General features: G+C 45.6%; 2 protein-coding genes and 1 pseudogene across 3 annotated transcripts; 2 read left to right on the top strand and 1 right to left on the bottom strand.

Annotated features, from left to right (window-relative positions):
* Window positions 1–18,238: 18,238 nt before the first annotated feature.
* LOC117192881 lies at window positions 18,239–35,793 on the bottom strand. The gene is made up of 2 exons (XM_033397628.1): window positions 33,340–35,793; window positions 18,239–23,359 (listed from the first exon to the last, which is right to left on the bottom strand). The coding sequence occupies exons 1-2, from the start codon at window positions 35,722–35,724 to the stop codon at window positions 20,780–20,782; spliced, it is 4,965 nt and encodes a 1,654-aa protein (XP_033253519.1). The 5' UTR covers window positions 35,725–35,793; the 3' UTR covers window positions 18,239–20,779.
* A 3,578-nt stretch (window positions 35,794–39,371) lies between these two features.
* On the top strand, window positions 39,372–47,601 carry LOC117193197 (mismatch repair endonuclease PMS2-like). 2 transcript variants are annotated; one of them, XM_033397947.1, is made up of 6 exons: window positions 39,372–39,461; window positions 39,517–39,676; window positions 39,749–39,864; window positions 39,925–40,493; window positions 40,564–40,901; window positions 41,609–41,640. In XM_033397947.1, the coding sequence occupies exons 3-5, from the start codon at window positions 39,828–39,830 to the stop codon at window positions 40,879–40,881; spliced, it is 924 nt and encodes a 307-aa protein (XP_033253838.1). In that variant the 5' UTR covers window positions 39,372–39,461; window positions 39,517–39,676; window positions 39,749–39,827; the 3' UTR covers window positions 40,882–40,901; window positions 41,609–41,640. The 2 variants fall into 2 exon arrangements, with proteins under 2 accessions (XP_033253838.1, XP_033253837.1); XM_033397946.1 differs by lacking the exons at window positions 39,372–39,461; window positions 39,517–39,676; window positions 39,749–39,864; window positions 39,925–40,493; window positions 41,609–41,640 and adding exons at window positions 45,501–45,660; window positions 45,705–45,848; window positions 45,909–46,471; window positions 46,542–46,879; window positions 47,586–47,601 and having other exon boundaries at window positions 40,782–40,901.
* Window positions 47,602–50,375: 2,774 nt separating this feature from the next.
* Window positions 50,376–52,661, top strand: LOC117193196 (annotated as a pseudogene).
* Window positions 52,662–71,244: the final 18,583 nt, after the last annotated feature.

Below are 71,244 nucleotides of genomic sequence, written 5' to 3'. Positions count from 1 at the left end.
ATGGCCACCAAGGCCTCTTGGTGGCCTCTTGGCAACGCTCGACTGAGAGTGCCATTAAAGACACTCCGGCGAGCAAGCGGCAACGCGGGCCCAAGAGTGCAGCCCCTCCACCGAAAGTGGCCAAGAAGCCATCGAAATCGAACGCGAAGGTCAGCGATGTGACCAAACGACATTTGATCGTGGCACTCATCGACCGGAGCGAGGAAAACGGCAAGATGTCAGTGGAAGCTTGTGCAAACAGTGCGTCGACGAGACGCGCGTGGAAGAAGACCCCGCGGCCCCTATGCCCACGTTCGATGGTGCTGGGTGGCTAAATGGGGTTAAGATCCTAAAGTGCAACGACGATCCAACCCTAAGGTGGCTGACGCGTACGGTCTGCCAACTGTAGGCGATGTGGGAGGGGGCCAAGCTGGAGGTTGTGGACCGGGAGCTTATCCCGTCCAAGCCTAAGGCGAAGGTACTCTTCCCCATCACAATCCAGGGTGACCGAGCGCTGAAGCTCCTTCAGCGGCAAAACGCGGACGTGCCAACGACCGACTGGAGGATCCTACACATTGGTAGCCCACTACCCAACGAGGGGGGCCAATGTGTGATCCTCCAAATAAACAAGGAAGCAGAGGACCTGCTGTATCCCAAGTTCGGGAAGATGGCGTGGGGCATGGGTAGCGTCTACCTGCGCCTCAAAACGCGCCACCCTGAGGACAAGGACGCGCATACCCTGCAGGTAGGCGAGGTGGAAAAGGACTTAGGTCTCGAGTCCATCGTGGAGGCCGCCCAGGGTCTTGCGCTTGAGGGCGAAGACGAGGAAGACGGTGATCTGACGTTAGTAGTCAACCCGTCGGATGCAAGTGAGCCAGCCACCCATGCTGAGTGTGCTGCAGCTAAACTTGCATAAAAGCAAGGTAGCGTCGGCGGAGCTCCTCATCGCCATGGAGCAAGGGCTCGCCGACATAGCTCTAGTCCAGGAGCCCTGGATTGCGACAGGCAATTCAGTGGCCGGACTAAAGTCCTCAAATCACAACCTGTTCTACGCAACATCGGTAAGCAGGAACAGAACCGTCGTACTCGTACGAAAGGGAATCCATGCTTACCTTATGTCTCATTACAGCACGGATGACCTGACGGTTGTGATGCTGGAAAGCGAGGAAAAGCGCCTTCTGGTGGCTTCCTGCTACATGGCTCACGACAGACCCGCACCACCCGACGAACTCAGGAGCCTGGTGACAGAAGCCGGCACCAAAAACTATCAACTCGTCATCGGGACGGATGCCAATGCCCACCACAATGTGTGGGGAAGCACCGACATTAATGATAGAGGTGAGCCATGATGCAGGTGACCAAAGAGGCGATTACCCCATGGCTCTCCGCAATATTCACAGCTTGTATAAGTACTGGCTATATCCCTATCCACTGGAGAACCTCGAGAGTTGTCTTCCTCCCAAAGGCAGGTGAACAAATCAAATGAATCTGTTGATGTAGATTCACTTGATTCTGGTGATTGTCAATATGACAATCGTATGCTGAAAATGTAAATTTGTATGCTACCGGTTCATGTACCAGTAACAAATGGTCGCCGCAATCGGTACTTGAACAAATTGGGCTTCGGAGATGTGAATACGTCAGAGTTTTCTTTCGTACTGATTTTATTTGGTAAAATGCAAGGTTTATATACAATTTCTATGAGTATGATTGTTTACTTAGGATCTTAGGTATGTTTAATTAGTTCTGAGTATAATATTGCTAGGGAAATGTGTTATATCTATTTAGGACTAAGCAATTACTACAAATCCAACAGTGGAATATTCCAAGGGTCATATTTATGACGGTCACAATGGTTATCATGCAGATGGTGTGAGATTTGACCACATGCAGGTCATCCAGAATGTGTTTTATGATAGTGCCGTAAATATCTTAACAGTGTATGTACACAAATGCATGCAGCTGTCCGTTGTATATTTATTTAGGTCAGTAGTGCATGTCACATATTTATATTTAGAGCATATTATCGTTTATTTCTTTAGGTGGCTGGGAAATCTTAACCTTTTTTATGGCTAGCTATTTGTCTAGGTCTAATCATACGATTTTGTACTTAAGTTGAAATCGTACATCCTCCCGGCCGGATATCTGTCAAGACATTGATGATCTCTGCTTGCATTCGTTGAAGATTTGCAGATAATAGAGTCAACTGAGTAGACAACGTAGTGTACCATTGAAAGACGCTAAAATGATCAGCCCTTCCCTTTACTCGGTGATAAAATCCTCAATTCGACTTAATCGTTTGGAATTTGAGATTTCATCCCGTTTTATCACATTGATTGTAGAGTCAATCAATGATGTTTGATTTTTAAGCAAGGTTAATAGGTGATCTTCGTTATCCTTAACCTTTGCTATAGTTTCCGACATTTCTCGGGCATATGTTGAATCTAATACGCCAAATAGACTGCTTGCGATGTTTCCAATGATGTCCAGCGGTGCCCTTTGCCTTCGTGTTCTTGCTATTAGTGTATTTTCAGCTTGCAGGTCCTCTTCATCAATAAGTGCTGATACATACTGGTGCATGCGTCTACTAGTTGAAGTTGTGTGCATAGATGTCCAATTTTTGTAGTCCCCATGGTGAATGTGTTCATGTCTTTCCAATAGGGCTTTAAATTGTAGTAGACAATGATGGTCCAGTCAGTTGTCGCAAGTTGGCTGGTTCCTACTCTTTCAAAGTATATACCCGGTTTTGATCCAAACTGGGTTATGTTGATTGACTGTGCCATCGCTAACGGTACCAGCAACAACATTACAAGCATTGTCATGGTTAACGACAATTTATTCGGCTGTGTCCTTTTCCTAGGCTGTCTGTCCTCGGATGATTCTTCGTTTTCTGATGGATCATCTATCGGATGTTTATGTGTGGGTTCCTTTTCGTTGAATAGTGGAGCTACATGTTGGATCTCTCGTTTGAAAATCCCCTTTGCCGTTTTTACTTCCACCACTCTTACAAAATTGTCCTTGCCATGAAACAATCGAATGATTCTTCCTAGTGGCCATTGTAATACTGGTGTATTGTCTTCCTTTAGTATTACTAATGTTCCTTCCTTAATGTTAGCCGAAGACTTCCTCCACTTTTGACGCTGTTGCAACTGCTGAAGATATTCATTGGACCATTGTGTCCAATTTTTTTAAGAGGAGATGTTTGGCAGATTTTACTGCAGCTTCCAATAAGCCGCCGAAGTGTGGTGCGCGAGGAGGTATAAATTTAAACTGTACCCCTTTGTTGTTGCACTCTCGTACAATGTGTTCTTTTGCCTTTTCCGAGAATATGGCTTCTTCTAACTCTTGAAGTTTGTTCCTGGCTCCTACGAAATTCGTAGCATTGTCGCAATGGAGCACTTGACATTTTCCTCGACGAGAGATGAACCGCCGAAGTGCCGCTAAAAATGCTTCTGTGGTGAGATCACTGACAAGATCCAGATGTACTGCTTTAGTCGCGAAACAACAAAATATAGCTATGTACGCTGTATTATGCAGACGCATAAACAATTTTCAAGTTGTTGTTGCTGTGGCTGTTCCTGTGGCTGTTGTGTCTGCCCCAAAGCCTTTATTGGCATTGTGTTGCTGCCACAGCGGCCGTTGTTGTTGCCGCGCCGTGTTAAAGTGTTGCATAAATTAACTTGCCGCTTGTCTAGGCCCGGCAGCAACATCAACCTCGGTGCCCCGTCCCCTGGCTGCGGCCTGCCTGCGTGCCCGGCTTTCGTGGATTGGGGTCTCGGATTGGGATTGGGGTTTTCTTTTTTCATTTTGGACAAATTTAAATTTGCATGACAGACGCACATTGATCATACTTGCATCGGCAGAGGGACCCAAGGGGCCATTGGGGTCCGTGGACATTCAACAAACGGATCTCCAACTGTGCGAAAAGGTGTCTCGTAGCCCCGTTCCCAGTATCTATGAAGTACGAATATCCATTGAATTCCCGCCAATTTCGGAATGGGGCAACCAGCTTGTTTCTTTCGATTCAATGCGGTTTTTCTTTTCAATTAACCAAACATGCGGAGCACTCAAAATGTCATTCGGTTTTGTGGCAAATGTTTGTGCTTTGCCACAAAAAAACGAGGGGGAACGTTGTGAGTTGCTGCGGTCACCGCAACTCTACAGTTATACCCGATACTTAGTCAGTATGGCTCTCCTCCGGCAGACGCCGCTAATATTAAACGACACGACAAAGAGTGCGTGCGAGAGAGACAGAAAATCAGTCTGAGCGTGACGTCGGGCGCTGCGTAGCCAGTGCAAATTGATTTGTTCCTTTTGGGTATAAAAATGATCCGATCTGATCCAGATTCAGCAGTCTGATAGATATGGTCATAATCTATGATTCTGCGTTTTTAGTTTTCTCGAATCTGCAGGGTGCAGGGTGTGGCGAAATTTGGACACGAAACGGTCAAGGTCCGATATCACAGGAGTGTGGATACCAAATTTGGTTGCTCTGGCTCTTATAGGTTCTGAGATCCTTGAACTCATATTTTGCAATTGGCAAAGCCGACCATGAAACCTGTGTGTTAGAGAGAGACAGAGCGAGAAAGAATGAAATTGTTTTCTTGATTCTGGCTATAATAATTATACGATCTGGTTGAGATTTTACACTCTAGAACATATAGTCATCCTGTACGATTCTGCGTTTTTGGCTTTATCGTATCTTTAAAAATGTGGATGGCACAGATTTTCGTCCTTTGTGGGGGCGGAAGTGGGCGGGGCGAAGTTTTGAAATACTTTTGTAGCAGTGACATATCACAGAAGTCTGGATACAAAACATCGTTGCTCTAGCTCTTATAGTCTTTGAGCACTAGGCTCTGAAGGGGACGGACAGACGGACATTTTGAGTATCGGGTATAAATATAGGACAACTGGCGGTTCGAGTATCCGAGAAGAAAATGCGTGAAACTCCCATAAAAAATCGTTCAATAAATCACAACAAATTAACATAAGGCTTTTCAGCCATGGATTGGGGATCGGGGTTTGGGGATTGGGGATCTCTGTTGTGGGGTGCTGGAGCGGTGGCAAGGGCAACGGCCACCCAACCTCCTCTGCCACTGGTCCACAACATCCTCCTGATGTTGATGATGATGTCGATCGTAAATCGTGAAAATTTTGTCAAATGCACAAAAGCCTCCACACACTCAAATGGGGCAATAAAAAATTATAAAGTAAATATACTGAAGCGACGGCTGCCATCGCCAGGCCACAAAGCGGCAATAAAGGGACTCCTCGAATCTGAGAACACCCTGAGGTGGTTTGAGTCCACAAAAAAGGTTGTAAAATCGAATGGAAATACTGGATAACATCTCCTCCTGTAACCGTCCTCCATTTCTTTGCCGGTCTAGTCTTCACATCACAGTCAGGGTACCCCTAATGTGTAGGGTATACCACTTGTGGTTGAAATGGCATCATAATTCTAACAAAACAGATGCACAAAATCCACCCGTCGCGCCGCAGACGGCACACATACTCGTGGATGACACAAATGGCACACAAAATGTACATATCTTTTTTTTTTTTTTTTTTTTTTTTGCATGTGGAAAATTTTTTTTTTATTTTAAACAAGTTTACTGCTACCTTTCGTGGCAACTTAATCTAGTTTTACATTTAAGGGGAAAAACAATTGATCACAGGAGATACATACTTAAACTTAATGTTACATATATGGAGTAGGTACATACATTATTTAGAATATTTACAAAAAGTTAATGAGATGTTATAGGAGGGATCTAGTAGGGAGATCCAGTGGATGACTCCTTTTGAGTCTTCTTTTCCTTGGCGGGTTAATTAGACGTCTGGCTAGCGCATTAGGGTGACCACCAAGTCGTTGCAAGTACCTTGCTGCATGTAATTGTATAACATCGCCCACTTTGGGAACCTTTAGGTCCCTCTCGATGTCGCTGTTTCGTATGTACCATGGAGCATTGCATATTCGTCGTAGAATTTTTGACTGAGCAACTCTAATTTTATTTAAGTTGGTTTTTGACGCGATGCCGCAAACTTGAAGTGCGTATTTCCATATGGGGCTGAGGATGGACTTGTATATCGTGACTTTGCTGTACAGCGATAGCTTATTTCTTGGTGCAAGTAGCCACGCCATCTTTCCCGCTTTCGCCATCACAGACTGTCGAACCATGGTAGTATGGGTTTTGAAATTTAGTGACCTGTCGAGTACAACACCCAGGTATTTGTACGAGCTCTTGTGCGTAAGTGTGGAGCCCAGCATATTAATGCCTCCGCAAGAAAGTGTTCTCGTAGCAAAAGTAACATTAGCACATTTGCTGCTGTTGATGCCTATGTTCCATTTCTGAGCCCAGACCTCAAAGCTGCTCACATATTGTTGCAGAGCTTCCGTAGCTAGATTTATGCTTGGACTTCTGGACAGCACTGCAGTGTCATACGCGTAGGTTGCTATCAACACATCGTCCTCGTCCAACCCAGTTATTACCCTTGAGGAAGGCATATCGGCTGTATATAGGGTATATAACGTTGGTCCAAGAACGCTGCCTTGTGGGACGCCTGCACAGATTGGGCGCTTCGATGATTTTGCAACACATATCTTTTAAAACGCAAAATGAGCCCCATAAATGTGTGTGGCAGACAACAACAATGTGGGGCAGAAGTGGAGTGCGGCCCCGAAGGGAGGCGACCGCGCACATGTCTGCAGAGTGTTAATGTGAATTTATGATGCATTACGCGGCATCTCCATCTCCACAGGAGCCAGAGAGAGATCTATCCTCCCGCTCCTCATCGGCGGAGTGCAGTTTGGGGATTATTCTGCGTCTTGGCTTCTAGACTTTCTAGTAGCGTAATGAAAAACAGATTTGGGCAAGTTTTTACGATTTTTCGGTAGTTTTTATGTAGGAAATTCGGAAAAGAAAGTCTTGGAGCGGTAGTGAGAGAGTGTCAAGAGATGAAAGAGTTTGGATATACAATTAAGAAGTAGAGAAAGGTATTCGGATGATAATTCTGTAGTGCATTAGCCAACGTTACTTTGTACTAATGAACTTGACGGAAGATTCGGCTCAAAGAGTGAAGGATAGATCGGGCATAGACGGCATGGGTCTTAGATAGAGCATAGATGTACTGCACGAAGAAGTCATGGAGTGGATAGGCGTTGTACGGCAAAAGCTGTATCTTATGTGGGACTAAGAATAGAAACAAGATGGAACACACTTACAGATAGATACCTCTCTTCTTCTATACTACACACCATATCCTCTAATTTTTCACGCCCATTGCCCAATTGAAACCAGAAAACAAATGCCTCTAATAAACTTTCAATTAAGAGAAATGCCCAAAAATAGACCCCCAAAAATAGGGGGCGTCTGCGTCAGCGGTGCGTGTCTCTGAGTGTGTGAAACGCCCATAAAACTGCACAACGGAAGGGGTGCGGTGCGGTGTGTCGGTCATTTTTGAAGTCGCAGCGAAATGCAATTTGCTCCACAATTCCACAATTGTGGGCGGCTGCTGGGGGCGGACGGGCGTTGAAAGCTGCTATGGCACAGAGCCTCTCGTATATCGTACTATATGCAGTATAATTTATGCGTTTCCACAAGTTTAGACAACCATCTCAATGCGAGCACTCCTCTCTTTGTTTTTGTTTGCTTTTTTGAGGCGGAGTGAGGCGAAACGCATTGAGCATGACAAATTTTTCGTTTGCCATGCTGTGCGCCTCCTTTTGAAGTTCCTCTCTCCGTCTAGATGTAGTGCGCCGTTGCACGGCAGCTCGTAAATAAAATCGTAAATTGCCATTTTGTTTTATTGTCGTCCAGTCCCCAGCCAACAGACTGTTTTTATTTTTATTGAGCTCGTTTTGTTGGTGGAGCCCCCAAAGATGCAAAAGCCATCGACTGGCTGGCCAAGACATGTCGTTAATGAGCCATAAAGGTGTGTGCCGAGCGGCCCGAGGCCCTTGCCGAGGAGTCCCACGCGGATTTGAAAGTGTTTCTCGATTTGCTCTTGTGGGGATTTATGATCGGAGAAGTTCCTTATTTTGATCGGGGTCTTGATTTATGCATAGGGGGGGCTCTCGTGTTCGAGTAATTTGTTTTTCGAAATATCTACGGGATTCTTCTGCTCATTTCCCTGCGATTCAAGTGCTTTTTGTAACCGATACTTTCCTCAAAGACACTCCCTCCTGGGCGTCTCATCAGCCACTGATGATGTGTTAATGCAAATTCTCGTTCTTCCAGTTGAGATCTATGATATATGAAGTCTCTACCTTTTGATGCTTTATACAGAATTACAAATTGCACAGACGGAGAGGCACAGATAAAGGGTGAAGGAGTGTGGGGGGTAAGTGGGGGTACAAGTGCCTCAGTTAATGATTAATGTAAGTCGCGTACAAGAGTCGGAGATGACGATGTCGATGGGACTGTGACGGGGCTTTTCCTTCTTGGAACCAAAGCCAATGGGCAATGTCATTGCCTGCCAGAAAGCCTGCCTCCCTGGCCGCCTCCCTGCTTGCCAGCCGGACCGACTGACTGACTGACAGTAAATAATCTATCAATAATTGAAGTCGCCTCTTTTGCCCGGCACTGGCCCGCGCACTGGCATCATCACCCCCCATTCACGGAGAGAACGAGGCTCGTGCTCGTGACGGATGGAAGAATGGAATGAAATGGGAATGGGGCACGCAATCGAGCCTCGGACCACACTTGGTGACGTTAAAGGATTTCGTCTCCTTCCAGCTCCTCCCTCCATTGCTGATTATTCTCTTTATGGGAGCCTCGACGCCAATGTCGCTGATAGGCTGCCTGCCCTCTAGGCACATCGCTTTCATGGCTGACTGAGTTTGCGCTCGATTCGATTATTTATGTCATTTGCTTTGACATTTATCATTCCACGATTTCACGATTTTTTTGCTTCTTCCTCTCGCTGTGGTACCCTGTAATGGCTGAGGTTTGGGGTGTCTCTGATGGGTAGAAGAGAGGCTTAGAGCCCCACAAAGAATGATTATTAGGGACTCCACACATCCTTTCCTATCCAACATCCGACAGCCAGACCGTAGAAAACAAAGCAAACGAAATGATCTTTCGACTAACGGGTATCCCATAGTCCGAATATCGATTGAGGCCTTCTTCCTTGATGCTCCTTTGCTGCTCCTTTGCCAAGGTTAGGAGATGACGACGTTGTCCGATAGCCACTCTCCTACCATCCCCTGCGTTTTGGCTATTTATGGCCGCGCTACTTAACATAAATTTTATTGCCTTTGCCTGGCTCTTGGCTCATTTGGGGGCTAGGCCGGGCTCTCGCTATGGCTCTGGCTCTTGGCCGGACTTACTCACCGGGACGACAACGATGATGCCAGGATGCTGCTGCTCCTCCTCTTCCTCCAGCTGCGGCTGCTATCTATGAATTGATGAGGATTCATTTATTGTATGGAGTGCGGTGCCTTTTCCACTGCCTTTTTGTTGGTGCGGGAGAGGGTTTCACTTAAATGAAATTATTATTCATCGCTTGCCGTGTACCTGTGGATAATTGAAACTTATTTTGCAAGCCACAGGCCATGGAGCAGGTCCGTGAATCATGCAATCACCAGATGACGAGTAGGCCGAAGCTGGAGCAACGACAGTCCTCAGCATCAGGTCAGAAGGGGACCCCCACTCGGATGTCAATCACTGGGGATGCAGTTTGAATCGATTTACCAGGAAATTATTGATAAATGAGCCCCCAGGTTCCCCATGAAGACAAAACTAATGGCTTTTGATTTTAGCTCTACACCATATCCCATATCCCAGCTGCAATTCCATCCCCAGCCATCCCTTGAGCATTCCATTAAGCATACAATTTCGCAAAAGTTGCCAAGTCAGAGACCAGAGCTGGAGCTGGGGCTGGCAACAATTAAGTGGCAACTCTCCGGCTCATCCCAGTGCGTCCCGTCCCCTGTCAAATGCAAATGTGACTCCCCACATGCTGAACACTCGACTCCAGCTCCAGCTACGGCTACGGCTCTCCATCCTCCTCGCATGTGGTTTGGGGCAAAACCTGAAGAGTCACAAATCGATGCGTAATTAATTGGCTTGAGCAAGTTTCGCATGCCGCATGCAATTACAAATTCATATTCAAGTTCAATGTCTGGAAACTTAGACACAACCTCTCTTTCTAAGTTGCTTTCAACAGAACGCCGCATGTGGCACACAGCGCATACTCGCAGCGTGTAAGCATCCTTTGGATCTTGGGACTTGGATCTTCACGGCTAATGAAGATTTTAATTGCGTGCAACATCGGAGTGGAATTGCATGTGGGTTTTGTGGTCGCCCGCCTCTGTCTGGCGCACATTATGCCTTTTTTCCTATATATATATGTAGGAAACGAAGGAAAGAGAGAGACACGAAGCGGTCGTGTTTTCGTCGTGTCGTCGGGATAGAGCAGTAATCGGCTCTGAGAGAGCCGATAGCAAGAGAGAGAGAGATCAGTCAGTTGTCAGTTCAGCCACGCATCAGACGTACACGCATATAATTAGTCACAAACATACTTGTAAAACTTGGAGCTGTTATAATTTTAAGTCCAACATACTTATTAAATAAATGTTACTCGTTGCCATCAGGCAACTTAAACTACTACAAATTGGGGGCTCGTCCGAAAATAAGCCCAAGACAACAACGTTTGCAAGTGAGATTTGTGCGTGTATTTGGAAATTTTGGCGAACACGAGACTGGTGACACAAGAGATCGGTTGCGGTGCGAAATTGAATTGCAGTCTGGCCTATAAGTGCGAGAGAGACACTTGTCGAAGAAGGCGCATTAGTGTGAGCAGACATTCAAGACAGCTGGAGCGACAAAACGACGGCAGACGGCAGCAAACACAGCAAGAATCAAAACCTTCGTTGTTGTTGTTGTGCATTGCGTCTGAGTGGCTAGAGCTACAAGGAGACAAGCGGCACAGAGACGACAATCTGAGCGCGTTCGTTCCAAAGAGAGCAGAAGCGACAAAACGACGGCAGAAGGCAGCAAACACAGCAAGAATCAAAACCTTCGTTGTTGTTGTTGTGCATTGCGTCTGAGAGGCTAGAGCTACAATGAGACAAGCGGCACAGAGACGACAATCTGAGCGCGTTCGTTCCAAAGAGAGCAGAAGCGACAAAACGACGGCAGCAAACAGCAAGAATCAAAGAACATTGTTGTTGTGTTGCACTGCGTCGGACGGAGACTACAACTACAAGAAGAGACAAGCAGCAAGGAGACGACCATTTTGTAACAGCAGAAGCAGCGACGATTCGGGAAGCGACAACGAGTTAACGGCGAACAGCGAGAGCAAGGCAAGGCAACAAAGAGAGGACGGCAACAGCGACATCGACAGGCAAGCGAGATCTGGATGTGGTGGTGTGTGTGCGTCAAATTTGGAGTCTGGAAAGTTCTGCGCAGAAGCGAGAGTTAACAAGGGTAAACCCATAGTAAGGTGAGCGTTAACAGAGAAGCGATCGTTAACAGTGACGACTTTAAAGGCGTTTTCGGAGTCGATGTTAACTGGAAAATTGTTAACAGGCCAGCAGTAATAAGGTTGTTTAAGTTGATTTAATTACATTTTCTTAGATATAAGCTAATATCAATTATTTTGTATTTAAATCGTCACGATGCAAGTTGAAGAGATAATGACACTGAGAGTCGCAGATTTGCGAGAGAAGTTAAGAGAGCTTGCGTTGCAGACGACGGGACGAAAGCGCGATTTGCAAGATAGACTATTAATACATCACGGCTTTCCAGTTGAGGATGAAGAAGAGTCAGAGGATGAGTCCGGAGTAACAGCAGTGGATGGTTGCTTTGCAGTTCAACCAGGTACGCGACAGGCAGAGTATAAATCTTGGTTTACGCTAAAAGACGTGGAAGGTAGTGTGTCACAATTTTCTGGTTCTAATAACCCCGACATCAATCAATGGATAGAGGAATTAGAAGAATGCGCAGCTACTGTTCAATGGAGTCAGTTGTCAGCCACGCATCAGACGTGCACGCTTATAATTAGTCACAAACATACTTGTAAAACTTTTGTGACTAATTATATGCCGGTACGTCTGATGCGTGGCTGAACTGACAACTGACTGATCTCTCTCTCTCTTGCTATCGGCTCTCTCAGAGCCGATTACTGCTCTATCCCGACGACACGACGAAAACACGACCGCTTCGTGTCTCTCTCTTTCCTTCGTTTCCTACATTCGGCTGTCCTGACGGACCATTAGCCTCGGATGGGTCTAGCCAAGGTTTCATATATTCTGAAACTGTAGAGGTTTTATGGGGACCGTCAGTATCCCCAATCTTCTCGATTACGTACCTTCCATGATTCTTTACCCTAACCACCTTATACGGCCCTAGATACTTTCCTTTTAGCTTTAATCCAGTACCATACTGAGTACGCTTGATAGCTACTAGCTCATTAACCTCATACTGTCTATTAGTTTCCTTTTTAAGTCAAAACTCTTCTTGTTTTCCTGCTGTAACCGTGCAATGTTTTCAACTACTTCCTTTCTAATTTTTTCGCGGTCCTTGGTCAACTCTTCGATAAGTGATTCTTCCAATATTTCTTTTATTTTTGGATCCATTCCTATACGCATGTCTAGCCCAGTCAATATCTTGAAAGGTGTTACCTTGGTACTTCGCGGCTCAGCACTGTTGATCATTTGCTGTACTTTTCCTAGATGCTTATACCAACTACCGGAATTACCCTGACACAATTTCTACAACATATGCACCACTATCTTGTGCATCCTTTCGACTTGACCATTCCCACGTGGAACGCCTGTGGCAATCATTAAATGCTGTATTTTCTCTCTCTCACAATATTCACGAAACAAATTGGACATAAACGCTGCACCCCTATCCGTCACTATTCTGTTCGGATTACCAAAACTAGTCCCCTGAATTTCCAAACACTTAACGACCTCTTCAACGCCTGTACTACGTGTAGAATATAACCAAACAAACTTAGAAAATCCATTAACGACAACCAGTATATAATTGTACTGTTTTTTAGTCATTTCCATTGGTCCAACGTGATCAATGTGATACGTTTGTAACGGCCTATCACCCTTGTCTATTGGTTGCAAATAACCCTCACGTGATACACTCGACACAACTATTTATTACGCGCCATACTTTGTCTTTTAACTTCGGAATATAATACGATATCAATGATATCTTGTGTCTTTTTAGCTGAAAAATGTCCTTGCTTATGTGCTATTGATATAATCTCATTTTCCAACTGAGCTGGTACTACGATAAAATCTGATTCTGAATATAATAATCCTCATATTTCTTGTCCTCCACAATACTTTTAACAGCCTTAACCCAATCGTCGGTTAGCTATGCTTCTTTCAAACGATGAGCTATACTTTCGGTCACCATAAAACAAGATACACGACTCAACGCGTCAACGTGCCTCATCTTCGTTCCTGAGCGATGTTCTATAACATAATTAAAATCTTGTAGGTACATGGCCCAACGTGCTACTCTCAATGGAACGTCTTTCTTTTTGATCGTCATTGTAAATGCATTACAATCTGTGACAATTTTGAACTTTATACCCAAAACGTATACACGCCATTTCGCTAAAGCTTCGATAATTGCCAGAACCTCAAGGTCATAAGCAGGATATTTCTCTTCACATGGCTTAGTCCTACGGCTCATATATTGAACTGGATGGAATTGGCTGTCTTCCAAACTCTTTTGCAGTAACACGGCTCCATACCCCCATTTTGATGCATCAGTATGGATTTCTGTCTCCAACTTCGGGTTGTACATTTCTAAAACAGGTCTACTAATCAATGCTACCTTTAGTTGTTCAAACGCAACCTGATGTATCTCCTTAAATTGAAATTTAACATCCTTCCGCAGCAGATCTGTCAATGGTTTTGCAATAACAGCATAACCCTCAATAAACTTTCGGAAATAAGAAGTCAATCCTATGAAACGCTGCACTGCTTTTTTATCAACTGGCACTGGGAACTTGGTCTTATCGTATTCTTTTCTATTATATACCCCAGAAAGTTAACCTTTTGTCGTAACAGCTGACACTTTCTCCAATTTATACGTAGCCCATTCATTTCCGCTATCTTCAGTACTTTTTTCAACTTTAACAAACCCTCTTCTATATCTTGACTACAAATAATAACGTCATCCATATAGACTGCTGCTTCATTATTCTTTACCAAATCTCTCAACACAGCCATTATAAATCTGGTAAACACCGCTGGAGAATTTGAAATTCCAAATGGTACATATAAAAATTCGAACTGACCATTCTGAGTCACAAAAGACGTATATTTTTGAGACTCGACTTCTACAGGCACATGGAAAAAAACATTCGTTAAATCCAACGTGGTGAAATACTTTGCACCCTGCAGTTTCTCCAACACTGTATCCATATGTGACATTGGAAAGTTATCGCGAACTATTTTCTCATTCAGCTTTCGGTAATCACAGCATAGTCTCTTGCTACCGTTCTTTTTGGGTACCAACACTACTGGTGATGCATACTCCGATGTACTTGGCTTTATAATCTTCTGAGCCAGCCACTCTTCCACTTGCTTGTCCACGATTTCCTGTTCACACAACGGTAATCGTCTCGGATGCTGGAAAACTGGTATCTCATCCACTAATACAATTTTCATTTTTATCGGCGCATCTACATTTCTCTGAGGTTGGTACTTTCCTACCATACCCCTAACCTCTCTAGCATGTGCTTCACTGAGATGACCAACATCAATTGAAAACTCCTTCTCAACTTCGTCAATACTTGACATGCAAATGCCTTTATATTCATTAAACAATTCCACGCATGAGGACGATGCTACCTGATCAAGTTTCTTATCTTTATCCTCGCCACAAACTCTACGAACAAATCTTGTTCCTGTCTTAGAAACTTGCATGTCAACATGATCCAGAATAGTCCTTCCTAAAATGGCTTCAAAACCAATATCCTCGTCTGGAATGACATGAAATTCTACCTCCATTTCAATCTCATCGATTTTCACTGGTATCGAAAAGCTACCAAAAGTTACAACTTGACTATCTCCAATACCTGTTAAACATTTCTCCTGGCCGATCAGTTCAAGATTTCCAAATTTCAAAAATACCCTCCTGCGAATTAAACACAAATCTGCTCCAGTATCAATCAAACCTTGGAATACCAAATTCGCGTACTTAATATCCTTTAATTCCAAACCTGATGGAGTGAAAATGCCTGACGGCTTATCAACGATTTCCTTATCTCGAAAAATGTTTGTATTCGATCTCTTTTCTTGTCTGGTTTCGACCTTGACATTACAGCTTGCAGCACGGTGTCCTGGTTGGCCACATTTGAAACAACAAAAATCATTTTTGGGACAATCTTTCCTCAAATGCGATTTGTCTCCACACTTAAAACATTTCCTAAAATTCTCTGCCATCGACCCTTTCACCGAACTCTCACTTTTATTACTCAGCGGCCAATTCTTACTCATCGGCTTGGATCCGCCTCTAGCTTTCTGGTAAACATCGATCTGAAATTTAAGCTCCTTTAAGTTTCTAGCTTGGTACAGCATTGCCTTACTTGCCCTAGCGTCTGGTATACCATCCACAAAATATTCGATTAAACTCTCATCATCTAGTTTAATTGGCTTGGCTATCTCCATTAACGCATACAAAAACTCATGCAACGACTCTCCTTTTTTCTGCTGGCGCTTTTGCAACATTCTATGTACTTCTACGGACGACAGTTTAACACTAAACTCATCCAACAGAGCTGCCTTCAACGAATTCCAGTTACGAATATCACGCAAACTACGAGCGAAAGATTTTGCTGCACCAACTAACAACTTGGCATAAATGAATAATTGTAATTGACTCCATTGAACAGTAGCTGCGCATTCTTCTAATTCCTCTATCCATTGATTGATGTCGGGGTTATTAGAACCAGAAAATTGTGACACACTACCTTTCACGTCTTTTAGCGTAAACCAAGATTTATACTCTGCCTGTCGCGTACCTGGTTGAACTGCTACGGTATCATCAACTGCTGATACTACGGACTCATCCTCTGACTCTTCTTCATTCTCAACTGGAAAGCCGTGATGTATTAATAGTCTATCTTGCAAATCGCGCTTTCGTCCCGTCGTCTGCAACGCAAGCTCTCTTAACTTCTCTCGCAAATGTGCGACTCTCAGTGTCATTATCTCTTCAACTTGCATCGTGACGATTTGAATACAAAATAATTGATATTAGCTTATATCTAAGAAAATGTAATTAAATCAACTTAAACAACCTTATTACTCCTTATTAAGGGTTTACCCTTGTTAACTCTCGCTTCTGCGCAGAACTTTCCAGACTCCAAATTTGACGCACACACACCACCACATCCAGATCTCGCTTGCCTGTCGATGTCGCTGTTGCCGTCCTCTCTTTGTTGCCTTGCCTTGCTCTCGCTGTTCGCCGTTAACTCGTTGTCGCTTCCCGAATCGTCGCTGCTTCTGCTGTTACAAAATGGTCGTCTCCTTGCTGCTTGTCTCTTCTTGTAGTTGTAGTCACCGTCCGACGCAGTGCAACACAACAACAATCAATGTTCTTTGATTCTTGCTGTTTGCTGCCGTCGTTTTGTCGCTTCTGCTTCCTTTGGAACGAACGCACTCAGATTGTCGTCTCTGTGCCGCTTGTCTCCTTGTAGCTCTAGCCTCTCAGACGCAATGCACAACAACAACAACGAAGGTTTTGATTCTTGCTGTGTTTGCTGCCGTCTGCCGTCGTTTTGTCGCTTCTGCTCTCTTTGGAACGAACGCGCTCAGATTGTCGTCTCTGTGCCGCTTGTCTCCTTGTAGCTCTAGCCTCTCAGACGCAATGCACAACAACAACAACGAAGGTTTTGATTCTTGCTGTGTTTGCTGTCGTCTGCCGTAGTTTTGTCGCTCCAGCTCTCTTGAATGTCTGCTCACACTAATGCGCCTTCTTCGACAAGTGTCTCTCTCTCACTTATAGGCCAGACTGCAATTCAATTTCGCACCGCGACCGATCTCTTATGTCACTAGTCTCGTGTTCGCCAAAATTTCCAAGTACACGCACAAATCTCACTTGCAAATGTTGTTGTCTTGGGCTTATTTTCGGGCGAGCCCCCAATTTGTAGTAGTTTAAGTTGCTTGATGGCAACGAGTAACATTTATTTGATAAGTAAATTAAAATTATAGCAGCTCCAAGTTTTACAAGTATGTTTGGGACTAATTATATGCGTGTACGTCTGATGCGTGGCTGAACTGACAACTGACTGATCTCTCTCTCTCTTGCTATCGGCTCTCTCAGAGCCGATTACTGCTCTATCCCGACGACACGACGAAAACACGACCGCTTCGTGTCTCTCTCTTTCCTTCGTTTCCTACATATATACGGACTGCCTGCTGCTTAGGATTTACATAATCAACGTTTGTTGCAACACGCAATCGATGGTTCGCTTAGTGGTGGCTGGAGGGGAGGGGAACTGCTTGAAGCAGACTCTCTCGCATTTAAACCATTTATGGCCAAAAGCCGCTTATGACAGGAGGTCCAGGCACAGTGGGCATCAGAAAGGGAAATATGCGGCGTACAGTGGGAAGGAGAGGGTACTCTGGTACACGACTAGATGGAGTCTTCTATCCGTTCCCTAGTAACCATCAATCCTCATGAACAGGGGACCAGCAGCTATCATCAAAAGGTTAGACAGCAATTGATTGCTCAGACAATAGAGACACGGACACACAAGTTCCTTTGTCATGCGACCAATTTACATAGAGCAGGTCGCACCACCATCTCGAATCCCCACACCAACAAAAAAATGTGAATAATGTCACGTGATTAAATCAAATGAATCTGTTTATGTAGATTCACTTGATTTTGTGGTGAATGTCAATTCATCACGTCGGGGTCACCAAATGAACAAATCAAATGAATCTGTTGATGTAGATTCACTTGATTCTGGTGATTGTCAATATGACAATCGTATGCTGAAAATGTACAAATCAAATGAATCTGTTGATGTAGATTCACTTGATTTTGTGGTGAATGTCAATTCATCACGTCGGGGTCACCAAATGAGTAAATTAAATGAATCTGATGATGTAGATTCACTTGATTTTGTGTGATTGTCAATATGACAATCGTATGCTGAAAATGTTATGTATGTATGCTACCGGTTCATGTACCAGTAACAAATGGTCGCCGCAATCGGTACTTGAACAAATTGGGCTTCGGAGATGTGAATACGTCAGAGTTTTCTTTCGTACTGATTTTATTTGGTAAAATGCAAGGTTTATATACAATTTCTATGAGTATGATTGTTTACTTAGGATCTTAGGTATGTTTAATTAGCTCTGAGTATCATATTGCTAGGGAAATGTGTTATCTCTATTTAGGACTAAGCAATTACTACAAATCCAACAGTGGAATATTCCAAGGGTCATATTTATGACGGTCACAATGGTTATCATGCAGATGGTGTGTGATTTGACCACATGCAGGTAATCCAGAATGTGTTTTATGATAGTGCCGTAAATATCTTAACAGTGTATGTACACAAATGCATGCAGCTGTCCGTTGTATATTTATTTAGGTCAGTAGTGCATGTCACATATTTATATTTAGAGCATATTATCGTTTATTTCTTTAGGTGGCTGGGAAATCTTAACCTATTTATGGTTAGCTATTTGTCTAGGTCTAATCGTACAATTTTGTACTTTCGTTGAAATCGTACATCCTCCCGGCCGTTGAACATAGTATGCTCAACCATCATCAATATTGATTGTGAACGGATGCCTTGGTGCGTTTTCTTCACTAGCTGATGAGCTAAGTGTATGTCTCTGCTGAGAAGGGAGTCTTGTTGTGTACCACCTTTTAACCAGATGAATCATTACAATGATCATGATGAAGAGCAGTGCAATGTAGATGGCAATATGATGATGATCAATGGTTTCAAGATTGTGGGGTAACTTGAAACCTTTAGGTGGTAGCAGATTCGTTTCCATTTGATACAGCTCCTCGTAGTTCAGTTTTTCATTGTTCCTTGAAACCTTCTTTGTAGAACGTTCAGTTGATGTTTCGTTGAGATCACTATCTCCAAACCGAGCGTATGATAACTGCAGAGTAGTTTCCAATGTGCTCTGACTTGTGACAGTCATTAGCGAATTCCGAATGATGCATCCAGGTTCGGCGATCAATATTCCTGAGTGTTGTAGCTTAATATCCGAAATGCCATCTGCACATACCGCTGATAGCTTTAATGATGACTTTGTTGCAAAAATCCATCGATTTCTTTTATGCATGCTCAACCATAAAAATGATTTTTTTGTGTTGACTAGGTGACATGAAGAGTCCGTTTTGTTGTGAAACATTTGTAATTCACAACTTGTTTCGGCTGAGAACATTGTTTGTTTATTATAGCAAACAAAGTCATTGTTTGCTCTTTGATGACAGTTTTTGAATTCAGTCTCTGATAGTTCAACGAATTCGTCTCGGTGACTATTGATTGCCATATATGGTGTTTTTATTTCAAACATGCTTATCCCATTTTTATTTGGCACCGGAATCGCTGTCAATTTGTATATTTCCAGTTCGTTTATTGAGACTAATGGAAATGTAACCTTGATAATTGCATGATCCTCTATTATAGTGCCTTCTGCTTTCATCATCTGGTACACCATGAGCATATTGTCGGGAGTTACTGGAAGTGCTTGTCCTGGCCTTAAATGATCCCGTATCTGCTCCAGTTGTTCCTTAAGTTGTCGGGGGGATATTAGCATAGGGCTAATTGTATTGTGTCGGATATCTGTCAGGACATTGATGATCTCTGCTTGCATTCGTTGAAGATTTGCAGATAATAGAGTCAACTGAGTAGACAACGTAGTGTACCATTGAAAAGCGCTAAAATGATCAGCCCTTCCCTTTGACTCGGTGATGAAATCCTCAATTCGACTTAATCGTTTGGAATTTGAGATTTCATCCCGTTTTATCACATTGATTGTAGAGTCAATCAATGATGTTTGATTTTTAAGCAAGGTTAATAGGTGATCTTCGTTATCCTTAACCTTTGCTATAGTTTCCGACATTTCTCGGGCATATGTTGAATCTAATACGCCAAATAGACTGCTTGCGATGTTTCCAATGATGTCCAGCGGTGCCCTTTGCCTCCGTGTTCTTGCTATTAGTGTATTTTCAGCTTGCAGGTCCTCTTCTATATGTTTGAAGTGCTGATACATACTGGTGCATGCGTCTACTAGTTGAAGTTGTGTGCATAGATGTCCAATTTTTGTAGTCCCCATGGTGAATGTGTTCATGTCTTTCCAATAGGGCTTTAAATTGTAATAGACAATGATGGTCCAATCAGTTGTCGCAAGTTGGCTGGTTCCTACTCTTTCAAAGTATATACCCGGTTTTGATCCAAACTGGGTTATGTTGATTGACTGTGCCATCGCTAACGGTACCAGCAACAACATTACAAGCATTGTCATGGTTAACGACAATTTATTCGGCTGTGTCCTTTTCCTAGGCTGTCTGTCCTCGGATGATTCTTCGTTTTCTGATGGATCATCTATCGGATTTTTATGTGTGGGTTCCTCTTCGTTGAATAGTGGAGCTACATGTTGGATCTCTCGTTTGAAAATCCCCTTTGCCGTTTTTACTTCCACCACTCGTACAAAATTGTCCTTGCCATGAAACAATCGAATGATTCTTCCTAGTGGCCATTGTAATACTGGTGTATTGTCTTCCTTTAGTATTACTAATGTTCCTTCCTTAATGTTAGCCGAAGACTTCCTCCACTTTTGACGCTGTTACAACTGCTGAAGATATTCATTGGACCATTGTGTCCAGAATGAGTGCTTCAACTTTGACACTGCTTGCCATCGATTTCCTAGCGTCTTTGGCTGCTGGGATGGCTCACTGTCAGCTTGTGCGGTTAACGGCTCTCCTATCAGGAAATGCCCTGGCGTTAGTGCTGTTACGTCGTTTGGGTTGTCAGATATCGGTGTTAATGGTCGAGAGTTTAGTATGGCCTCTATTTCGACTATAACCGTTTCTAACTCCTCATAAGTTAGATTTGCCGTCGTCACATTTTTTAAGAGGAGATGTTTGGCAGATTTTACTGCAGCTTCCCATAAGCCGCCGAAGTGTGGTGCGCGAGGAGGTATAAATTTAAACTGTACCCCTTTGTTGTTGCACTCTTGTACAATATGTTCTTTTGCCTTTTCCGAGAATATGGCTTCTTCTAATTCTTGAAGTTTGTTCCTGGCTCCTACGAAATTCGTAGCATTGTCGCAATGGAGCACTTGACATTTTCCTCGACGAGAGATGAACCGCCGAAGTGCCGCTAAAAATGCTTCTGTGGTGAGATCACTGACAAGCTCCAGATGTACTGCTTTAGTCGCGAAACAACAAAATATAGCTATGTACGCTGTATTAGGCTTCTTTCCTCGAATTTTATAGTGGATTTTGAATGGTCCACAGTAGTCAACACCAGAATTGAGGAATGGCCGTGCTTGGGTGACTCGAAGAGGTGGCAGATTTCCCATGATTTGTTCTAGTAGCTTAGGCTTGGCTCTAGTGCATTTCACGCAGTTCTGCACAATACTTCTGGCCATGTTTTTTCCTTTGAGTATCCAGTACTGTTGTCGTGATGCTGTCAGCAATGCCTGGGGGCCGCAATGCATGTTTTCCTTGTGTATCTTACCAAGGATCAACTTCACAATTGGATCGTTGTAGGGCAGGAGCATTGGGTGTTTGGCGTCAAATGAAATGTTTGCCGCTTCCAGTCGACCACCTACTCGTAAGATTCCCTCCTGATCCATGAATGGTGTTAGAGAGTTAATCGAACTTCCCTTTTGTGTTTCCTTATGTTTTGTTAAATGACGTATGTCTTCTTTGAAGTCATTCTGTTGTATGTAACGAATGACAATTTTCTGAGCTTCTTTCATCTCATTGACTTGGACAGTCTTGCTTGTGTGCGTTTTCTTTCCTCGAAAACGCATCATGTAAGCTACTATTCTCAATAGCTTGTTGTATGAGTTGTTGTGCTTTATTTTGTAGATTAGGTCATCCTCCTGAGTGATAGTCATAATTGATGACTGACCAATCTTTTGGGGATTTGCACTGATCAACTCCTCTTTTGTAGCCACAAATGGTGGTGGCCATGTAGATGTTGGGCCGTGTAAAAATAGTGGTCCATAAAACCACATGCTATGTTTTATGAACTTCGTCGCCGTCATTCCTCTGGAGAGTACATCTGCTGCATTATTTTCGGATGAGACATGCCTCCACTGTCTTTGTATCGTCAATTCTTGAATCGTAGCTATTCTTGTAGCTACGAATTTGTCTCGGATGGATGACGAGCAGTTAATCCATGATAATACGATCCTTGAGTCAGACCAAAAGAAGGTTGATGCATCTTCCATTGATAACTCTTCCTTTACTTTTGCTGTCAATTGAGCACCTAACACCGCCGCTTTTAGTTCCAAACGGGGTAATGTTAATGCATTGATGGGCGCTAAATGTGATTTGGCACATAGCAATTGAATCGTTGCCCGCTTATCCTTATGTATTGCTCGGATATATACTGCAGCTCCAAATGCTTTCTCCGATGCGTCAACAAAGGTATGTATCTCTGATGATATCGGACTTTGTCCTTGGAATATATGACGTGGTACTTGTATGGAGTTTAATAATTTTAACTCCTCCCTGTACCTTTTCCATTCCTCCTGGAGATGAAGTGGAAGCGCTTCTTTGTAGTCAAAACCTTCCTTTGTGAGATGCTGCATAAAGATTTTTGCTTTCATCACAACAGGTGAAAACAATCCAAGCGGATCGAAGATCCTAAAAATTTCGGATACGACATCTCTTCTGGATATTGTTTCCTTAGTGGCAATCTCCGTTTTTCCACAGAAATGGTCGGATTTAGGCATCCACGTTATTCCCAGGGTCTTCACGCTGCAGTCTTCATAAGTGGTATCCTCCAGTTGTACATTTGGAATCATGTCTTCCTTCGGAATGTTCTGTAGTATGTGCACGTTGTTTGTGCACCATTTTCTCAGCTTAAATCCAGAATTTTGTAGGAGTTGGTTAAGTTCCTTCTGTTTCTGGAGGGCCTCTGGTATGGAATCTGCTCCTGTTAAGCAATCATCCACATAGAAATCCTTTTCTAGTGCATCAGCTCCAGCCGGGTATTCTCTCTTGCCCTTTTGAGCAAGATATTGTAGGCATTTTGTGGCTAAATATGGAGCTGCCTTAGTTCCGTATGTTACAGTTTTGAGTCTGTAATATCTCAGATCTTCTGATGGATCATTTCGCCATACAATTGTTTGATAGTACTGGTCCTCAGGATTGACCCAGATCTGACGATACATTTTTTCGATGTCTGCCTGTAGTGGCCAGTTGTGACTCTAAAACTCCAGAGAACAGCTTGGGAACATAACATTAACTCTGCTCTTTACAAAAAAACAAGATAAGAGATCAATTACAAGAGAGCAGTAGTTAAAGCTTCCATTGAAGAGCTTAATGTCTAATTTAGAGAAGCAGCGTGGATCTGTGGGAGTTATGTTTTAAAGCTTTACTAGAAATCATACGATTACTCCGTTAGTCGTGGAAGCTATGTGTAAGCTTTGCTTAGCATCGTACGATTACTCCGTTATCTAGGGAAGCAAGGTGTAAGCTTTGTCTGGAATCGTACGATTACCCCGTTGGTTGTGGAAGGTAAAGTTCCGATCGTAAGGGCTAATGCAAGTAATAGAACTTCTGGCTAGATCATTGCTATAGTGAAGCTGTGCGAGTTCGGATGTGTCTTTTTATACAAATATATAGATCCAAGTGAATTTGAAAACGTTGGGCAATCAAACACGTGCCTAGTAAATTGAAGTTCTGGTGGACTACATTATTCCTTTTGGATTAAGAAAAAATAAAAGGTATTTGGACCTTACAATAGTGACACAGCTTTAACAGTCTCGTATCATAGGGCTGGAAATCTTACTACGTTCGACACTGGGAAAGAAAAACCAATTGACCCCCCCTCCAAGAACGAGGTCGTCAAAGTCCATCGATTTCTTAGTAGATCTGGGAAAGACCTCGGATTTCCCAGGAACCAGCATCTACATAAACCAACGATAACTACAACCAAATAAACCAGAAAGAGCCGTCCGAAGATATACTAGAGTGAAACCCGAAGTTATGTGGAGGCATACTTGAGCTGAAGTACATTTTGGAGTAAGACGAGAAGAATAGTTTTCTTCGTCACCCTTCTCGCTTATGAATTAAGCGCGCGGCTAAGGCTTTCGCATGTAGTTCTTCGCAATGTGTGGAGTGGCTCTCAAACTGTGAAAATAAAACATTATTCTGCGGCGATCCACACTGCCGTTTAATAGTCGTCGTGTGAAAATGTACCAAAGTATTAGTTTTGAGTCTCGTCATGAGATTTTCCATTTATTAATGATTAGGCTACGCACTAACTATTTTTGTATTGTCTAGATTTAAAAAGAAAAAAAAAAAACCAATATTGTATATAATTACCCATAATTAGAAATTAGCGCAAATGAAAACCACATTTTTTTAAGATCCGCCGTTGAGTGGCAAATCGTCATCGTACGGGTATGGAAATGGAAAGAAAATCGGTGTTTCATCCGAATTAGAAGTGAAGACCTGTATATTCATAATTTTTCTCCCTTCCTCAGAATATGTTCCTACGTCGCCCCTTGAGCTCAACGGACACGCCGGATAATTCGTATAAAGTATGAGTGAGTTACGAAACTTCCTTAAACGGAATTCTCGAGTATTTTCGAAATATATATCTGTCTGATAAGACTTCTATTCCGGTATATAAAACAACCATATCCGTGCCATAATTTAAAGCGGATCGGCTACTAACTTTAGTTTCACGTTTGCCTTCTAGTTATATAATTATCATATTTTTCTCTTCTTTCCAATTCAATTTCTTTTACGCCATATTCTCTACACATAAGTCCTATATACATATATACATATAACTAGGTATAACTGGATACTATTTCCTCCTTCTTTATTTAATTACTTTATGCTAAGTTTATACTTGTCTGGAAAACCATGAAGTCCAAACCCTTAAATTTTGAATTATTAAATAATAATTAGTAGATAATAATGGAACATTAAACCTTTCGTGTTTGTCCTGAGTAGAGCCTGAGGAAGTCCGATGATCAAATAGAGATGCGCTCGATTAGGGTTATGCTGTCGATTAAACGGCATACAAAGGTAGGGAGGGTAGAGAAGGGGTCAAAGTCATCTGAGTTCCCCAAGAGCGACGGAATGTAGCCTGACTATTTGTCGGTAGTCGGTTAAACAGTTAGTTAAAATTCACATTCTTTTCTTTTTGATTTCTTTTGTAGAGTTCCTTTTGAACATTAAATCAAGTGTACCTAAAACATCTTTGCGAATGTGTTCGTATAGCAGATAGGAGAGTAGGAAAGATCCCACGACATTCCGGCGAGCTAGTTAGAGCATAGCTAGAGGTACACGTTCCGAAATCCTGCTATACTATTGGTGTCTGACCGTCAAAAAAAAGTATGTACAACCTCCATCCGTACATACAATCTCACACCTCTACGAATATGAATTTCTGGCACATTACATAGATTGGCGCCCAACGTGGGGCCAGAGTACGAGTTACTACTGGTTAAAACCCCCAAAAACTTTGCTCGTTGCAATTTTAAATTCCACATTAAAATTAATACTTCCCGTCCAACTACTGTAACGGAGGATATTGATGGAATTTTGGGTTTAAGATTCTGAGTTTCGGAATACCTAACCAAATAGAATCCGCCAGGTAGCAAGGGATGGAAACTGATTTTTTTTTTGTTACCAGAATTAATTTGCGAATATACGACAGCTATTCACAAAGGCGGATAGGTCGGCCAAATTATAATAGGATAACCCCAAAAGAGTTTATGAGGGAAGAGTATCGATGGCTTTCGGAAGTCTAATTTTCTAGATATAGATTTGGAAATTAGCCATTGCCAAGGTTACTGACCACATAAACATACCATAGACCAAATTAGATTTCATTGAGGTTATATTCCGGCGACAAGAGAAAGCGTATATCGGACGGAGTCAAGCTCGAAAAGGACAAATATTGGGTATTTAGGAAAATTTTGTAGAATTTATTGAAGCTTTGGTCCTATAATTAGGGATTTCCACATTTAGTGATCAGAACTCGTATTACTGGGTTACCTTAACATGTCACCAGGACAACGTACCCCAGGGGGCAAGGCGTCGGGTGGCGTGGACGCCCAGATCTGTGGTATATGTCAAGAAGCCATAAGAAGAAGTCAACTAATATGTACTGCATCTTGTGGGCACAGGTATCATGATACTTGCATGAAAGAATTCGTGAAAAATAACAGAAATTGCCCCGTATGGAGGGCGGAGTTGAATCCGGAGGAACTTTCGTTTGATGAGAATACTCTAGCAGCCGAATTACCACCCGACATGGGTTCGGGTATAGTGCCGTTAGAAGGGGGATCCAACCCGGAGTCAAACGCTTCAGAGAGAGGACTTCCAAAAGTCAAGAGGGGCTAGGCCTAAACAGGGACGGGGAACTACATCGCGCAGAGGGATGCATACTAGGTTGCAGTCTCAACAATTTCGGGATAATTCTTTGGGCAGCATCAGCCATAGGTCGGGCGAAGGAGATATGTCGGAAAGAACCCTTGAGGTTATACAAGCCCTGATAAAAGGGGAGCAGAAAGATATGATGGTGGAGCTAAGTTCATTCGTTAAGAATTTGATCGAAGAAAATCTACGCGGACAATTAGGTAGGATGACTATAGCTTCAGATAGCACGCCTGTGCAAGCGACAAGGCAAAATCACGAGCCTAATATAACAGGAAACTCGTTGTCTTCAGAAAATGAAAGGGAAAGGGGATTACCACCTCCAAATGTTTCTAACAGGGCAATAGCTCCTGGGAAGGCCGCTAATATCTTAGCCAGTTGGCGACTAAAGTTTGACGGATCCAAAGACGCTATGCACGTCGACGAATTCCTATACAGGGTTCGTTCACTTACATCCTCCACTTTAAATAACGATTACGAATTACTCTGTGACAATATGCATCTGCTTTTCTCGTCTAAAGCCAGCGATTGGTTTTGGAACTTCCATAGAAAGAACCCACAGTTTTCTTGGCAAACTTTTTCTGCCTCATTTAGACAACGATTCGATGATGCTAAAGATGATTTCGACTTGTGGGAGTTGATTAGAAAACGCCGTCAGAGAGAGGGTGAATCGTTTGACGATTACCAGACGGCCGTCGAAGAATTAGTGTCCAGGCTCTCACACGAGGTTAGCGAAAATAAGTTAGTAGACATTTTAAAACGTAACACAAAAACGGCCCTCAGATATGAACTCTTGCATCTCAAAATCAGCGATCGAACTGGCCTGAGAGAAGAAGTTCGCAAGCATGAAAACTTCTGTAAAGACAACCATAACCCTTTTCCACGAGGTAAATTCAGCAAACCGAATGTAGCAGAAATACTTACGGACAATGAAGATATGGAGGAAGAAGACGTTTCGCAGATTTATCGTAAGAAACTGGTATGCTGGAACTGCGACCAGGAAGGGCATCGTTTTGATGATTGTTTAGGAGAAAGGCGAATTTTCTGCTATGGGTGTGGTGCTAAGGATATTTATAAACCTCGATGCGTCAAATGTAACCCAGCGAAAAACTTGAAACGGGATGTACCGACCGGAGCCCAGTCAGTACATCCGACCAAGAACAGCAACTAAACGAAAGTAAACCAACTACCTTAAGAGGGCTTTCCGAAGGGGTAGTTGACGTAAAACCGGATATGATACTACACCAAATTTGTACAGGTATAGATGTAGCGACTCAAACGATGGAGAGCAAAGAGTTAGATTCAGAAAATGTGAATACGTGGTTTAAATTGATAGTTAAGCCCAAACGATCGACGGTCCGGAGGCGAGCGTTCTGGAAAAAGGTCCAATCTGTTCGAAAACGTTTAGTCTCAGCAGTTATTCTGAGTTCAGATAACCGATTGTACACGGAGGTAATGATCGAAGGGCAAACTTATAAGGCTTTGCTGGATTCAGGAGCAACTATTAGTTGTTTGGGTGGGAGAGCAGCAACCTTTTTAGCACATCACCCACAGTCTCAGAAGTGTTTGGGAACCATACGCACTGCCAGCAACGAAGCTTGTACCGTAGTGTCCAAATTGGTGGTCCCGATTGAATTCCGTAGAATAGTTAAGGAAGTAGAGTTCTTTATCATACCAGATTTAAAGCAAGATGTTTATTTAGGAGTTGACTTTTGGAAAGATTTCGGTCTTCTATCCCAATTATTGACCCGAGAAGGAACTGTGAGCTGTTTGGAGAATAGAGACGACACGATTATGAAGGAAACGCCTAAAATGCATTCCCTAAATGAAGAACAAAGAAACCAATTAGAGGCGGTAATAAGAACCTTCCCGTCATATGAATGCGACGGACTAGGTCGTACACACCTAATACAACATTCTATGGTAATCAATGCCGAAGTACCCGTCAAACAACGACATTGGCCCATTTCCCCGCGAAAGAGAAAGTGATGTTCGAAGAAGTAGAGAAGATGATTAAGCTGGGCGTGATAGAACCTTCAAATAGTCCATGGAGTAGCAATTGCGTCCTAGTAAAGAAAGGGAACAAGAATAGGTTATGCCTTGATTCTCGAGAGATCAACAAATATACCCGAAAAGATGCATACCCCCTTCCCCATATAGATGGGATACTCAGTCGATTGCCACCTGCCAAATACATAACGGGACTCGATATGAAGCATGCTTATTGGCAAATTCCCCTAGAGGAGTCTTCACGCCAATACACCGCGTTTACCATACCTAACCGACCGCTGTATCAATACAAAGTTATGCCTTTTGGTCTAACCAATGCCTCACAAACCCTCTGTCGTTTAATGGATAAGGTAATACCTGCTAACTTGCGTACGAGAGTGTTTGTTTACCTCGATGACTTACTAATTTTATCAGACGATTTCGAATCCCATTTAATGTTACTGAGAGAAGTTGCAGTACACTTACGAAAGGCTAATCTTACGATAAACATTGCCAAGTCGCACTTTTGCATGCGTGAGATTAAGTATCTGGGGTTCATCATTGGATACGGACAGGTAAAGACGGATCCGAGTAAAATTGAAGCTATTAAAGAATTCCCCGTTCCCAAGACGGTGAAACAATTGCGACGATTCCTTGGTCTTGCTGGGTGGTACCGTCGTTTCGTCGACAATTATGCAACGGTAAGTTGCGCCCTCACAGAACTATTAAAAAAACCGAAAGCGTATGCGTGGAACCCTTTGGCCAATCAGGCATTTGAAAAACTTAAACAGTGCTTGACGTCAGCTCCCATTTTGTCTACTCCTGATTTCTCAAAACCCTTTTTGCTGTTATGTGATGTTAGTACTGTAGGAATTGGTTGTGTGTTAGCTCAGAAAAACGAAGAAGGAGAAGAATTACCCGTAGCATTCATGTCCGAGAAGCTATCTAAAGCTCAGAAAAACTACTCAGTCACGGAATTAGAATGCTTAGCGGTGATAAAGGGAATTAAAAAGTTTCGTGCTTATGTAGAAGGTCAGGCATTCGAGGTGATAACCGATCATGCCTCATTACAATGGCTTATGCGTCAGAAGGAGTTGTCTGGTAGATTAGCTCGATGGGCCATAAAACTACAGGGATTCTCTTTTGAGATAACGCACCGGAAGGGCTCACTAAACGTGGTAGCGGATGCCCTATCGCGTAAAGAGGAAATTACTGTCTCTGAAATGGAAGAGCAGGGTCCGATAGTTGATCTATCTGCCGCAGAATTTAAATCACCAGAATATATGACCTTAATTGATAATATTCGCGCTAAGCAAGACAAATTACCAGACTTGAAGATTCTCAATGATTTTGTCTACAAAAGAACCGAACCTGATCAGGGAAATAATGGTGTAGATAATCTATCTTGGAAATTGTGGATTCCTAGGGAACTCACCCAGGGTGTAATCTCGCGGGCTCATGATCCGCCCAATGCCGCTCACAGTGGAGTAGGGAAAACCATCGAAAAGATTAAAAGATATTTGTTTTGGCCAAAAATGAACAAGCAAATACGTGAGTATGTAACTCACTGTGAAGTGTGTCGTCACACCAAACACCCGAACACCGTGTTGAAACCACCCATGGGAAAACCAATGGTGTCTGATCGTCCGTTTCAAAAGCTTTATATGGATTTGCTGGGTCCATATCCCCGATCCAAGAAAGGGCATATTGGTTTACTTATTATCGTAGATCACTTCACAAAATTTCATTTCCTATGCCCCTTAGGGTGTTTACTTCCAATCGGGTGTGCGATTACCTCGAAAATTATTTGTTCTGTACATTTGGAGTCCCCGAGGTGATATTAACAGATAACGGATCTCAATTCGTTTCTGGAGCCTTTCAGGCTTTTCTAACCCGCTTTGGGATACAACATATTCGTACGGCGATATATTCACCACAGGCGAATGCCAGTGAGAGACTCAATAGATCGGTGTTAGCAGCTATAAGAGCTTACATAAGCCGGGATCATTCCACTTGGGATACCAAATTACCGGAAATCAGTGCTGCTCTCAGATCCAACATTCACCAAAGCACCGGGTACTCGCCCTATTTCCTAACCTTTGGACAAAATATGATTCTGAATGGCAAAGACTATGAGTTGCTTCGCCACTTAAGACTCTTATCGGAGGATAGCCGCATTAGTTATCCGGAAGCACTACAAATTATTCGCGAATCGGCAAAGAAAAAGGCGAAAGAGTCCCATGAACAAAATGCTAGGCGATATAATCTACGCTGTCGGAAAGTAGAGTTTAAGGTTGGAGAGCCAGTACTTGCCCGCAATTTCTGCCAAAGCAATGCTATTAAAAAGTTCAATGCAAAGTTAGCGCCGGTTTTTATTTCAGCCGTGGTATCTAGACGAGTTGGCTCATCCTATTATCAACTGAAGAACGAACAGGGTAAAAACTTAGGAATATTTCACCTCAAAGACATACAAGTGAAACACTAGGCAACTGTCCTTTTTCCGTTTAGGCTTCGCCAGTTAAAACTAGCGCTTCCTCAACTGTGGTGTAGTGGCCAGTTGTGACTCTAAAACTCCAGAGAACAGCTTGGGAACATAACATTAACTCTGCTCTTTACAAAAAAACAAGATAAGAGATCAATTACAAGAGAGCAGTAGTTAAAGCTTCCATTGAAGAGCTTAATGTCTAATTTAGAGAAGCAGCGTGGATCTGTGGGAGTTATGTTTTAAAGCTTTACTAGAAATCATACGATTACTCCGTTAGTCGTGGAAGCTATGTGTAAGCTTTGCTTAGCATCGTACGATTACTCCGTTATCTAGGGAAGCAAGGTGTAAGCTTTGTCTGGAATCGTACGATTACCCCGTTGGTTGTGGAAGGTAAAGTTCCGATCGTAAGGGCTAATGCAAGTAATAGAACTTCTGGCTAGATCATTGCTATAGTGAAGCTGTGCGAGTTCGGATGTGTCTTTTTATACAAATATATAGATCCAAGTGAATTTGAAAACGTTGTGCAATCAAACACGTGCCTAGTAAATTGAAGTTCTGGTGGACTACATTATTCCTTTTGGATTAAGAAAAAATAAAAGGTATTTGGACCTTACAATAGTGACACAGCTTTAACAGTCTCGTATCATAGGGCTGGAAATCTTACTACGTTCGACACTGGGAAAGAAAAACCAATTGACCCCCCCTCCAAGAACGAGGTCGTCAAAGTCCATCGATTTCTTAGTAGATCTGGGAAAGACCTCGGATTTCCCAGGAACCAGCATCTACATAAACCAACGATAACTACAACCAAATAAACCAGAAAGAGCCGTCCGAAGATATACTAGAGTGAAACCCGAAGTTATGTGGAGGCATACTTGAGCTGAAGTACATTTTGGAGTAAGACGAGAAGAATAGTTTTCTTCGTCACCCTTCTCGCTTATGAATTAAGCGCGCGGATAAGGCTTTCGCATGTAGTTCTTCGCAATGTGTGGAGTGGCTCTCAAACTGTGAAAATAAAACATTATTCTGCGGCGATCCACACTGCCGTTTAATAGTCGTCGTGTGAAAATGTACCAAAGTATTAGTTTTGAGTCTCGTCATGAGATTTTCCATTTATTAATGATTAGGCTACGCACTAACTATTTTTGTATTGTCTAGATTTAAAAAGAAAAAAAAAAAAACCAATATTGTATATAATTACCCATAATTAGAAATTAGCGCAAATGAAAACCACATTTTTTTAAGATCCGCCGTTGAGTGGCAAATCGTCATCGTACGGGTATGGAAATGGAAAGAAAATCGGTGTTTCATCCGAATTAGAAGTGAAGACCTGTATATTCATAATTTTTCTCCCTTCCTCAGAATATGTTCCTACGTCGCCCCTTGAGCTCAACGGACACGCCGGATAATTCGTATAAAGTATGAGTGAGTTACGAAACTTCCTTAAACGGAATTCTCGAGTATTTTCGAAATATATATCTGTCTGATAAGACTTCTATTCCGGTATATAAAACAACCATATCCGTGCCATAATTTAAAGCGGATCGGCTACTAACTTTAGTTTCACGTTTGCCTTCTAGTTATATAATTATCATATTTTTCTCTTCTTTCCAATTCAATTTCTTTTACGCCATATTCTCTACACATAAGTCCTATATACATATATACATATAACTAGGTATAACTGGATACTATTTCCTCCTTCTTTATTTAATTACTTTATGCTAAGTTTATACTTGTCTGGAAAACCATGAAGTCCAAACCCTTAAATTTTGAATTATTAAATAATAATTAGTAGATAATAATGGAACATTAAACCTTTCGTGTTTGTCCTGAGTAGAGCCTGAGGAAGTCCGATGATCAAATAGAGATGCGCTCGATTAGGGTTATGCTGTCGATTAAACGGCATACAAAGGTAGGGAGGGTAGAGAAGGGGTCAAAGTCATCTGAGTTCCCCAAGAGCGACGGAATGTAGCCTGACTATTTGTCGGTAGTCGGTTAAACAGTTAGTTAAAATTCACATTCTTTTCTTTTTGATTTCTTTTGTAGAGTTCCTTTTGAACATTAAATCAAGTGTACCTAAAACATCTTTGCGAATGTGTTCGTATAGCAGATAGGAGAGTAGGAAAGATCCCACGACATTCCGGCGAGCTAGTTAGAGCATAGCTAGAGGTACACGTTCCGAAATCCTGCTATACTATTGGTGTCTGACCGTCAAAAAAAAGTATGTACAACCTCCATCCGTACATACAATCTCACACCTCTACGAATATGAATTTCTGGCACATTACATGCCGTAAATACATATTTGTGCATCCGGAATCGAAGCAATATTGAAAATATCGAACTTTGCACAGTCGGACCTTTATGCATCAAATCGTTGAGTGATTTGCCGGACGACGTAACAGCAGAAGCATCAAAGACAACTCTCAATTTTGTTGTAGAGCTGTCAGGTTTCATCACACAGTGATGTGGAATAAAATAACGTGATCGTGCTATTTCCTTAGTGTGCATTTCCTTCATATGCCCAAGTGCCTCATATTCTTTCATGAATTGCACATAGCTTGCCTTGGTTTCCGGATCTCGTGACAGTCGTTTTTCCAGGCAAAAAAGTCGACGTGTAGCCAAATCACGGCTCTCCCCTAGGGAAGAAGCATCTTCCAAAAATGGAAGTCTGACAATGAATTTCTTGTCACATGCCATTTGAATATTTTGAGAAAAATATTGCTCACATCGCTTCTCTAGAGGGGATAAGCATGGTGTGTTGCTCGGGAATGAATCCAATTCCCAAAACTTGGAGATTTGCTGATCCACCTTGTCCTCCTCAGTCAAAACTGCACACGTGCTTTGGCTCTTTGACTCCTGTCTTAGCTTGCCAGCCACTATCCAGCCTAGTTTCGTTTCCTGTAGCCTGGGTAATCCTTTTCCAATTGATACATGCTTGTCTTGCATGATTTCGAAGTAATGTTCTGCTCCCAATAGTATGTCTATTCTTCCAGTCTTGTCAAAGTTGGGATCCGCCAAAGTGATATTTTTCGGAAGCTTCCAACGAGACGTATCAATTGACTGTGCTGGTTGATCTGCCACTATGTGTGTCAATACTATTGCTTCTAGTCTTGTATTAAACTTGTTATCTTGTGAAGTAAGCATAACATTGACTCTTGCTTTTGACGTTTGTGTTCGTCCGCCAATTCCATTTATTTGTAGTTCTGATTTTGTGACTTTCAGATCTAATATTTTCAATGCTCTTTCAGAAATCACATTGACTTGAGAGCCTGAATCAAGTAGGGCTCTAAATTCACCCATTTGTCCATTGTTGCCTTTTATTGTAACAAGAGCAGTAGCTAGTAATACATAAGTGTTTTGACTACTATTTGCTGATGCTGCAGTTTTGGCTTCAGACTTGATTTCCAAATGTAGTAGAGTGTTGTGTCCTTTATTGCACTTAACACAATCTCTTCTTTGGCAATTCTTTGCAGTGTGATCGCGTTTGAAACATTTGACGCAAAGTTGGTTCTTTTGAACCCAATTTAACCTCTCTGCGACAGTTTTTTTTAAAAACTGCGTGCATTTGTAAATAGCGTGATTTGGCTTTTCACAAAAATAGCAGACATACTGACTTTCAGTTCCTGCTGAGGCACATGTGATGGGTTTCTTTGTTTTTTCCCATCCAATGGCTTCCAAGGTAAGGAACCTTTGTTCGAGAAATTTCATTAATTCGCTCAAAGGCTGTAATTTCTTTGTACTTTGTATGGATTGTTCATACAAAGTGTGAGTCTGACGATCTAACTTTTTTGTCAAAATACATAGAAGAATCGGATCCCATCCAGCTGTCTCTATATTTATGTTATTGAGTGCTAATAATGTTTCCTTTACATTATCGTGCAAAGCCTTAATGGACTTTGCATCATTGGAAGTGCTTGGTTGATCCAATAATTTTTGAATTAATGCGTTACTAAGCACTCTTTTGTTGCTGAAACGCTCTTGAAGCATGTTCCATGCCGTTGTGTAATTATTTTCTGTTAGCGAAAGATGGCGTATTAAATTTTCCGCTTCTCCCGTAACATTGGTTTTTAAATACCACATCTTCTGAATGACGGGTACCGATGCTTCATGAATCATTTGCTTAAAAATGTCATGAAATTGTTGCCATTTTAAGTAGTCACCATCAAATTTAGGGATAGCAACCTTAGGCAGGGGTAATGTATTATGCATATGTGGAGCAGCGATAATTTGTTGAACAGCGTCTGCTTCAGTCATTGTTTGGACTGTTAATACTGCATCTTCAGCTGCAATGTAATTGTTAATGTTATATCCCATTTTCACAGGATCAATGCATTTTTTATAAATTTGAATATGGATCGCTCTAATCTCATCCCAATATTTGATTATTATTGGTTTGAAGTCCTTTCGCGTCTCATTCGTCATTCTGTTCATGATGCGCTCTAGACTTTCAAACAGCACCTTTTGTTCTCGGATCATGGGCTCTATTTCAGGCTCACTCTCCATAGATGTAATGGATCCTGTATCTATATCCATTTCTAGTGCAGCTAACTGCTTTGTAAATTCGTCTTTATATCTGACGACCAACTCTTTTGTGTGTTTGAAATATTCGTTAGAGAAATAACTGTGCTCAATTTTTGAGTTTTGAGTTATTTTTTTGATATTACATTCCTCCATTGAAAATGCGTCCCAGAGCTTTGATATGTTCTCAATGCGGGATTTAAAATATTCTGGTTTCTGCTTCCTTTCAGCATAATCCTTTTTATAATTTCGTACCAGGCTCTGAATCTCTTCGCCTGTGGCAAGCTGCCTGTCTAGCATAACATTAATGCTTGATGATGCCATTTTATTTTATTTATTTTAATACTTTGACCCGATGGAGGTAATTTGTTTGTCACTATGACTGGTTGTGCCTCTACTCACAACCACGAAGATGGTCAAAGTATCTCAATAAATATTTATGACACTGGAATTCTTATTTCCAATTCAACCTTAGTCGCCAAGTTGACTGTGATGGTTGAGTTAGATCCAAATAACTCCAATTAAGTTTTCCTTCACCGAAGGTTTTAAATCACAACTGTGAGTGTTGTTGTATGTATGTAAATTGGCCGCCAAGTTGACCAATTATGTAGGATTTTCCAACTAAATCCAAGTTCCAAATCGGGAACAAAATCCAGATGAACGGTTAAGTGTCCAAAAGTCGGGGGTCACCAAATGACTAAATCAAATGAATCTGTTGATGTAGATTCACTTGATTCTGGTGATTGTCAATATGACAATCGTATGCTGAAAATGTACAAATCAAATGAATCTGTTGATGTAGATTCACTTGATTTTGTGGTGAATGTCAATTCATCACGTCGGGGTCACCAAATGATTAAATCAAATGAATCTGTTTATGTGAATCTACATAAACAGATTCATTTGATTTAATCATTTGGTGACCCCGACGTGATGAATTGACATTCACCACAAAATCAAGTGAATCTACATCAACAGATTCATTTGATTTGTACATTTTCAGCATACGATTGTCATATTGACAATCACCAGAATCAAGTGAATCTACATCAACAGATTCATTTGATTTGTTCATTTGGTGACCCCGACGTGATGAATTGACATTCACCACAAAATCAAGTGAATCTACATCAACAGATTCATTTGATTTGTACATTTTCAGCATACGATTGTCATATTGACAATCACCAGAATCAAGTGAATCTACATCAACAGATTCATTTGATTTGTTCATTTGGTGACCCCGACGTGATGAATTGACATTCACCACAAAATCATGTGAATCTACATAAACAGATTCATTTGATTTAATCATTTGGTGACCCCGACGTGATGAATTGACATTCACCACAAATCAAATGAATCTGTTGATGTAGATTCACTTGATTTTGTGGTGAATGTCAATTCATCACGTCGGGGTCACCAAATGAGTAAATTAAATGAATCTGATGATGTAGATTCACTTGATTTTGTGTGATTGTCAATATGACAATCGTATGCTGAAAATGTTATGTATGTATGCTACCGGTTCATGTACCAGTAACAAATGGTCGCCGCAATCGGTACTTGAACAAATTGGGCTTCGGAGATGTGAATACGTCAGAGTTTTCTTTCGTACTGATTTTATTTGGTAAAATGCAAGGTTTATATACAATTTCTATGAGTATGATTGTTTACTTAGGATCTTAGGTATGTTTAATTAGCTCTGAGTATCATATTGCTAGGGAAATGTGTTATCTCTATTTAGGACTAAGCAATTACTACAAATCCAACAGTGGAATATTCCAAGGGTCATATTTATGACGGTCACAATGGTTATCATGCAGATGGTGTGTGATTTGACCACATGCAGGTCATCCAGAATGTGTTTTATGATAGTGCCGTAAATATCTTAACAGTGTATGTACACAAATGCATGCAGCTGTCCGTTGTATATTTATTTAGGTCAGTAGTGCATGTCACATATTTATATTTAGAGCATATTATCGTTTATTTCTTTAGGTGGCTGGGAAATCTTAACCTATTTATGGTTAGCTATTTGTCTAGGTCTAATCGTACAATTTTGTACTTTCGTTGAAATCGTACATCACGCTTCATTTGGTTTAGCAGTTCAAACAGTGTAACATTTTTTTTTCCATCTTCTCTGTCTCTATACGGATGCATAGCAAAGTATCTGTTGCAGAGGCTGGCTACCCTTTGCCCAATTAGGCGTCACAAATTATTGGATAGATGACAGGCATCGGAAAGGGAAACGGAACAGGAACATACACAGGAAGTGGACAGAACTAACGAGGCATTCCCGAGAATAAAAAGAGAGAGAGAGCTCCTTCCCCATCGAGTATTTTCCTTAAATTGAATTAAATTTTGTGAGAATTTTTCGGGCTGTAATTTAAGCGCCATTCGGTTAACCCATGTCTGCTGCTGGCCACAAATTTCAATAATTACCGACAGTTTTTATACCCGATACTCAAAATGAGTATTGGGGTATATTAGATTTGTGGTAAAAGTGGATGTGTGTAACGTCCAGAAGGAATCGTTTCCGACCCCATAAAATATATATATTCTTGATCAGCATCAATAGCCGAGTCGATTGAGCCCTGTCTGTCTGTCCGTCTGTCAGTCCGTCTGTCCGTCCGTCCGTCCGTCCCCTTCAGCGCCTAGTGCTCAAAGACTATAAGAGCTAGAGCAACGATGTTTTGTATCCAGACTTCTGTGATATGTCACTGCTACAAAAATATTTCAAAACTTCGCCCCGCCCACTTCCGCCCCCACAAAGGACGAAAATCTGTGGCATCCACATTTTTAAAGATACGATAAAGCCAAAAACGCAGAATCGTAGAGGATGACTATATGTTTTAGAGTGTAAAGTCTCAACCAGATCGTATAATTATTATAGCCAGAATCAAGAAAACAATTTAATTCTTTCTCGCTCTGTCTCTCTCTAACACACAGGTTTCAGGGTGGGCTTTGCCAATTGCAAAATATGAGTTCAAGGATCTCAGAACCTATAAGAGCCAGAGCAACCAAATTTGGTATCCACACTCCTGTGATATCGGACCTTGACCGTTTCGTGTCCAAATTTCGCCACACCCCCTTCCGCCCCCGCAAAGGACGAAAATCTGGGGCATCCACAAATCTCAGAGACTATTAAGGCTAGAGTAACCAAATTTGGTCTCCGTACTTCTGTTAGATCTCACTATAAAACGTATATCTCAGAATTTCGCCCCACCCCCTTCCGCCCCCACAAAGGACGAAAATCTGTTGCATCCACAATATTGCACATTCGAGAAAACTAAAAACGCAGAATCATAGATAACGACCATATCTATCAGGTTGCTGAATCTGGACCAGATCAGATAATTTTTATAGCCAAAAGGAACAAATAAATTTGCACTGGCTACGCAGCGCCCGACGTCACGCTCAGACTGATTTTCTGTCTCTCTCGCACGCACTCTTTGTCGTGTCGTTTAATATTAGCAGCGTCTGCCGGAGGAGAGCCATACTGACTTAGTATCGGGTATAACTGTAGAGTTGCGGTGTCCGCAGCAACTCACAACGTTCCCCCTCGTTTAAATATTAAATTCTCTACATTCTAATGGGAAGGATTGCACAATTGACATTATATCTACAGTGCACAGTGGCGCCACTATCAATCAGCTGTGTATTTTTCTGGAACTAATCGTATATAAAGATCATTTGGTCACACTAGCCAAAAAAACGCGACAGATTTTATAGGAAATTATATTTGTCTTTTCTATGAACTAAGTCGATAAAAGGGAATAAATGGCAGAGAAAGAAGAAGATGTCGAGCTGCCAGCACCCATCACAGCTACATCCGGCCAGATTAAAGCCATTTTCAAGGATATACTGTGCATAAAATATGCTCTGGCCAGGTACATCTCTCGGCTTGGTTTTGTTTGATTTCTTGTTTGGTTTCCCCCTTATTAGGTGGTGCTCAGTCTGGCTGTGGCTGTCAAGGAGTTAGTGGAGAACTCCATCGATGCAGGGGCTACACTGGTGGAGATTAAGATGAAGGATCAGGGACTGCAAGGCGTCGAGGTCAGTGATAATGGCAGCGGCGTGGTGGAGGCCAATCTGGAGGCAATGAGTAAGTGGTAGCCTCGAGGCAAACCCTAAAGAACCCTCCAACAGCTGCAAAGTATCACACATCAAAAATAAGGGAATTCGTTGACCTGCTGGGAGTGGAAACGTTTGGATTTCGTGGGGAAGCACTCAGTTCCCTCTGCGCCCTGTCCGACATGGCCATTCAGACGCGCCACCAGTCCACCGATGTTGGTGAGTGTTCGTATCCTTAGCGGCATCAACTCTGGACGATTAATGTCATTGGGGAGACAGGTCTCAAAGTGGAGCTCGACCACGATGGCAAGATCAAGAAGCGCTCGCCTTGTGCCCGCGCTGTAGGCACCACCCTTACCAATCTGTTTAGTACCCTGCCCGTGCGTCGGCGCGACTTTACGCGCAACATCAAGAAGGAGTTCGCCAAGATGTGTCAGATCCTGCAGGCCTACTGTCTGGTGACCAAAGGCGTGCGCATCATCATCATCTGCAGCAATCAGACGCCCAAGGGCGCCAAGACGGTGGTTCTGCAAACACATGGCGCCCAGGATGTGCTGGCCAACATATCCGCGATATTTGGGGCACGCCAAGGGGCCGACATTGTGCCGCTAAAGTCCCCTTTCGAAAAGGGCCAACTGAGCGAGGTCGGACTATGGGCTGAGCTAGAGTCCTCCGCGGATGCAGATGACACGACTTGCACACAGTTCAGCGCCGAGGATGTGGAGCGGCTGAACCAGGCCGACTTCCGACTGGAGGGCTATATATCCAGCTGTCGCCATGGGGAAGGCCGCTCCAGCAGAGATCGCCAGTTCTTCTTTGTCAACGCCAGACCGTGCGATCCCAAGAATGTGAGTTTATCATACAGGAAGGGAGTGTTCTCACACTCCGCTTATGCTCTGCTTTTCTCTGAATTTAAAGATAGCCAAAGTCATCAACGAGACCTACCATCGCTACAACGTCCAGCAGCAGCCTTTCATCTACCTCAACATTATCACGGCCCGCTCCGACGTGGACGTTAACCTAACCCCCGACAAGCGCCAACTGCTGCTCAACAACGAGAGGATTCTGCTGCTGGCCCTGAAGAAGTCTCTGCTGGAGACCTTTGGGCAGACACCATCCACATTCCAAATGCAGAACACAACCATTGTGAGCATGCTGGAGCCAAGGCCGAAGCCCCAGCCCGAGGATGCTAGCAAGGCCAGCGAGGAGAAGGATGAAGAGGAAGACGTTCTGTGATGTACCTATTTCAGGCTGAGGTAAGCTCAGTCCCGTCCAGGGGTCAATCCACAAGAAATTTGTAGAAATGTGATGGAACCTTAAGGGCGGCGTCAGGGGGCGGCCTGTCGTAGAGAGGCGGATCGGGGCTAGAATGGGCGTCGCTCGCCGTGTATACGAAACGACCGTGTGGACTCGGGGCGGGGCGACGTCGGTGCCTCGGCTAATTGGGGTGAACTTACGCAATCGGGTGTTCTTACTTGGATAATTTGACACTTTATTGTATTTCTTAACGGTTTAAATGAACTTATTTTTAATTGGGCGCCGATGTCTTCTGGTGAGTTCCGGGTACCGCGTCTGTACTCTGGGCCGGGTCTCTGCGTAAGTCTTGGTACCACGACCGTACTGTGAGCCGGATCTCTACGTAAGTTTTTGGTACCACGTCCGTGCTCTGAGACGGGTTTCTGCGTAAGTTCTGGTGCCACGACCGTACTGTTAGCCGGGTCTCTGCGTAAGTTGTTCTTTGGTTCTCGTCGCCGTCTTTTTATAGGCCCGTATTGCTGGGTCGGCGGGGTTGACAAAAGCACTTCCGCGTCGGGGCGCACTTTGCCGTTCTTGCTGATCGTTGCAGATTTTGGCGGCGCCGACTTTCCTCCGTCGATGAACCCGGAAAACCGCACTCGGCCGATGGCCTGGCTTGGAGTGGGGGAAAGCTCGTGTAACCTGATGTCTTTGGTCATCGTTCTAGAGTTGGCGCGTGTTGATCGTTGGTTGCTTGCGGAGGGGGCGCTGATTGTGGGGTGCGGTGCGATGCGCTCATTATAGGTCGGTGGACGGATTGTATCGAAACCTTTTAGGTTCGTTACACCCTCCCCTTTCTTCCCCGGCGAGGGTTACGAGGACTCGCGGGTCGGTCTCTTGTGGTTTCTTCTGTGGTCTGCGTTGGGGTTTCCGCGTTCTCTTCGCTTCGTCAGTGGGTTAGTGGGGCGCGCGGTCGTGGGCCTTACGTTACTTCTCTCGCTGGCGTCAGCGCTGTTCGATTAATTGGTGGTCGCGAGGTTCGTTGCGCTTACATTCTCCCGGTTTTTGCTGACTCAGCGGTGCCGTGGTTGGGGCGTCGGGTTGAGGTCTCGTTGCTTTCTTCGTCGATGTCAGCATTCTCGAGCAGGTCAGTGGGTTCTTCGGACTCGTGATCGCTGAACTCTCTCAGGTCGTTGATATTTGCGGTTTTGTGTTTCCGGCTTTCGCGGTGTTGTAATTTGGCGATGTTTGGTGATGGAAAACTCTTGACCCGGTAGGGGCCGTCAAACTTCGGGGCTAGCTTTGCCGCATAGCCCTCGGCGGCGTTTAAGAGGTGGTGTTGGCGTAGTAGTACCAACGATCCGACGGCGGGGCGCCATAGTCGCCAGCGGAGGTTGTAATGTCTCCCTTCTTCTTGACTGGCTCTCTGGATGTTGTTCCGGACGATGGCGAATACTTCTTTCAGCCTCGTCGCTTTGCTGGTGACCGTCTCTGGCGTACTCCCTGTCCCGGGCGTGACTTCGTCGTAGAGGGCGCCGGGGAGTCGGGGCTCTCTTCCTTGCAGGAGGAAGGCGGGGCTGAATCCGGTCGTCTCGGAGACGCTGGAGTTGATCGCCAATGTCATCTCGGGTAGGAGCTCGTCCCATGTATTCTGGTGGTCGTCGACGAACTGGGCGATCATCGTTTTCACAGTCCGATTGGCTCTCTCCGTCGGGTTTTCTTGGGGGCAATACGGGGCTGTGTGTTGCAGCTCCACGCCTGCGCTTCGCATGAATGTTCGGAACGATCGGCTGGTGAACTGGGTTCCGTTGTCGCAGACGAATAGTTTCGGCACGCCGAAGCTGCTCAGTATTGGCGAAGATTTCTTCGGCTTTACGTGTGAGCATCCTGCCCACGTACCGTCGCACGTCTCGGTGTAGTCCTGGCCAGAAGTATCGTTGTGTTGCCCTCAGGATGGTTTTCCGGACGCAAAGGTGTCCTGCCGTTGGTTCGTCATGGCATTCGCGGAGTACTCTCGTCCGGCCGTTTTTGGGCACGCATAGTTTCCACGGTATGTGGTCGTCGTCGTCGGGTCCGTGTCCTAGGTAGCGGTATAGCTGCCCATTTTCGTGCGTGTAGTCCGGGTACTTCTGGGGTTCGTCTTGGACTTGTTGGATCCTTTGTTTAAGCCAGGTGCATGGTGTGTCGTCTTCCTCAATGCGGGAGAGGGTCCCCAGTGGTTGTCTTGACAGTGCGTCTGCGACTACGTTCTGGTTGCCGGCCCGATAGTGCACGTCGTATTGGTATTGCTGTAGTTCGAGCGCCCATCTTGCTACTCTCCCGTAAGGGCTCTCGAGGGTATTCAGCCACTTTAGTGCGAGATGATCGGTTATGACGTCGAATCGGTAGCCTTCGAGATAGCATCGCAGTTTTCGGATCGCCCAGATGACGGCGAGGCATTCCTTGTCGGTGGCCGAGTAGTTTTCTTCTGCCTTGTTGAGGCGTCGACTGACGTATGCGATGACCCGCTCTTTCCCTTCGATCTCTTGGGTGAGGACCGCGCCTACTCCAAGGTTGCTTGCGTCCGTCTGCAGGGAAAATTTGACGTTAAAGTCTGGGCAGGCGAGTACCGGTGCGGTGGTGAGCAGTGTTTTCAGCTCGTCGAAGGCGTCTTCCCTTTCTTCAGCAGCAGTGACATTGGTTGGACTACGGTGGCAAAGTTTGGGACAAATCTGCGGTACCACCCGGCCATGCCTACGCATTGTCGTAGCTCCTTCAGGTTGGTCGGCGGCCTCAGATCCTTTACGGCTGCGATTTTGTCGGGGTCCGTGTGGATACCTTCTTCGCTGATCATGTGGCCCAGGTATTTTATCCGGCGTTGGAAGAAGGCACACTTGTCCGTGTTGACCCGTAGGTTTGCCTTTCGCAGTCGTGCGAAAACTTCTTTCACGTTGTTCAGGTGTTCCTGGAAGCTTTTCCCGACGATGACGATGTCGTCGAGATATGCGAACGCGAATGGTTCCATGTCTGCGCCGATAACGGCGTCGAGGGTCCGTTGAAACGTGGCCACCGCGGAGTGTAAACCGAAAGGCATTACTTTCCATTGGTATAATTCTCGGCCGGGTATCGTGAATGCCGTGGCTTCCCGGCTGTCGCGGGCCATTGATGTCTGCCAATACCCGTTTTTATACCCGATACTCAAAATGAGTATTGGGGTATATTAGATTTGTGGTAAAAGTGGATGTGTGTAACGTCCAGAAGGAATCGTTTCCGACCCCATAAAGTATATATATTCTTGATCAGCATCAATAGCCGAATAGTCCGTCCGTCCGTCTGTCCGTCCCCTTCAGCCTAGTGCTCAAAGACTATAAGAGATAGAGCAACGATGTTTTGGATCCAGACTTCTGTGATATGTCACTGCTACAAAAATATTTCAAAACTTCGCCCCGCCCACTTCCGCCCCCACAAAGGACAAAAATCTGTGGCATCCACATTTTTAAAGATACGATAAAACCAAAAACGCAGAATCGTAGAGGATGACTATAATGTCGATGTAAGATCTCAACCAGATCGTATAATTATTATAGCCAGAATCAAGAAAATAATTTCATTCTTTCTCGCTCATTCTCTCTCTAACACACAGGTTTCATGGTCGGTTTTGCCAATTGCAAAATATGAGTTCAAGGATCTCAGAACCTATAAGAGCCAGAGTAACCAAATTTGGTATCCACACTCCTGTGATATCGGACCTTGACCGTTTCGTGTCCAAATTTCGCCACACCCCCTTTCGCCCCCGCAAAGGACGAAAATCTGGGGCATCCACAAATCTCAGAGACTATTAAATCTAGAGTAACCAAATTTGGTATCCGCACTTCTGTTAGATCTCACTATAAAACGTATATCTCAGAATTTCGCCCCACCCCCTTCCGCCCTAACAAAGGACGAAAATCTGTTGCATCCACAATATTGCACATTCGAGAAAACTAAAAACCGCAGAATCATAGATAACGACCATATCTATCAGATCGCTGAATCTGGACCAGATCAGATAATTTTTATAGCCAAAAGGAACAAATAAATTTGCACTGGCTACGCAGCGCCCGACGTCACGCTCAGACTGATTTTCTGTCTCTCTCGCACGCACTCTTTGTCGTGTCGTTTAATATTAGCAGCATCTGCCGGAGGAGAGCCATACTGACTTAGTATCGGGTATAACTGTAGAGTTGCGGTGTCCGCAGCAACTCACAACGTTCCCCCTCGTTTAAATCTTAAATTCTCTACATTCTAATGGGAAGGATTGCACAATTGACATTATATCTACAGTGCACAGTGGCGCCACTATCAATCAGCTGTGTATTTTTCTGGAACTACTCGTATATAAAGATCATTTGGTCACACTAGCCAAAAAAACGCGACAGATTTTATAGGAAATTATATTTGTCTTTTCTATGAACTAAGTCGATAAAAGGGAATAAATGGCAGAGAAAGAAGAAGATGTCGAGCTGCCAGCACCCATCACAGCTACATCCGGCCAGATTAAAGCCATTTCCAAGGATATACTGTGCATAAAATATGCTCTGGCCAGGTACATCTCTCGGCTTGGTTTTGTTTGATTTCTTGTTTGGTTTCCCCCTTATTAGGTGGTGCTCAGTCTGGCTGTGGCTGTCAAGGAGTTAGTGGAGAACTCCATCGATGCAGGGGCTACACTGGTGGAGATTAAGATGAAGGATCAGGGACTGCAAGGCGTCGAGGTCAGTGATAATGGCAGCGGCGTGGTGGAGGCCAATCTGGAGGCAATGAGTAAGTGGTAGCCTCGAGGCAAACCCTAAAGAACCCTCCAACAGCTGCAAAGTATCACACATCGAAAATAAGGGAATTCGTTGACCTGCTGGGAGTGGAAACGTTTGGATTTCGTGGGGAAGCACTCAGTTCCCTCTGCGCCCTGTCCGACATGGCCATTCAGACGCGCCACCAGTCCACCGATGTTGGTGAGTGTTCGTATCCTTAGCGGCATCAACTCTGGACGATTAATGTCATTGGGGAGACAGGTCTCAAAGTGGAGCTCGACCACGATGGCAAGATCAAGAAGCGCTCGCCTTGTGCCCGCGCTGTAGGCACTACCCTTACCAATCTGTTTAGTACCCTGCCCGTGCGTCGGCGCGACTTTACGCGCAACATCAAGAAGGAGTTCGCCAAGATGTGTCAGATCCTGCAGGCCTACTGCCTGGTGACCAAAGGCGTGCGCATCATCTGCAGCAATCAGACGCCCAAGGGCGCCAAGACGGTGGTTCTGCAAACACATGGCGCCCAGGATGTGCTGGCCAACATATCCGCGATATTTGGGGCACGCCAAGTGGCCGACATTGTGCCGCTAAAGTCCCCTTTCGAAAAGGGCCAACTGAGCGAGGTCGGACTATGGGCTGAGCTAGAGTCCTCCGCGGATGCAGATGACACGACTTGCACACAGTTCAGCGCCGAGGATGTGGAGCGGCTGAACCAGGCCGACTTCCGACTGGAGGGCTATATATCCAGCTGTCGCCATGGGGAAGGCCGCTCCAGCAGAGATCGCCAGTTCTTCTTTGTCAACGCCAGACCGTGCGATCCCAAGAATGTGAGTTTATCATACAGGAAGGGAGTGTTCTCACACTCCGCTTATGCTCTGCTTTTCTCTGAATTTAAAGATAGCCAAAGTCATCAACGAGACCTACCATCGCTACAACGTCCAGCAGCAGCCTTTCATCTACCTCAACATTATCACGGCCCGCTCCGACGTGGACGTTAACCTAACCCCCGACAAGCGCCAACTGCTGCTCAACAACGAGAGGATTCTGCTGCTGGCCCTGAAGAAGTCTCTGCTGGAGACCTTTGGGCAGACACCATCCACATTCCAAATGCAGAACACAACCATTGTGAGCATGCTGGAGCCAAGGCCGAAGCCCCAGCCCGAGGATGCTAGCAAGGCCAGCGAGGAGAAGGATGAAGAGGAAGACGTTCTGTGATGTACCTATTTCAGGCTGAGGTAAGCTCAGTCCCGTCCAGGGGTCAATCCACAAGAAATTTGTAGAAATGTGATGGAACCTTAAAGGCGGCGTCAGGGGGCGGCCTGTCGTAGAGAGGCGGATCGGGGCTAGAATGGGCGTCGCTCGCCGTGTATACGAAACGACCGTGTGGACTCGGGGCGGGGCGACGTCGGTGCCTCGGCTAATTGGGGTGAACTTACGCAATCGGGTGTTCTTACTTGGATAATTTGACACTTTATTGTATTTCTTAACGGTTTAAATGAACTTATTTTTAATTGGGCGCCGATGTCTTCTGGTGAGTTCCGGGTACCGCGTCTGTACTCTGGGCCGGGTCTCTGCGTAAGTCTTGGTACCACGACCGTACTGTGAGCCGGATCTCTACGTAAGTTTTTGGTACCACGTCCGTGCTCTGAGAGGGTTTCTGCGTAAGTTCTGGTACCACGACCGTACTGTGAGCCGGGTCTCTGCGTAAGTTGTTCTTTGGTTCTCGTCGCCGTCTTTTTATAGGCCCGTATTGCTGGGTCGGCGGGTTTGACAAATGCACTTCCGCGTCGGGGCGCACTTTGCCGTTCTTGCTGATCGTTGCAGATTTTGGCGGCGCCGACTTTCCTCCGTCGATGAACCCGGAAAACCGCACTCGGCCGATGGCCTGGCTTGGAGTGGGGGAAAGCTCGTGTAACCTGATGTCTTTGGTCATCGTTCTAGAGTTGGCGCGTGTTGATCGTTGGTTGCTTGCGGAGGGGGCGCTGATTGTGGGGTGCGGTGCGATGCGCTCATTATAGGTCGGTGGACGGATTGTATCGAAACCTTTTAGGTTCGTTACACCCTCCCCTTTCTTCCCCGGCGAGGGTTACGAGGACTCGCGGGTCGGTCTCTTGTGGTTTCTTCTGTGGTCTGCGTTGGGGGGCGCGCGGTCGTGAGCCTTACGTTACTTCTCTCGCTGGCGTCAGCGCTGTTCGATTAATTGGTGGTCGCGAGGTTCGTTGCGCTTACATTCTCCCGGTTTTTGCTGACTCAGCGGTGCCGTGGTTGGGGCGTCGGGTTGAGGTCTCGTTGCTTTCTTCGTCGATGTCAGCATTCTCGAGCAGGTCAGTGGGTTCTTCGGACTCGTGATCGCTGAACTCTCTCAGGTCGTTGATATTTGCGGTTTTGTGTTTCCGGCTTTCGCGGTGTTGTAATTTGGCGATGTTTGGTGATGGAAAACTCTTGACCCGGTAGGGGCCGTCAAACTTCGGGGCTAGCTTTGCCGCATAGCCCTCGGCGGCGTTTAAGAGGTGGTGTTGGCGTAGTAGTACCAACGATCCGACGGCGGGGCGCCATAGTCGCCAGCGGAGGTTGTAATGTCTCCCTTCTTCTTGACTGGCTCTCTGGATGTTGTTCCGGACGATGGCGAATACTTCTTTCAGCCTCGTCGCTTTGCTGGTGACCGTCTCTGACGTACTACCTGTCCCGGGCGTGACTTCGTCGTAGAGGGCGCCGGGGAGTCGGGGCTCTCTTCCTTGCAGGAGGAAGGCGGGGCTGAATCCGGTCGTCTCGGAGACGCTGGAGTTGATCGCCAATGTCATCTCGGGTAGGAGCTCGTCCCATGTATTCTGGTGGTCGTCGACGAACTGGGCGATCATCGTTTTCACAGTCCGATTGGCTCTCTCCGTCGGGTTTTCTTGGGGCAATACGGGGCTGTGTGTTGCAGCTCCACGCCTGCGCTTCGCATGAATGTTCGGAACGATCGGCTAGTGAACTGGGTTCCGTTGTCGCAGACGAATAGTTTCGGCACGCCGAAGCTGCTCAGTATTCGTTCTCTGAAGGCTCGTTCGAGGTTCGCCGTTGTCGCTTTCTTGAGGGGTACCAGTTCGACCCACTTGGAGAAAGTGTCGAAGAATACCAGTAAGATGGTGTTCCCGTGATTGGACCACCATTACCACGAATGGTCCGACGAAGTCGGCACACAGGGTGGCGAAGATTTCTTCGGCTTTACGTGTGAGCATCCTGCCCACGTACCGTCGCACGTCTCGGTGTAGTCCTGGCCAGTAGTATCGTTGTGTTGCCCTCAGGATGGTTTTCCGGACGCAAAGGTGTCCTGCCGTTGGTTCGTCATGGCATTCGCGGAGTACTCTCGTCCGGCCGTTTTTGGGCACGCATAGTTTCCACGGTATGTGGTCGTCGTCGTCGGGTCCGTGTCCTAGGTAGCGGTATAGCTGTATTTCGTGCGTGTAGTCCGGGTACTTCTGGGGTTCGTCTTGGACTTGTTGGATCCTTTGTTTAAGCCAGGTGCATGGTGTGTCGTCTTCCTCAATGCGGGAGAGGGTCCCCAGTGGTTGTCTTGACAGTGCGTCTGCGACTACGTTCTGGTTGCCGGCCCGATAGCGCACGTCGTATTGGTATTGCTTTAGTTCGAGCGCCCATCTTGCTACTCTACCGTAAGGGCTCTCGAGGGTATTCAGCCACTTTAGTGCGAGATGATCGGTTATGACGTCGAATCGGTAGCCTTCGAGATAGCATCGCAGTTTTCGGATCGCCCTGATGACGGCGAGGCATTCCTTGTCGGTGGCCGAGTAGTTTTCTTCTGCCTTGTTGAGGCGTCGACTGACGTATGCGATGACCCGCTCCTTCCCTTCGATCTCTTGGGTGAGGACCGCGCCTACTCCAAGGTTGCTTGCGTCCGTCTGCAGGGAAAATTTGACGTTAAAGTCTGGGCAGGCGAGTACCGGTGCGGTGGTGAGCAGTGTTTTCAGCTCGTCGAAGGCGTCTTGTTGTTCTTGGCCCCATGTCCATGCTTTCCCTTTCTTCAGCAGCAGTGACATTGGTTGGACTACGGTGGCAAAGTTTGGGACAAATCTGCGGTACCACCCGGCCATGCCTACGCATTGTCGTAGCTCCTTCAGGTTGGTCGGCGGCCTCAGATCCTTTACGGCTGCGATTTTGTCGAGGTCCGTGTGGATACCTTCTTCGCTGATCACGTGGCCCAGGTATTTTATCCGGCGCTGGAAGAAGGCACACTTGTCCGTGTTGACCCGTAGGGTTGCCTTTCGCAGTCGTGCGAAAACTTCTTTCACGTTGTTCAGGTGTTCCTGGAAGCTTTTCCCGACGATGACGACCAGATCAGATAATTTTTATAGCCAAAAGGAACAAATAAATTTGCACTGGCTACGCACGCCGACGTCACGCTCAGACTGATTTTCTGTCTCTCTCGCACGCACTCTTTGTCGTGTCGTTTAATATTAGCAGCGTCTGCCGAAGGAGAGCCATACTGACTTAGTATCGGGTATAACTGTAGAGTTGCGGTGTCCGCAGCAACTCACAACGTTCCCCCTCGTTTAAATCTTAAATTCTCTACATTCTAATGGGAAGGATTGCACAATTGACATTATATCTACAGTGCACAGTGGCGCCACTATCATTTATATAATCGTATATAAAGATCATTTGGTCACACTAGCCAAAAAAACGCGACAGATTTTATAGGAAATTATATTTGTCTTTTCTATGAACTAAGTCGATAAAAGGGAATAAATGGCAGAGAAAGAAGAAGATGTCGAGCTGCCAGCACCCATCACAGCTACATCCGGCCAGATTAAAGCCATTTCCAAGGATATACTGTGCATAAAATATGCTCTGGCCAGGTACATCTCTCGGATTGGTTTTGTTTGATTTCTTGTTTGGTTTCCCCCTTATTAGGTGGTGCTCAGTCTGGCTGTGGCTGTCAAGGAGTTAGTGGAGAACTCCATCGATGCAGGGGCTACACTGGTGGAGATTAAGATGAAGGATCAGGGACTGCAAGGCGTCGAGGTCAGTGATAATGGCAGCGGCGTGGTGGAGGCCAATCTGGAGGCAATGAGTAAGTGGTAGCCTCGAGGCAAACCCTAAAGAACCCTCCAACAGCTGCAAAGTATCACACATCGAAAATAAGGGAATTCGTTGACCTGCTGGGAGTGGAAACGTTTGGATTTCGTGGGGAAGCACTCAGTTCCCTCTGCGCCCTGTCCGACATGGCCATTCAGACGCGCCACCAGTCCACCGATGTTGGTGAGTGTTCGTATCCTTAGCGGCATCAACTCTGGACGATTAATGTCATTGGGGAGACAGGTCTCAAAGTGAAGCTCGACCACGATGGCAAGATCAAGAAGCGCTCGCCTTGTGCCCGCGCTGTAGGCACCACCCTTACCAATCTGTTTAGTACCCTGCCCGTGCGTCGGCGCGACTTTACGCGCAACATCAAGAAGGAGTTCGCCAAGATGTGTCAGATCCTGCAGGCCTACTGCCTGGTGACCAAAGGCGTGCGCATCATCTGCAGCAATCAGACGCCCAAGGGCGCCAAGACGGTGGTTCTGCAAACACATGGCGCCCAGGATGTGCTGGCCAACATATCCGCGATATTTGGGGCACGCCAAGTGGCCGACATTGTGCCGCTAAAGTCCCCTTTCGAAAAGGGCCAACTGAGCGAGGTCGGACTATGGGCTGAGCTAGAGTCCTCCGCGGATGCAGATGACACGACTTGCACACAGTTCAGCGCCGAGGATGTGGAGCGGCTGAACCAGGCCGACTTCCGACTGGAGGGCTATATATCCAGCTGTCGCCATGGGGAAGGCCGCTCCAGCAGAGATCGCCAGTTCTTCTTTGTCAACGCCAGACCGTGCGATCCCAAGAATGTGAGTTTATCATACAGGAAGGGAGTGTTCTCACACTCCGCTTATGCTCTGCTTTTCTCTGAATTTAAAGATAGCCAAAGTCATCAACGAGACCTACCATCGCTACAACGTCCAGCAGCAGCCTTTCATCTACCTCAACATTATCACGGCCCGCTCCGACGTGGACGTTAACCTAACCCCCGACAAGCGCCAACTGATGCTCAACAACGAGAGGATTCTGCTGCTGGCCCTGAAGAAGTCTCTGCTGGAGACCTTTGGGCAGACACCATCCACATTCCAAATGCAGAACACAACCATTGTGAGCATGCTGGAGCCAAGGCCGAAGCCCCAGCCCGAGGATGCTAGCAAGGCCAGCGAGGAGAAGGATGAAGAGGAAGACGTTCTGTGATGTACCTATTTCAGGCTGAGGTAAGCTCAGTCCCGTCCAGGGGTCAATCCACAAGAAATTTGTAGAAATGTGATGGAACCTTAAAGGCGGCGTCAGGGGGCGGCCTGTCGTAGAGAGGCGGATCGGGGCTAGAATGGGCGTCGCTCGCCGTGTATACGAAACGACCGTGTGGACTCGGGGCGGGGCGACGTCGGTGCCTCGGCTAATTGGGGTGAACTTACGCAATCGGGTGTTCTTACTTGGATAATTTGACACTTTATTGTATTTCTTAACGGTTTAAATGAACTTATTTTTAATTGGGCGCCGATGTCTTCTGGTGAGTTCCGGGTACCGCGTCTGTACTCTGGGCCGGGTCTCTGCGTAAGTCTTGGTACCACGACCGTACTGTGAGCCGGATCTCTACGTAAGTTTTTGGTACCACGTCCGTGCTCTGAGACGGGTTTCTGCGTAAGTTCTGGTACCACGACCGTACTGTGAGCCGGGTCTCTGCGTAAGATGTTCTTTGGTTCTCGTCACCGTCTTTTTATAGGCCCGTATTGCTGGGTCGGCGGGTTTGACAAATGCACTTCCGCGTCGGGGCGCACTTTGCCGTTCTTGCTGATCGTTGCAGATTTTGGCGGCGCCGACTTTCCTCCGTCGATGAACCCGGAAAACCGCACTCGGCCGATGGCCTGGCTTGGAGTGGGGGAAAGCTCGTGTAACCTGATGTCTTTGGTCATCGTTCTAGAGTTGGCGCGTGTTGATCGTTGGTTGCTTGCGGAGGGGGCGCTGATTGTGGGGTGCGGTGCGATGCGCTCATTATAGGTCGGTGGACGGATTGTATCGAAACCTTTTAGGTTCGTTACACCCTCCCCTTTCTTCCCCGGCGAGGGTTACGAGGACTCGCGGGTCGGTCTCTTGTGGTTTCTTCTGTGGTCTGCGTTGGGGTTTCCGCGTTCTCTTCGCTTCGTCAGTGGGTTAGTGGGGCGCGCGGTCGTGAGCCTTACGTTACTTCTCTCGCTGGCGTCAGCGCTGTTCGATTAATTGGTGGTCGCGAGGTTCGTTGCGCTTACATTCTCCCGGTTTTTGCTGACTCAGCGGTGCCGTGGTTGGGGCGTCGGGTTGAGGTCTCGTTGCTTTCTTCGTCGATGTCAGCATTCTCGAGCAGGTCAGTGGGTTCTTCGGACTCGTGATCGCTGAACTCTCTCAGGTCGTTGATATTTGCGGTTTTGTGTTTCCGGCTTTCGCGGTGTTGTAATTTGGCGATGTTTGGTGATGGAAAACTCTTGACCCGGTAGGGGCCGTCAAACTTCGGGGCTAGCTTTGCCGCATAGCCCTCGGCGGCGTTTAAGAGGTGGTGTTGGCGTAGTAGTACCAACGATCCGACGGCGGGGCGCCATAGTCGCCAGCGGAGGTTGTAATGTCTCCCTTCTTCTTGACTGGCTCTCTGGATGTTGTTCCGGACGATGGCGAATACTTCTTTCAGCCTCGTCGCTTTGCTGGTGACCGTCTCTGGCGTACTACCTGTCCCGGGCGTGACTTCGTCGTAGAGGGCGCCGGGGAGTCGGGGCTCTCTTCCTTGCAGGAGGAAGGCGGGGCTGAATCCGGTCGTCTCGGAGACGCTGGAGTTGATCGCCAACGTCATCTCGGGTAGGAGCTCGTCCCATGTATTCTGGTGGTCGTCGACGAACTGGGCGATCATCGTTTTCACAGTCCGATTGGCTCTCTCCGTCGGGTTTTCTTGGGGGCAATACGGGGCTGTGTGTTGCAGCTCCACGCCTGCGCTTCGCATGAATGTTCGGAACGATCGGCTGGTGAACTGGGTTCCGTTGTCGCAGACGAATAGTTTCGGCACGCCGAAGCTGCTCAGTATTCGTTCTCTGAAGGCTCGTTCGAGGTTCGCCGTTGTCGCTTTCTTGAGGGGTACCAGTTCGACCCACTTGTAGAAAGTGTCGAAGAATACCAGTAAGATGGTGTTCCCGTGATTGGAACACCATTACCACGAATGGTCCGACGAAGTCGGCACACAGGGTGGCGAAGATTTCTTCGGCTTTACGTGTGAGCATCCTGCCCACGTACCGTCGCACGTCTCGGTGTAGTCCTGGCCAGTAGTATCGTTGTGTTGCCCTCAGGATGGTTTTCCGGACGCAAAGGTGCCCTGCCGTTGGTTCGTCATGGCATTCGCGGAGTACTCTCGTCCGGCCGTTTTTGGGCACGCATAGTTTCCACGGTATGTGGTCGTCGTCGTCGGGTCCGTGTCCTAGGTAGCGGTATAGCTGCCCATTTTCGTGCGTGTAGTCCGGGTACTTCTGGGGTTCGTCTTGGACTTGTTGGATCCTTTGTTTAAGCCAGGTGCATGGTGTGTCGTCTTCCTCAATGCGGGAGAGGGTCCCCAGTGGTTGTCTTGACAGTGCGTCTGCGACTACGTTCTGGTTGCCGGCCCGATAGCGCACGTCGTATTGGTATTGCTTTAGTTCGAGCGCCCATCTTGCTACTCTACCGTAAGGGCTCTCGAGGGTATTCAGCCACTTTAGTGCGAGATGATCGGTTATGACGTCGAATCGGTAGCCTTCGAGATAGCATCGCAGTTTTCGGATCGCCCTGATGACGGCGAGGCATTCCTTGTCGGTGGCCGAGTAGTTTTCTTCTGCCTTGTTGAGGCGTCGACTGACGTATGCGATGACCCGCTCCTTCCCTTCGATCTCTTGGGTGAGGACCGCGCCTACTCCAAGGTTGCTTGCGTCCGTCTGCAGGGAAAATTTGACGTTAAAGTCTGGGCAGGCGAGTACCGGTGCGGTGGTGAGCAGTGTTTTCAGCTCGTCGAAGGCGTCTTGTTGTTCTTGGCCCCATGTCCATGCTTTCCCTTTCTTCAGCAGCAGTGACATTGGTTGGACTACGGTGGCAAAGTTTGGGACAAATCTGCGGGACCACCCGGCCATGCCTACGCATTGTCGTAGCTCCTTCAGGTTGGTCGGCGGCCTCAGATCCTTTACGGCTGCGATTTTGTCGAGGTCCGTGTGGATACCTTCTTCGCTGATCACGTGGCCCAGGTATTTTATCCGGCGCTGGAAGAAGGCACACTTGTCCGTGTTGACCCGTAGGTTTGCCTTTCGCAGTCGTGCGAAAACTTCTTTCACGTTGTTCAGGTGTTCCTGGAAGCTTTTCCCGACGATGACGATGTCGTCGAGATATGCGAACGCGAATGGTCCCATGTCTGCGCCGATAACGGCGTCGAGGGTCCGTTGAAACGTGGCTCCCGCGGAGTGTAAACCAAAGGGCATTACTTTCCATTGGTATAATCCTCGGCCGAGTATCGTGAATGCCGTGGCTTCCCGGCTGTCGCGGGCCATTGGTATCTGCCAATACCCGTTTTTCAGGTCGAGGGTCGTGATGAAGTGGGCATTTCGGAGTCGCTCTAGTATGTAGTTGATCCTGGGTAGCGGGTACGCGTCCGGGATGGAACGCTCGTTTAGCTGTCGATAATCTACACACATGCGCCATCTCCCGTCCTTTTTGCTGACCAGGACGATTGGCACGCTGTGGGGGCTCCGGGATGGTTCGATTAGGTCCTCGGCTATTAGTTGGTCGACCTGTTCATCGATGATCCGCCGCATGGCTGGATTTTTCGGGTAGTACCGTTGTTTTATGGGTCGGTTGTCCCTCATGACGATGGTGTGTTCCGTCAGATCCGTCGTCCCTCGGAGGCCCGCGAGTGTTGTTAGTTCCTCGTCTAGGAATTTCCGGCGAGGTGTACGTACGAGGTGTTGCCCGGGAGGCGTTCCATGATACCGGGGACAATCGATGGTGCGTCGGCTCCAGGTGCGTCGGGGTTCCGATGGGTGCCTCGCGTGGCAGTGATCGCCTTTCCCGGTTCCTGCCTTAGAGGACGCGGGAGTAGCGGGTCGGTCGGTGTCGTAGGGGTCGTTTTCGCGTCGAGGGCGGTGTCGACGCGTTCGTGGGCCAGGGTGGCGGTCGGAGGTGGTACCTCGAGCGCCTGGCTGCTGCGTGGCGGCTGTCGTTGCTGGGGCCGGGTTGTATTCTGGAGGGGCGTCCTGGGTTCTTTTCCCTTCGTTGGTGGAACCGCGTCGGTGCCCTCGGGAGACCGGCTTGCTTTCTTCGTGGCTTTGCTTAGTTTTGGTTTTCTCGGAGTGGGCCTGGGGCTAGTGTGCTTCGTCGTGGCCGTGGGTTCTGTGTTCCTTGTTCCTTGTGCTCTTGTCTCGTGTCGTGGCGGGGAATTCATTGGCAGCGGAGGTCTCGAGTTCGTGGGTCCGGGGGCGTGTACTTGGCTGGCGGTGATAATCGGCGTGTTTGGGATGGGGCGTTGGGAGCCTTGGAGCTGGAGGCGTGTGGCCCCACATTGTATTGTGGTTTCAATGGCGCACAGGAAATCCATACCTATGATGGCTTGCTCTACCATATTGGGTAGTACCAAGAGTGGCATTTGTATCTCTTGTTCGTCTAATTTGACGCGCGCTAGCAAGATCTGAGTTATCTCGCGAGCCGAGCCGTCTGCTAGGCGTATCGGGACGCATGCGGCTCGCAGGTCGTTGTCGCAGCCGAGTTTGCGGGCGAGGTCGGCGTTGATGAAGCTTCGGGACGCCCCGGTGTCGACCGTGGCTTCCGCGCTCCGTCCTCCGATGGTCACTCTCGCCATTATCCGGCCGTCGTGTACTTGTAGCGGGTTTCTTAGTTGGATGTCTGAGGAAGCGTCGTGCCCGGCTGTTCCCGTGTCAGCTGGGGACGCGTGTCGTTTCCCGACGGGTCCCGGCGGCAACAGCCCACGGTGCGCGTTCCGCGCCTGCCGCATTCCCAACAGAAGAGGATCGATGGGTTGATGCAGTCGCGAGAAACATGTTCAGCTTCTCCGCAGCGTCGACAGGCTGCGCGTGGGTTGGCGATGGGGGTGGTGATCATTCTATGTGCCGTTTCCTTTGCTGGAGCGCCGGCCTGGTGCGGCTTCCTTGCGGGTTCCGAGGTGTTCCCGGGAGGCTTTCGGAATTGGGCCCGGTTCGTCCCGCTTTCGTTTTGTTGTGCCGTTGGCCGCGTGTACCTGGGTGGTTGTCGAGGGGGGGTGAGGGTCGCTGGTACGTTTCGTTCCTGGATACTCTCGAACTCTGTGGCCAATCTTGTTAATTGCGTCAGACTTCTCAGTTCGTGCCTTCGCACGTACAGCTGGTACGCCGGGAGGGTGTTGTCATAGATCCGGCTAAGTTCCTTGGCTTCGTCGTACCCGGCGTGGTGCATGAGCAACCGGAGCTCGATGACGAAGTCCTTGAACGGTTCGCCTACCGCTTGTTTGCGGTCCCTGATCTGGTCTTCCAATTGCTCGAAGTACCGGGGAGGCAGGAAAAAGGCTAGGAATTCCTGGCGGAAATCGGCCCAAGAGGCGCTCTGGAGTCGGCTGGTGCGGAACCAACGGTTGGCTCGGTCAGTGAGGAGCTCTGCCATGGCTCGCGGCACGCAGTTCATGTCTACCCCGTACGAGAGGGCACGCTCTTCCAGTAGTTCGACGAACGACAGTGGGTCGTCCTGCCCGTCGAACTGGATTCCCCACTTTCGGATCCGTTCCGCCATCTGTGCGGCGTGACTGTAGTAATGACCGTCTGTGGGGCCGTTTCCTCCCGCTGTCGGCAAGATCCTTCTCATGGGCGAAGGCCTTGGATCCGCGGGCGGGGGCTTCGGTAGATCTTCGGCGGTTATCGATGTCGGTGAGGTGTTGGCTTTGCCCTCCATGACTCCTGGAACTTGCAGGCTGAGTTTGGGGTCCGTCTTTCGCTTCTCTGTTAGTGCTGAGATGTCGGGCTCGCCCCAGCCGGCTCGTCCTGGCGATCGGGCGTACTGCCGCTCGAGCTCTGCCAACCTGACCCAGGCATCGTGTTCGAGGGGCCCGGCGACTAGTTCGGAGAAATGTCTCCGCAAATCTTCCACGTTACCCTCGCGGCTGAACCCGAATTCCTCCGCGAAGTACTCCAGCTCTTCTCGGCGGCGTTTGTGTATCCAGCCGGTACTCACCCCTGGGTTGGCGACGTATTCTCCAGGGTAATACCCACTGGGCTGTTCCTCTGTATGGGATTCCATCGCTTCGATTGTTACTCGAGTTGGCTGTTTCGCTGGGCCTGTGCTTTTCCTTCACTAGGGCACTATGTCGAGCTTCGCGGTCGACGCTTCGAATTTCTTCTCGGGGTGACGGCACTGGTCCCGTTTCTCTGTCGCTGTGTCGCGCTTTCGACTGCTCGTTGCGCAACTCTTGCCGTTGGTATTGTGCGAGGTCGGGGTTTTCTTTTGAGTCGCTTTCTTTTGTTCTTCTCTAGTGGCCGTGGGGTTTTATTCCACAAACCCTCGCTGACGTTCCCTTGGGTCCCTGCTCGGGCGCCACTTGTGATGGACCTATTTCAGGCTGAGGTAAGCTCAGTCCCGTCCAGGGGTCAAATCACAAGAAATTTGTAGAAATGGATGGAACTTCAAAGGAGACGTCGGGGGTGGCCTATCGTAGAGTAGATGGATCGGGGCTTGGGCGGGCGTTGCTAGTGTTGTGTATCGAATGGTGTATGTGGACGTGGAGTGGGGTGGAGTCGGTGCCTCGGCTAATTGGGGTTCAGCGCCTAGTGCTCAAAGACTATAAGAGCTAGAGCAACGATGTTTTGGACCCAGACTTCTGTGATCTATCACTGCTACAAAAATATTTCAAAACTTCGCCCCGCCCACTTCCGCCCCCACAAAGGACGAAAATCTGTGGCATCCACATTTTTAAAGATACGATAAAACCAAAAACGCAGAATCGTAGAAGATGACCATATATTCTAAAGTGTAAAATCTCAACCAGATCGTGTAATTAATATAGCCAGAATCAAGAAAACAATTTCATTCTTTCTCGCTCTGTCTCTCTCTAACACACAGGTTTCATGGTCGGCTTTGCCAATTGCAAAATATGAGTTCAAGGATCTCAGAACCTATAAGAGCCAGAGCAACCAAATTTGGTATCCACACTCCTGTGATATCGGACCTTGACCGTTTCGTGTCCAAATTTCGCCACACCCCCTTCCGCCCCCGCAAAGGTCGAAAATCTGGGGCATCCACAAATCTCAGAGACTATTAAGGCTAGAGTAACCAAATTTGGTATCCGCACTTCTGTTAGATCTCACTATAAAACGTATATCTCAGAATTTCGCCCCACCCCCTTCCGCCCCCACAAAGGACGAAAATCTGTTGCATCCACAATATTGCACATTTGAGAAAACTAAAAAAAAACCGATTAATAGATAGATATCTATCAGATTGCTGAATCTGGATCAGATCGGATCATTTTTGTAGCCAAAAGCAAGAAATCAATTTGCAGTGGCCACGCAGCGCCCGACGTCACGCTCAGACTGATTTTCTGTCTCTCTCCCACGCACTCTTTGTCGTGTCGTTTAATATTAGCGGCGTCTGCCGGAGGAGAGCCATACTGACTAAGTATCGGGTATAAATCAATTTGCAGAGGCCACGCAGCGCCCGACGTCACGCTCAGACTGATTTTCTGTCTCTCTCCCACGCACTCTTTGTCGTGTCGTTTAATATTAGCGGCGTCTGCCGGAGGAGAGCCATCCTGACTAAGTATCGGGTATAACTGTAGAGTTGCGGTCTCCGCAGCAACTCACAACGTTCCCCCTCGTTTTTCTTTCTCCGATTCCCATTTTCCCGCCATCAGAGTTTTCTGTATAATTTGACGCCCGACGGGGATTGGATTTTGCACCATTTGCAGGCACCGTTTCCCGGCCTGGCCCTCCTCTCACAAGGTTTCGCTTAATTTTATTAACGCTAATTGGGGTTCATCTAATTGCGGCATAGCTTGGCACAGCAGCCGACGCGTTCTATCCTGTGGAGCAGTTTCAAAAAGTTTGATGACGATTTACAAAACAAAGATTATACGAATTATACGAATATGCGCATATTATACGAAAACTTATCGTATATTATAATATGCTTAGCTTAGAGTAATTTAACGCACAATCTATCTTAGTGGTTGAACGGTTCGATTAATCACTGCATAAGCGACCATACGCTGTGTTATACCCGCTACTCGAAGAGTTTAGGGGTATATAATAAATTTGATTAAATTGGACGTGTGTACCACGTCTGCATTGGACTGCCCGACCGTCTTCTTTGACGCCTTGTTCTCTGAGGCAATAACAGCTATACCAAGCAAAGGACATATCAATTATATTGTGTAAATAACATAAATAAGCTCACATACATATAGTGACATATCTATAGTCCATGCTCCGCATACCCTTGTCTATGTCTATTACCCTGCACCCACAATACTATAAACAATACGACACCCTCAGCTTCGAACCCTCATAAACAATCTCACGCTCGAAATGGACGACGCGTAGCCGATTGCAGGCAATGTAAACAAACACCCTAAACTGGAAGTTGAACATAAGACAATAGATGCCGCACTAGAATCCAGCCGCACCAGAATCACGCCACTCTTCAGAGATCAATTACTAATCGATTCTCAAGAATCACACCATCCTAGCTGACCAATCAGAGGCCCTATTCTCAGCCACCCCCAAGTAATGCAACACCGCTCATACGCAGCGGAAGCCTTTCATCAAAAGCCGCCTTTCCCACATATCGATCGAGTCACGTACTCCATCTCCGAAGCCGAAGTCGAAGCCAACGCCTCCGAATCCAAATCCGAATACCAAACCGAGCATCATAATATAAATAGTCTACATCTAAGAAGCCAGCTCAGTTCTGTTTAAGACAAACGTCAATCGCGACACCGTCGGAGAATTCAACCAAAGTTAATTCCGTTCAAGACATCAGACCTCAGTCATCGTCGGGGAAATAACTAACCAATGTACGCTAAGTTTAAGTGAAAGAATAAAACCTTTTTATACCCGAATAAAATAAAAGAAAACTATACGGATTCCAAAGTCGATAGCGACAACCTCACCGTCCATACCATCAATGTGTGCTAAAAATAGCATACATCGTAAATTCGGGTGCTGCTTTGGGCGGTGTCGGCAATTGGACAAAAACAAAAAACACATTTGTGAACGTTTTTACAACTGTATTCACTGCCCTTCGGGCAAGACATTCCCCTCAGTCTGCGCACAGCCGCACAAGAGGGGCAATAAAAACTTCGCTTATCAGCTACGGTATAATAAATGCGAATAGTTCATCTGACTCTCGGCTTAGAAATAAGCGGACTGATCATGAGAGAATGCTTCTAATATCAGGCAAATTACCTTCTGAGATTCGTTCTGAGTATCGTTCAGAGGCTGAACGCTCTACATGCACAAAAACCACAACAACAGTAACATTCACTAGTGCCACCAACAACACCACCTACACCATGGCAACTGCTACAATAAGCAGTATCTGCCCTGCACTAAGCTTTGATAGCCAAGAAAACTCCATATCCACATGCCCCGACGACACTGAGGCAAAAACACTTCGCACTGCTGCCGAACGACTTCTGGATGCTCAAAAACGGAGAACGGGCAAAAGAAAAAACGATCAGACTTTGTCATCTAAATCTAAACGAGGGAGCGGCGGCCGGGACCTGGGCTTGCCCCCCACTACAAGCCAACAGGCAAACACCAACAACAGATTTTCCATTCTTGACACGAACATCCCAAGTGATAGTAATAATGAGGAAGTTCGGATGAATGTAGATGCAGACGCTGGAAATGACCAACTGGATGAACACCTTTATGAAGCAGTTAATACAGACCAGTGTCTTCAAGGAGAATCAACGAGCTCTGGTAATCAGCTTAAAGGCCCTCCAAAACCACCGCAAATAGTTGTCAATATTAGCAACTTAAATGACTTATTTGATGTCATAAAGGACGTTGCAAATTTGAATAACGTTGTCGTCAAAGCTAACCAGGGGGAAACGGTCAGAATCCTCCCCAAAGACAGTGATACCTATAGAGCAATTGTGGATTGTTTCGATGCCATTGGAATAGAATTCCACACATACCAATTGCAGACTGAAAAGCCTCATAGAATTGTTGTAAGAGACCTACATCATAGCACCCTAAACAATGATATTACCGCCGATTTTAAAATGTTGGGCTTCGAGGTCCTTCACATCCATAATCCAAGCTCAAGGACTAACAAGGACGAAAAACTTAATATTTTTCTCTTTAATATTAAGCCTTGTGCAAAAATTAACGAAATTTACCAAGTCAAGACCCTTTGCCGCCAAAAAATACGGATTGAAAGGATGCGAAAATCCACAGAGATTGCTCAATGTCGTCGATGCCAGGATTTCGGCCACACAGCCAAATACTGCCGCCGACATCACAACTGTGCCAGATGCGGTGAAAATCACCAAACCTCACAATGCACACGCCCCCTAGATGCACAGCCAACCTGCATTCACTGCTCTGGAAGCCATATGGCCAGTTACAAAGGATGCCAATGGTATCAGGAGTTTCTACGGCGATCAATGGGCTCCGCAAAGAAGGCAATTAATAAGAACAGGACGGGTCATGTCCCCTTAAATAATCAAGTGGCATATGCTTACTCTACCACACTTCCTGGAGACCAGCAACAGTTTCCTACCTTGCAGTCTAGTCACAAAAAGGGGGCTAATAGACCAACAATACAGCAGCACCAGCGAAATATTGTTCAGCACCAACCTTTGGTAGGCACTAGAAGTAATACAGGAGCCTCCTATGCTGCCGTAGCAAATGGTAATTCAAATGCAATACCTGCTACACCTGCCCAGCGTCGTTTTCATAGTCTACAAGCGCATCAGCCACAAGGATTGAATAACCAGCAACAGAATTCATATGAAGTTCATGCACTGCTACAACAACAGCAGACAAAATTTCAACAATGGCAACAACAGCTCCAACAGCAGCAGCAGCAGCAGTTTCTTATGTGGCTACAGCAACAGCAGCAAGAACAGCAGCAGCATAATAGTCAAGCCAATCAACGCCTTGAAAAACTTGAAAAAATGGTTTTTGAATTGGCCAACACGATTAAGCAATGGGCTGGATCTAATCTTCAGCTCCAGAACAACGTTTCAGCATCTCAATGAACCCACTAAAGGTTCTCATCTGGAATGCTAACGGCATTTCAGGGAAAGCAAAAGAAGTTGAGCTCTTCGCGCACAAGAATAGCGTTGACATTCTTCTTTTGACGGAGATCAGAATTAAAAGAGGTGCAGCTGTAAAAATACATGGATATGCCTTCTATCCAGCCTTCAAGCCATCGCGGAATAATAATAGCGTTGGTGGAGTTGCGGTTTTAGTTAAGACTTCGCTTCGTCATTTTCCACAAAGGGTCATTGAGACACGCAGCATGCAAATGTCAGCAGTAAAAGTAGCCACAGGACTGGGCGATGTGGAGTTCAGCGCCATTTACTGCCCTCCCAGAGTCAGGATTGAGGAAAGACATTACATCGATGCACTCCGTGCTTGCGGGCAAAGGTATTTGGTTGGTGGTGACTGGAATGCCCGACACTGGCTGTGGGGTGACACTAACAATTCCCTAGGGGGCGAGAGCTAGCGGAAGCCATCTCTGCTACTGGGGCTAAGATCCTTGCAACTGGATCACCAACCAGGTACCCATATGTACTCAATCACACGCCGTCCTGCATAGACTTCGCAGTACATCATGGTATTCCGGATTCTCGAGCAACAATAAGTCAGAGCTGGGATCTGGACTCCGACCATCTGGCCTTAGTCATCAGCATTAAAACAGATGGCATTATAGAAAATCCAAGCCCTCATCTAGTCACCAAGCACACTGATCTGCTCGCATTTAGGCAACATTTGGAGAGGTCGATTCAACTGAACGTCACGCTAAACTCTGAGGAAGAAATCGAGATGGCTGTAGATAACATCACAGAGAGTATACACATGGCTGCTGCTGCCTCAACGCCCTCGCATCCTCCGACAAGCGCCGCCTATGGAATAGTTCTTACAAGAGAGGCCAGAGAGCTTTTGTCACAAAAAAGGAGACTTCGCAGACGCGCAATCCGATCTCAAGACCCATGGGACCGAATTCTATGGAACCGGGCTGCCAAGCAACTTCGAAACACCCTGAGAGAACTTCGAAGCAACTTCTTTGAACAAAAGCTTGCTTCCATGGATTACACCGTGGATGCTGGATATTCGCTTTGGAAGACCACTAAGTCTCTTAAGAGACAACCGTTCAGACAGATTCCCATCCGGTGTCCCAACGGTGAACTTGCTAGAAACGAAGAAGAGCAGGCCAATTCGTTTGCACATCATTTAGGGGACAGGTTCACCCATTACCAATTCGCCACGGAGGCGCAGTACAAAGAGACAAAAGATAGTCTGCAAACACCTCTACAAATGGCCTTACCCATTAAACCAGCCAGGGCTGAGGAGATTGTTGAAGTCATCAAGTCCCTACCGAGGAAGAAGGCTCCTGGCATTGACAGAGTGTGCAATTCCACACTGAAAGCATTGCCTACTCGGGCGATACTCTACATAGTGCTCATTTTTAACGCCATGTTAAGGATGCAGTTTTTCCCTAAGCAGTGGAAGATAGCAACAATCCTGATGATCCATAAGCCTGGAAAACCGGAGGACGACCCTGAGTCGTATCGGCCAATAAGTCTTTTGTCTTCCTTATCTAAGGTATGGGAGAGGCTTCTTGCCAATCGTCTTGGTAGTATAATCAAGGAATGCCGTATCTTGCCGGATCACCAGTTTGGCTTTCGGGAGGGACACGGCACAGTGGAGCAAGTCCACAGATTGGCAGGACACATCCTACAGGCCTATGATGATCTAGAATACTGCAATGCAGTCTTCATTGATATGCAGCAAGCCTTCGATAGAGTTTGGCATATCGGCCTACTGAGCAAAATTAAAAAACTGTTCCCAGCACCATACTACGGTGTCCTACGATCATACTTGGAAGGACGTCAGTTTATGGTCAGGTTCAGGAACACACATTCAACACCTTGCCAAATGAGAGCTGGAGTTCCACAGGGCAGCGTCCTTGGCCCGCTGCTTTACTCTATCTATACTGCAGATCTACCCTCCCCAAGCGAGCAACATATGGAGGACCCCCGTAAGGCTCTGCTTGCTACCTACGCGGACGATATAGCACTGCTCTACAGCTCCAAGTGCCGCCTTAAGGCAGCAGATGGTCTCCAAGAGTAGCTCTACTCTTTGGCAGCTTGGTGCAAAAGATGGAATTTAAAAGTCAACCCACTGAAGACCACCAATCCATGCTTCACCCTGAAAGCTCTCATAGACCACACCCCACCCATAAAGTTTGAAGGCGTAACTTTGGACCAACCAGAGCAAGCAAAGTATCTCGGTATCACCCTTGATAAGCGTCTTACTTTTGGTCCACACTTGAAAGCTACGGCTCGTAAATGTGGGCAAAGAATGCAGCAATTGCGGTGGCTGATTAACAGAAGAAGCACCATGTCACTGAGAGCCAAAAGAGCAGTTTATGTACACTGTGTAGCCCCGATCTGGCTCTACGGTGTGCAGATTTGGGGTATAGCTGCCAAATCGAACTATAAACGGATACAGGTATTGCAGAATCGCGCCATGAGGCAAATAACGAACTGCCCTTGGTACGTGCGCGGCTCCACCCTACATCGGGATTTGAATCTGCATACAGTAGAGGAGCAGATTGGAAGGCAGACCAGCAGATACAGTGACAGGCTAATTAGACACCATAGTATGATCGCCAGACGATTACTACCTGCCAGGCCTTTGAGGCGGTTGAAGAGATTGGGTTTTGCCAAAACTATTGGCCAACTCTAAGTTTCCCTCCCAATATTATAATATTATATTTTTTGTAAGTCCTCTCGCATTTAGCATTAGGGTTGGCTACCCCAATATTATTTACCAGTGATGTTAAGATACGTTATATGCAATGTACGGATTCAACGCTTAATAAAAATAAAAATAAAAATAAAAAAAAACAACGATGGAAGATCAAATTAAATGAATTTGACTTCAAAACAAAATATTTACCCGGAAAGGAGAACCATGTAGCCGATGCGCTATCAAGAGTAAAGATTAACGAAAACCTACTCGGGGAAACCATTAATAGTGATTGTGCAACGGCCCATAGCGCGCAAGAAGATAATACAAATTATATTCCACTTACAGAGAGACCAATCAATTACTATAATAGGCAAATAGAACTGATTAAAGGTAATGAGGATAAGGTAGAAGCATCCCACTATTTCCACAAGATACTGATAAAAATCACATATACCGAAATGACCGAATCATTAGCAAAAGATATAATAAAGGAATATGTGTGTACCAAAAAGAGTGCACTATATTTCCATAATGAAGTAGACTTCCCACTGTTCCAAAGGGCATTCCTGGAGATAATCAGTCCAAATCACTTCACTAAACTGATTAAATCCAGTACCAAACTCATAAATATTCCGAACTACTCCGAATTCAAAGAACAAATATTGAAGAATCATAAGGAGCTACTTCACCCAGGTATCGAAAAGACCACTAATTGGTTTAAAGGAAAATTCTACTACCCCGATTATCAAAAGCTAATCCAAAATATTATCAATGAGTGTCCTACGTGCAACGTTGCTAAAACTGAGCATCGTAACACCAATCTAACCTTCGAAATCACCCCTGAAATACAAAATATCAGAGAAAAGTATGTCATGGATTTCTATTTGGTAGGCAATCAACAATTCCTATCATGCATTGATGTATATTCTAAATTCGCTACCCTTGTAGAAGTTAAGAGTCGCGACTGGTTAGAAACCAAGAGAGCCATCATAAAAGTCTTTAACGAAATGGGCAAGCCACAGGGAATTAAAGCCGACAAAAATTCAGCCTTTATGTGCGCAGCATTGCAAGCATGGTTGAATGCGGAAAATGTGAAAATCGAAATCACCACCAGTAAAAACGGAGTTTCTGATGTAGAACGACTACATAAAACGATCAATGAAAAATTAAGAATCATTTCAAGTGAGGATAACATAGAAAACAAGCTCACAAAATTCGAGTTAATTCTGTACACTTATAACCATAAAACGGTTCATAATACTACAAAAAGATCCCCAGCTGATATCTTCCTGTACGCCGGACTACCAGATTATAACACTCAACTGAATAAAGTTAGGAAGATCAATCATTTGAATAACGATAGAATCGACTTTGAAGTAGACACACGCTACAAGAATGCACCCCTAGTTAAAACAAAAACAACTAACCCGTTCAAAAGAACAGGGGAAATTAGGCAGGTAGACGAAAAGCACTTTGAAGAGAAAAATAGAGGGAGGAAAATCACCCACTATAAAACGAAATTCAAAAGAAAGAAAAAATCTAATAAAAGTAAATACGATAATTGCAGAGTACCCGAAGAGAGTACTGGGAATCCGGAGCTACAACATGATTAAGATTATAATCTTACTAATGTTCACCGTCCTACAGTCTTCCGGACAGAATATAGAGATAGATCCCATCAACTCAAGGAATGGATATCTCATATTCAAAACAAATACCATTAACATACCCATTAATTATGAATACCATTATCTAACAATTAATATAACAAAAACAGATGAAACATATCAGAGTTTACTAGAACAGGCAACCCAATGTAATAACGTAATCCAAGTTCAATATTTAATCGAGAAATTGCAAAATTGTGCAGTAGGCACAGTATATAAATATCTATTTGGAACATTAGATCAAGATGATAAAGTCGAATTAGAAGGGAAAATAAACAATCTGGCTAGCCACAGTGTTCAAGCTAACAAATTAAACTTAGTAATTCAAGCAGTAAATTCTGGCTTAGAAGTTGTCAATAAATTAAACAAGGATAATGATAGAAATAAGCAACTAGAGATATTAATATTTAACCTTCAACATTTTACAGACTACATAGAGGATATTGAATTAGGCATGCAGCTAACAAGATTAGGGATCTTTAATCCAAAATTATTGAGGCAGGATTACTTGAAACACATCGATTCAGAGAAATTATTAAATATCAAAACATCTACCTGGTTGAAATCAGACACTAACGAAATACTAATAATTTCCAACATCCCACGAGAGATCAGAAATATTCCTATACTTAAAATTGTCCCATATCCAGATGAAGATAATAACATCCTCACTAACCTAACGCAAAACAATTATTACGTTCTAGAAAACGAGGTATATGAAAAAGAATCAAAACGAAAAATAAATGACGAATGTATTTCAGGAATAGTCAAACAAGTAGAAACAAAATGTACATACACCAAAGCACACCAAAACTTTCAAATAAGTTTCATAGAACCCAATATATTGTTAACTTGGAAATTACCAAAAACCATATTAAACCAAGATTGCCTAAACCAAGAAATAAAAGTAGAAGGTAACGCATTAATAAAAATACATAATTGCAGTGTACAGTTAAACGAATTCTTAATATCCAACTCCATACCAGAATTTGCACAAAGCATCTACATCAACAATAACGTAACAAAAATTAAACCATTGTCTTATTTGCAAACCAAAGAAATCGTAATAGAAAATACGCGATTAAATAATGTATTACATGTAAGCTTAATACTACTATTTGTCATAATCATAATAGGATTAAGCTACAAATTGTTTAATCTAAGTAAAAGCAATAAATCAGCAATCTGATATATATGAACATTATCTATGATTCTGCGTTTTTAGTTTTCTCGTATCCTCAATATTGTGGATGAAACAGATTTTCGTCCTTTGTGGGGGCGGAAGGGGGTGGGTCGAAATTTTGAGATATACGTTTTATAGTGTGTTCGGAGCAGAACCCAGCCGATTAGCTGCTTGCCAAATAGCACCTAATTCTTGGCCCTCAGTCGCTTATTTTGTTTGTTACTTATGTCTATGTCACTCATTTGTTTGTTAAAGCTTTGCGCTTGCTTGCCCTGCTAAACGCTCTCTGCCAGCTCGCTCTTCGCTATCTCCGCTTTGCGTCTGCCTACCGACGTCGGCCGAGCGAAGCTGCGCTTAGCGATCGGAGCGGCAATGTAAAAGGCAGGCAAGCCACACTTGCAATTTGGATGGCTCGCATTAAAGAACATATCGTAATTTTATTTCTGCGCCGAGTTTTATTTAATTCGAAATAATTAGTCGGCCGATTGGGGATAAAAAACATTATCTCCACATAAAATTTGGTGACCCCGACGTGATCTCTGAGTTGCAGTGTCAATTAATAATCATTCGCGATCGACATTTGTTAGCCCTAGTAAATTTTCGGCGGTTAAGCACAATTCGGTGCTAAAACACACTTACATACACCTACATACACGCATTGCTGGCTATTAATTTCTCTGTCGCGACAATTCGGTCAGTGCAGTGCGGTAGGCAGTGCAGCGAACTCACTAATACACACAAGCGGAGTACAAAGCGGAATCGGACAGCTCGCACAGCCGCACAGCTAAAGGCATTAGCTGTAATCCCTTTGCTTTCGGTTCCCACGTTTATACGTATACAGGGTGTCTTTTTCGGTCGTGCTGAGTGACTCTTTTAAAACCTCAACATGGCAGCACCTGAGCCTACCAATGTCGCGAACGCAGCAATGCCGAGTGATGTAGATTTCTACAAGCACAAGGCCGAGTCCATCGCGCGCCAACTAAAGGCCATGGATCGCTTTCTCACCAAGGAAGAGCTTGCCGAGTTAGATGAGGCAGAACTTCAAGCGAATGAATGTGGATTTCGATGCCGCTCAAACGAGCCTTGAAAGGCTGGATTTCCTGCAGTTAGCCCATGATGCCCGGCTGGACTTTTCGAATGCTTATGTCAAGGTTAGGTCCAGGCTGTCGCGGGAGTTGATGGCTGCTCGCACGGTAAATGTTGCCAATTCAACGACTCGGCATACTCTCGCATAATAGTATAGGCCGTTCTCGAATGCCCGAGTTGCAGCTTCCGCGATTCGGTGGGAGCTACATGGATTGGCCAGAATTCCACGCGATGTTCTCGACAATGGTGCACAAAGACCATCGTATACCAATCATCGAAAAATTCCAATATGAGGAGAATTACGACAAGGCGCTGAATTTACTAATGTTGCGATTCGATAATAAACTGTTACATTTTCAGGCACACGTCAAGGCTATTTTCGGTCTGCAAGGGGTGGAGAAGGGCTCAGCTATCGGGTTGCGCGCGCTCAGCGACAAAATCAATTCGCACTTGCGTGCACTTCAGACCTTGGCGACCCCGCAGGAGATTTCGGATGGGTTGCTGATCTTCATCATAGGCACGAAACTGGACCACAAAACAAAGGAGAAATGGGAAGAGAACTTGCCCACGTCAGGATTGCCTCGGTGGTCAAGCATGGCCTCATTTTTGGAAGCGAGATGTCGGATGCTGGAGAATTTGGGATCAGCCATGGCAACAAGTCCTAGTCAACAGGTGAGAGAAGACAAACCTGTCACCCTTATCACCTCCAGTAACGACCATCCTAACCCCATATGTAACCATTGCAATTCCTCCGAGCATTACATATCTAGATGTCAGGCATTCCTGAATCTCTCTGCGTTTGAAGCAAAGAAGACCCGCATGTGTTTGAACTGCCTCAACAAAGGCCATAAATTGCAGAGGTGCAGGTCAGGACTTTGCAGGCATTGCCAGGCCAAACATCACACGCTACTCCACATTCCATCGGGAACTGGTGCTTCATCTTCCTCTTCACCGGCCGAGGAATCGATCCAGCAAGAGGCCGCGACTGTGCTTCTAGCAAACGGGTGTTCTAGCCCTCCCCCTCGATCCAGAAATCTCAACCTAGCCAGAACGTGTTGCTACCTACTGCCCTCGTCCATGTAACAGATCGTTATGGAGCGAGCACTTATCCCATGTCGTGCCATTTTGGATTCTTCATCACAGGCAAACTTTGTAACATCTAGACTTGCTAGTCTCGAATCAACTTTCATAGAGATCGGTTGTGTCGCGCTTGTGCAAAGTTGTTTTCTTTATTCTGCTTTAGCGGAGCATTCTCTTGTGTGCTAAAAATAGCATACATCGTAAATTCGGGTGCTGCTTTGGGCGGTGTCGGCAATTGGACAAAAACAAAAAACACATTTGTGAACGTTTTTACAACTGTATTCACTGCCCTTCGGGCAAGACATTCCCCTCAGTCTGCGCACAGCCGCACAAGAGGGGCAATAAAAACTTCGCTTATCAGCTACGGTATAATAAATGCGAATAGTTCATCTGACTCTCGGCTTAGAAATAAGCGGACTGATCATGAGAGAATGCTTCTAATATCAGGCAAATTACCTTCTGAGATTCGTTCTGAGTACCGTTCAGAGGCTGAACGCTTTACATGCACAGAAACCACAACAACAGTAACATTCACTAGTGCCACCAACAACACCACCTACACCATGGCA

The sequence above is a fragment of the Drosophila miranda genome, assembly GCF_003369915.1.
Source record: "Drosophila miranda strain MSH22 chromosome Y unlocalized genomic scaffold, D.miranda_PacBio2.1 Contig_Y2_pilon, whole genome shotgun sequence".
Lineage (NCBI taxonomy): Eukaryota > Metazoa > Arthropoda > Insecta > Diptera > Drosophilidae > Drosophila > Drosophila miranda.
This window is presented reverse-complemented; position numbering and strand designations above follow the sequence as displayed.

Excerpts from the sequence above, each read along its gene's own strand:
- LOC117193197 (XM_033397946.1), top strand. The coding sequence starts at position 40,881 with ATGTACCTATTTCAGGCTGAG. Across the intron at positions 45,661-45,704 it reads GGCCAATCTGGAGGCAATGA|CTGCAAAGTATCACACATCG; the intron begins GTAAGTGGTAGC and ends ACCCTCCAACAG. Across the intron at positions 46,472-46,541 it reads GACCGTGCGATCCCAAGAAT|ATAGCCAAAGTCATCAACGA; the intron begins GTGAGTTTATCA and ends CTGAATTTAAAG.
- LOC117192881 (XM_033397628.1), bottom strand. The coding sequence starts at position 35,724 with ATGGAGGAATGTAATATCAAAAAAATAACTCAAAACTCAAAAATTGAG. Across the intron at positions 23,360-33,339 it reads TGCACAAATATGTATTTACG|GCAGACATCGAAAAAATGTA; the intron begins GCATGTAATGTG and ends TGGCCACTACAG.